The following is a 65,303-nucleotide window of genomic DNA, read 5'->3' on the forward strand; positions in this document are numbered from 1 at the left end:
CAAAAAAAAAAAAAAACTTCCTTCCATGACAATTAATTGTGCAGCTTGTGAATTTCATCATGAGAATTTGAAACCATGAAAATCTTGTGATAAAATTTTATGTAACTCATATGTGAAATTGACTAGCGAGAAATTGTGAAACATTGAATTATTGCATATAATTAAGAGTCAGGAAACACTATGAGTGTTTCAGTAACTCTAGTGTCCTTCTAATATCTGTGATATCGCTCAATTTATTATAAAAATAAAAAAAAAAATTGTTCTGCTCTCCCCTTAAGGTAAGTTCCATTGACCAATCCACGTAAATTTATTTCCGATTGGATTCCTTTATTTTGTTTAATTTATTGCTTGATCACATTTTTTTGGCTATGGACCCATCGCCTCATCAAGCAAGCTATCTCAAAGCTCAACAGAAAAATTGCAAATCAGTCAAAAATCTATTGCGTAAAATTCAATCAAGTCCTAAATTAAACTAGGAAATGCAGTTGCACTAACAATTTCAACTTCATATGTCCAAATCCAGTGTAGGTATGTGTCAATTATGTGCAATATAAAATTTAGTTCCCTTTTCACGAAAATGCATGATGCTTCAATGACCACCCTTCCCATATTGGAATGAGCAAGTGAGGCGTACAAATCTTCACTTTTTAAAAGGGGCTACAGATGAAAACATTTAATTTCAAGTATGGAGCTTGACTCTCACACTTTGCAAAGAAGTAAGACAAAAGTTTGAGAATAAGTTGAAAGATAGCGTAAAATAGACAAAAAAATATCTATAATCATATAGAGAAGATACTCTTTTCATAATATGTGTAGAAAATAAGATAATTACAATGGTTTTGTCATGTCAAGGTAGAACGCTACAAAGAAGCTTTATCAATGCCGTGGGATGGTACAGAAATCATTATTCAAAACACTACCGATTCATGCATTAATTTTGTCAGATTTGGATGCATAAACGAATATAAAAGAAATCTGTTTATTTCGCCAAAAAAAAGAAATAATTTAGAAACTATTTCCTTATAAATCATCGCTTGTATTGCTTGAAATACTTAATTAATAAAAAGAAGTTTCCATAATCGAGTACAGTTTATGTCTAAAAAAATTTTACGATGAAGAAAATATTTTTTGTCAATTCATTTTTATAAGAGATAAAGTTATTGTTTTTAGGAAGATAATTTTCAAATTTTTTTATTTTCTGTGAAACAAACGAAACTTACCAAAATACCCAAAGAAAGGGTGCAATCATTTTTAAAATAATATTTTCCAAATCATTTAATCTTCGCAAAACAAATAAAGCGTTATTTTTACAGAAAATATCCCATAAAATGGTGCAAAAACAGGAAAACGAGAAAGCTGTTCTTTTCCCCTTCAAAGCGCTCATTCGACCATTTTAGTGGTCAATATCATCTAATCACGACTATACATCGGAATACAAGAATAGAGTGCCCTTTTTTTCCCGGATGCTTCGATGCGAATATATATGGTATACCTTCTCTGGGGACCAAAACGACGAACAAGAGAAAGCGAATAAATGCCGACCTTGTTTTTCTAAAATATGGTCGATTAAATAAATAAAAATGGGGGCATTATCTATCGTAGCCCTCCAAGGCTCCAACCCAACTCACGGTCCTAGTCATCTGCAAAGAGTGTGGGGCCCATCTTGCATACGTAACTGGACACACCTCTACTGGCCGGCAACTCTAGTTGTACCATTGAAACGACATGTGTCGGTATCAGGAGTCTCCATCTCATCGTCATCTACGTGACCCAACCGGATCAGTTGAACAACAAACGAGAACAAGAGGGAAAGGGACACAGGGAAGGGCTCGTAATTATTTCCAGCCACTCGCTCACCTTCAAAAAGTCAATTTGCTTTTCTTTATTATTATCATTTTTCAAAACATCGGTGGCAATTTAAAATATATATATATTAAAAAATTTCTCAAAAAACCTCAATCTATGCTCATTATAACATAAATACCTATGATTTTTTTATTATGTCACAAAAAATTCAAATTCATACACGTGTAACATAATTCGGGTCTTTCTATCATAATGGGTATATTTATGGTTTTTGATAACATAAAAAAAAAATTCAAGGTCACGTCATTGCTCATTTGTTTCCATGTATTCCACGTAGACGACAGGCCGGCAAGAAGATAACCATCACCTTTGCATTCACTAGTCAACTCTTGTTTAAACCACTAAAGAGGGGAAAACAAGGAAAATAATCAACTCTTCATGGAAATATTGTAGCTTTCAAATTGCTACCGTGGCTACTTCGAGGATGCCAAGCCCTATAAATCCAGCAGAGAACCCCAAGAAAAGAATAGGAGAAGACGTTTAGAAAAAGTACTCGGAAAGAAAGACAAATTGATCATGGACTCTATTTCAACACTAAAGCTTCCCCTGATAGATCTGTCCGAATTAGATGGCTCAAAGCCAGGGACAGTTCAATGGGACTCCTTGCAAAGTCAAGTTCGAGAAGCCCTTGAAGAATTCGGTTGCTTCGAAGCCTTGACTGATAGGATGACCTTGGAGCTTCACAATGATGTGTTTCAAGAAATGGAGGCATTGCTCGAGCTCCCAACCGATGTGAAGCGCCGGTTCAGTGACCCAAACAAGCCGTATGATGGCTACCGTGGGAATCTTCCTCATTCACCTCTCTACGAGGCATTTGGAATCAACTACGCCCCCAACTCGGGCTCTATCGAAGGATTTGCAAATCTCATTTGGCCGGAGGGAAACACAAGATTTTGGTAATCATTTTTTATTTTTAATTACTGGTAATTATATTATTTGTTCCAATTAAGGAAGTGTTAAGAGACATGTTTATCAAATGGATCACCAATGACGCGAATTTCATTTCCATTTACTTCAATGCAAGAAGAAAATGTAAAATGAATCATCTGTGAAGATGCCAATCCACAACCCTATCTACAGAAATTGTGGTTTCGATGTGTCCCTTTTTTCATGAATATGCAGCGAGACAATGAAAACGTATGTGACGAGGGTTTTGGAGTTGGATTCACTAGTGAAGAAGCTGGTTTTGGGAAGCTTGGGCGTAGACAAGTACCTGGAATCTCTAGCCAAGTCGGTTGGATACAATCTCCGTCTCATCAGATATGCTGCTCCTGGGACCAAGGAGTCCAAGAAGCTTGGGGCTTGGTGCCATCGCGACGCAAACTTCGTGACCATACTTCACCATAACCATGTGAAAGGATTGGAAGTGCAAACTAAGGACGGATGTTGGTTCGAGGTCGCCTCTTCCTCAGCTACCTCTTTCATTGTCTTCGCTGGGGAGTCATTCTACGTGAGTCTCCCCACCCACTCCCTCTTTATTGAATTTGCTTCAAAAAGTAGGCAACATGCTATAAGAGCATCGAACAAGAATTCGGGAACCCGACTTTACATATCAATCGTAAATTATTGTTTATATTTCTAGTATTCATCATCACGTCCAGCAACAGCTAGAATTACGACATTAAAGCTGATTTCTTTGTGAAATTCTCATAGACGGGTTCATGTGTGAAACATAGATTCATGCATGGTTGAATGCATATTGATACAACGAAATTGCTGCTTGCTTGTGATGAGATTGACCATCATCATTGAGAGCCTCTCCCTTTATTTCATGTTTTGCATGTAGGGATGGAGCAACGGGAGATTATATAGCCCTTGTCACCGTGTAATGATGAGTGGGCACGAGGCAAGATATTGCATAGGATTCTTCTCTAACGGTCAAGGCACGATGCAGTGTCCTGATGAGCTTGTGGACGACCAACACCCTTTGCTTTTCAAGCCCTTTGATGTTGCCGGTCTCTTCCGTATCTACAAGACCAAAGAGGGCGAAAGTGGAGCTTCGGCAATGGATACTTATTACAGAATTTGAAATCGAGATGCTTTCGAACCATCGAATGTCCTTTAGCCCCCACCAATCAATTGCGAGTCAAATCTTAAGGCATATGTTTTACTGTCGTTAATAATTAATTGAGTGCATGTCCCTCAGTATTTGGGAAACTTATCAGGTTTCCCTTTCTTTCCCCTTTGGAGCTTGTTTAGCTTATAATATTTGAGCCACTTGTAGATCCTCGAAGCTATCTGTGCTTCAGGCTGTTGATAAAAGATTACTTCTGCCAAGCAAGTATTGTAAAAGAAAATAACAAAGAAATGGGTGTTCATGAAGAAATTTTCTTTCTCTTTTCTTAAGGAAAAGAACTCTTTAGTTATTTCCTACGAGCAGCAAAAAGCATTCTACTACTTTCAAAAATTTCAAAGAAAAAGAGGTTCTTGTGTAAATGAAAAAAGGTTGGCTCACTTTGGATGTACTATTTTGTAAGAGCCAAAAACCGTCTCCATAAACACCGACCTTTCATCTCTATAAATCATGGAGAATTGATGCCATAGTGAAGCACTTGGACCTTGTTGATGTTGGAGAAATCCTCTTGAAGTGTTTTGAAGTTGACAAAACGTTTCCATCAGTCTAGTCTGAAGGCTTGCAGACTCTGCTATTTAAAGTCTGGAGACCTCCGGACAGCTAGACTCAAGACTCAAAGTCTATCCTCATTGACAGTTTCTAATCCGTTGAATAAAGGCTATCCAGATATGGTTGTTTCATTAAGGATGTGGCCTTATCGACTAGAGAAGATCTCTTGGCTGGATATGACATGACGGAATCCTTATTTGATCATAATTGATTTGAAGATTAAGGATCCGATGATTGGCAAAATATACTTGGAAGGTTCTACTTATAGAAACCGAGATCCTGATTGTATGGGCGAACAGGATTGATGGGCTATCTACATGTTCCTTTAATAGCTCGAATGATCTTCCTAATTGATTCCGTCCAACGAGTAGATTGGAGGAATTCCTTTGGTAAGTGCCAACGGGTATGATGGCATGGAGGAGTATATAAGGAAGACGTTCCAATTGTTCAAGGAGGTGCACGAGAGAAGAATTCCAAAGTCTGAAGCTCCTTGTTCTTAGTCAATTCATTTGTTGAGCAAAATCGTGTAAACAAAAGATAGTCTATATTCGTAAGAAACCTTGAGGAATTGTGATAGAACATATACACTGTGGAATCAAGGAAAAGCTGTGCTGTAACTTCTCTTTTATTCATAGTGAAATCCAGCCGGTGGGCTGTCAGTGCGGAAGAGTGGACGTAGGCTTGGAATAAGCCTAACCACTATAAATTTTGTGTTCATTACTTTGCTTTGATCATATTTTCTTTTCTATCGTTTGCCTAGAATTGCTTCCGTATCTCGAGAAATTGTTTGTGCACCTATTCACCCCCCTCTAGGTGCTTATACTAGCTATCTCAATTGGTATCAGAGCTTGTGTACTCACTTTTGTTGAAGTGTTTTACTTCAGAGTTAAAGATCCATGGCTAGTATGTTGGCTCCAGGACAGGTAGAAGGGCAAAGCAATACCAGACCACCTTACTTTGATGAAAATGATTACAACATATGGAAGAACAAGATGAAAGCATTCCTAAGATCAAAGGATCCTCTGGAATGGGATGTTGTAGAAAAAGGAATCATTCCTAAAGCTGCATCTATCTCAGAAAGAGGAAAAGATGCTGTTGAGTCTAGCGAAATGACTCAGGAAGAGAAAATCAAGAGACAAGCTCTTGATGTAAAAGCAATTTATTCTTTATATTGTGCTTTATCTCCTACTGAATATAACAGAATATCTTCTTGTGTTACAGCTAAAGAAGTCTGGGATAGCTTGTGTTACAGCTAAAGAAGTCTGGGATAGATTACATATTACCTATGAAGGAACCGATCGAGTGAAAGAGACTAGAATCAACATTCTCCTCGGTCAATATGAAGCCTTCAAAATGAAACCAGAAGAATCTATAACGGATATGTTCAGTCACTTTACTGATATTGTGAATGGACTTGAAAATCAAGGTCAACCAATTTCTGATCCCATGAAAGTAAACAAGCTACCGCGTGGACTTTCCAAGGATTGGAATCACATAAAGACCTCAATCAGAGAGACCCAAAGAATCATGCCACTATCTGTTGATGAGTTGGTTGGGACTCTTCAGTCTTATGAAGTGGAATGAATCAATGAAGATGAAGACCCTAAAGGTAAGAAATCCATTGCGTTAAAATCTAATGATGATTCTGATGTTACAGATTCTGAAGACGATATAGATGATGAGGAACTTGCTCTCATGATAAGAAGATTCAGAAAGCTGAATAGAAAAGGAAGAAGATTCAATCCAAAGAAACAAAGCTTTCAAAAGCAACAGACTAAGTTTGTTGAGGATGATGAATCAAACAAAGATGTAGTCTGCTTTGAATGTAAAAAAAAGGGACACATCAGATCCAACTGTCCTCTTCTGAGGAAGAAGAAAGGAAAAACTGAAAAGTACCAAAAAGCTCTTAAAGCTGAAACCTGGAATGATACAAAGTGTGAAGAAAGTAATGATGATTATGCCAATATATGTCTGATGGCACAATCGGATTCATATTCAAATTCCGAGACAGATTCAGACTCAGAAAGTGAATTTGAGGTAAGTAACTTCAAAATCCCTATTAAGGTTTCAAAGTACATTGATGAATTGTGTTTCAGTCTTAAGACTTCTCTTAAAAGAATTTCCGAAATCAAGAAGGAAAATTCTGCTCTAAAACAACAGGAAAATATTTTGAAAGAAAAAGTGAAAATTTTAGACAATAATGTTTCTTCTCTTAAAGAAAGTGAAGATAATTTGTTAAAAGAAAATGCATTCTTGAAAAGAGATATCTCAAATATTTCCAAAAGATTTTCAATAGGATCTGAGAAACTGGAAAAAATTCTTTATGTTCAAAGACCCTACTTTAATAAATCTAGTTTGGGAATGACTGATGAAATCATTCCTTTAATTGATTTTCCTAAGTTGAAGGAAAGAATCAAACAAAGACCCATAAGAGATGCTTACAAAAATCATTTTAAAAGAATTTTTGTAAAATCAGTAGGTCGCAATGCTCTCAGATGCTTAAAGTGCAACAGTGCATATCATTTTGAAAAAGAATGTCATATGATTTAGAAACCTGTTAAAAAGGTATGGGCAAAAACCGCATATCATACTAACACCAATGGACCCAAGAAAATATGGGTACCAAAGAAGGCTTAAGTTTCTTTTTTAAATGTAGGTCACTATCAAGAAAAAGGTAAAATGGTATCTGGATAGTGGATGCTCAAGACACATGACAGGACACTCAAATTACTTCATAAAGCTTGTTCGAGTAAATGGTGGAAAAGTTTCTTTTGGAGGAAACAGCAAAGGAAAAATTGTGGGATTTGGAACTGTAAAGATTGGAAATCTCAAAATCAGCAATGTTTCCTTAGTGGAAGGGCTCAATTACAATTTACTCAATATTAGTCAGCTATGTGATACTGGTTTCAAAATCAACTTTCAAGAGGGAATATGTTTAGGAATCGAAAGATTCTACTCGATCATTCATGGGTCGAAGACATGGAAATATCTACCTCTTGGATGTAAAACCAGATGAATCACAATGTCTAATCTCAATCCAAGACAAAGCAAACTTATGGCACAGAAAGCTTGGGCACGTCAATATGAAGCAAATAGCCAAAATCTCAGCAAAGAAGCTTGTTCGTGGTCTACCCAATTTATCATACCAAAAGTCTGATCTATGTACACCATGTATATTGGGAAAACAGGTAAGAAATTTCTTTAAACCAATAAATCAAGTTTCCACTAATCGTGTACTGCAGCTTCTGCATATGGATCTATTTGGATCAACCAGAACACAAAGCATTGGAGGTAAGAAATACTGCCTAGTAATGGTGGATGATTACTCACGATTTACTTGGGTATATTTCTTAGCAAGTAAGTCTGAAACTTTCTCTTACTTTGAAAAGTTTGCTAAAAATGTTCAAAATGAAAAAGGGTATGTTATCTCAAGTATAAGAACAGATCATGGAGGTGAATTTGAAAATCATGATTTTACAAAGTTCTGTGAAGAATCTGGTCATCAGCATGTATTCTCCTCTCCATATACTCCAGAGCAAAATGGAGTTGTGGAAAGAAAGAATAGATCTCTTCAAGAAATGGCTAGAACTCTTTTAATTGAAAGTAACATCTCTTCACGTTTTTGGGCTGAAGCAGTTTCTGGCATGTTACATTATAAACGAGTTTTCTAAGGCCTATTCTGGAAAAAACCCCCTATGAACTATTCAAAGAAAAGAAGCCTATTGTTTCATATTTTCATGTATTTTGATGCAAATGTTTTATACTGAAAAATGCAAATGATCAAGTTTGTAAGTTTGAAGAAAAGTCAGATGAAGGCATTTTCCTTGGATATTCAACCACAAGCAAAGCGTACAGAGTCTACAACAAGAAGACTCAAGCAGTGGAAGAGTCAATGAATGTTAAATTCCAAGATTCTATTCAAAATGAATCCATTCAGACTCATCTTGAAGAATCTGAACCTGCTCTAGACTCTACAAAGTCTAAAATATCTCGAGACTTTGAAGGACCAAAGAACAAGTGACTCGTTGAAGATTCAAGTGAAGGAAGTAACCATCAATCTGACAAATTAACCAGCAACTGGAAACATAAGTCCAGTCATCCCAAAGATCTTATTATTGGCGATATCAATGAAGGAATTCGCACAAGATCCAAAAGGCGCGAAGAGTCTAGTGCTGTGGCTCTTATTTCTAAAATAGAACCCAAAAACATAGAAGAAGCTTTATCTGATGAAAGCTGGATTGAAGCTATGCAAGAAGAACTCAGGCAATTCAGTATTAATGATGTCTGGGAATTAACTCCTAAACCAAAAGGTAAGTCTGTTATTGGAGCTAAATGGGTTTTCAGAAACAAGATGAACGAGAAAGGAAAAGTCATAAGAAACAAGGCAAGACTCGTGGCCAAGGGATACACACAAGAAGAAGGGATAGACTATGACGAGACTTACGCACCGGTAGCAAGGTTAGAAGCAATTCGATTATTACTTGCTTTTGCTTGTTATAAGAATTTCAGGTTATTCCAAATGGATGTCAAAAGTGCCTTCCTAAATGGATTCATCCAAGAGGAAGTCTATGTGGAACAACCACCTAGGTTTGAAGACCCAAAAAAACCAGACTCAGTATTCAGACTCAAAAAGGCTTTATACGGCTTGAAACAAGCTCCTCGATCTTGGTACGACAAACTGAGTAAGTTTTTGATTGAAAATGGATTTGTTAAAGGTAAAGTAGACACTACTCTTTTCATTAAAAGAGAAAGCAAGAGTTTTCTACTTGTTCAAATATATGTCGATGATATTATTTTTGGATCCTCTAATGAAAGTCTGTGCAAGAAATTCTCTAAGACTATGCAGGATGAATTTGAAATGAGCATGATGGGTGAGTTAACCTTCTTCCTTGGACTTCAAGTGAAACAATTGAAGGAAGGAACTTTTATTCATCAAGAAAAATATGCTAATGATATTGTGAAGAAGTTTGGACTGGACAATTGCAAAAAGGCCGATATACCAATGTCAAGCTCCGTGAAGATAGATAAAGATGAAGGAGGAAAGAAAGTCGACCAAAAGTTATACAGGAGCATCATCGGTTCACTTCTTTATCTTACTACTTCTAGACCTGACATTTTGTTTAGTGTTTGCATTTGTGCCAGATTTCAAGCAGACCCTAAAGAATCACATTTAAATGCTGCAAAGCATATTATCAAATATATTGCATTAACTTCAAGCTTCGATCTTTGGTATCCTAAAAGGGGAGACTTTACTCTTCTTGGGTACTTAGACGCAGACTTAGCCGGATGCAGAGTTGATAGAAAGAGCACCTCGGTACACATCCAACTACTTAGAGGCAGGACAGTGTCTTGGTTTTCAAGAAAGCAAAGTACAGTAGCTCTCTCTACAGCAAAAGCAGAATACGTAGCTCTTGGAAGTTGTTGTTCACAAATTCTATGGATAAAAGAACATCTAAGAGACTTCAGAATTGAAGATTCATGCACAGAGATTAAATGTGACAATACCAGTGCAATCAATCTCACCAAAAATCCAATTCTTCACTCAAGAGCTAAGCATATAGAGATTCGACATCACTTCATTAGAGGTCATGTTCAAAATGGAGAAATATCGATTCAGTTTGTTGACTCAAAGAACCAACTGGCGGATATATTTACAAAGCCTTTGGAGAAAAATCAATTTGAAATTATCCGTTCCAGACTCAACATTTTGAGGTTTGAAGAAGTTAAAGTCTAGAGACTCTCAGACTCAGACAAATAAGACTTTGACTCGCAAGACTTTGACTGTAAGTTATTCTCTCTCTCTAATCTCATTTTGAAAAGGTACGTTCATCAACCGTGTTGATTATTGTTATCTCAATCGCTATCTTTAATTGACAAAATTATTGCATTGTTTCCTTTAGAAAAAGAAGTTATTTTGATGTGACCATTTTTCGAAAAAGGCAGTTATTTTTTAAACGGCATCTTTCACTTACCATTACGAGGATTGGTATCCCCTTCTTTCGACTGTCTTATATATAGTCGGTTTCTCCTCGCTTAACTCCAAAACCCTAAAAAGCACCAATCTTCCATTCCTGTTTTCTTCTCTTTTTTAATCTTCGAAAAAGTTGTCATCTTTCTTGGGAAAGTCAAGCAAAGAATCTTTCAAAGACTAAGAAAGATGTCGTCTTCAAGAAAGTCATCGAGGATCGCAAGCAGGGGACCACGGCGAATGAGTGAGGGGCCTATGCACTTCGATCTCACTGAAGAAGAAGTGTCTCCAAATCAGCAGCAGAGTCCACAACATTCTCAGCAGCGTCATTTGCCTCCATCTAGTCCTCAAGATGTTGATCATCATCAAAATGAAGAAATCATTGAAGAGGCAGATCTTGTAAGAGTTCAAACACCCTCCTTTATTTATAAGTTGTATCGTGCTTTAAAAGGGACTAGTACTCCATTGAACTATGTGGATGATTTTCTTAAGGACAAAGGATGTGGAAATGAATATATATTTTTTGCGAAAAATGGAAAGTTTGGGAATTGCTCGTAAAGGGGTGGCAGAAGAAAGCCTTGCGAATATCCCAAGTGATCCTCGTGATTGGGGATTTAATCCGGTGGATGGAAATGATGATGATAAACTGTACAGCGAATTTCAACCAAGAATGGGAGTTGCGGCAGAAAATCAAGGAAAAAAAGGAGAGTTGTTTAGATCAAATGAACAGAAGGATCTATACTCAAAATTGCTGAAGCGTGGGGTGATAAACCCTAGGAGTGTGGATTTTGACTTTCTGGATGCTGTAAATGTGAACTTGAGGGAAAAGTTCGGTCATCTTCAACTTGAGAAATTCTGCTCTGACACAACAAAGGCCTATCCTCAACTAACTGCATATTTCTATTCAAATCTTAGTTTCTTGGATGCGAATAGATTCTCCTTCAGTGTCAAAGATCAAGACTTTGTTGTGGATATGGATATCTTTGGCGAGATGTGCTAGGAGTTGAGAGAGGAAGATATCAACGGATCAAAGTTTCTATTGCTCGTACTACTCGGAACTTGTTAAGGACAGAGAACGAGAGGAAAGATTTCCTATTCAAGGATGAGTGCATTTAACATCTTGCTGCACAAAATTGTAATCAATTGCCTCAGACCGAAATCAACTTCCAAGAATGATGTCTCAAGTTCAGAGGCAAAGCTTATGTATGCTATCATCACTGGGAAAAGGTTTTCACTTCCTCACATTGTTATGTTCCACATGTATAGAGATGTGATAAAGGACAGAGGACAACTTCCTTATCCTGGTCTTATGATGAAGTTATTCAGACATCTAAACATTTAGCCTCCGCAAATTCTTTGTGCTCGATCATGCGATCATATGGTGGTAGGACTGAAAATGGTGACCAAGATGCGTCTGAAGGAACTAAGCAAGGCATTGGAGAAATTTAAGGAGAAGACTCCAGTCAAATCTCATCAATTCTCTTCTGCAGGAAAAAGGAAAGGGAAGGAGCCCATGGATGCTCCATCTAAGAGAATAAGAGCTCTCCTCGTTGAGGATGAAGATGATGAGGATAACATCACTATCTCTGCAATGGCTTTGAAGAATCTCAGTCAATATGTTCTAGAGAAAGAGTCAGAACGGCAGACAGAAGAAAGAACAGAGAAAGAAGCAAAGGGAAAAGAAACGGAGGAAAGAGAAGAAGAAGAAGAAGAAAGAGATGCTGAGCAAGAGAGAGTTGAAAAAGAAGAAGAAGAGAAAAGAGATCAAGAAGAAGGAGAACATGAGGAGCACTCTCCACCTGAAGGCATGGACACAGGGGGAGACCAAGAGAAAAGAGGAATGACCTCAAATCCTGCAACCAGTGAGGGAGTCAGTCGATCCCCAGCTGATCCAGAGGAGGTTTTTGCCTCTCGGTTTCCTAAGGAAGGTCATGAGGTTTCTTCGCCAAATCTGTGTGATTATGCTGATCTACCATCGTCTGCATTTACTCCATCAGATCGTGCTAATGCCAGTACGCAGACCGACAATTCAGCAGACTTTCGCAGAGTGATGAATATTCTCTTGGAGATGCAAGGTCAGATAGATGCGTTGGGATGTGAAGTTCAAAACTTGCAGAATGCAGGACAAGTCTCTTCGAGTTCATTAAATGATCAAATCCAAGCCCTTTCTCTTCAGATTCAGGCTAATGCTAAGGGTGAGGATGTTGCTCAGCTGAAGGAAGACTTTAAAAGGCTAGAAGGCATCGTTCAGTCGATGGGAGATTTTCAGCTTGTTCGTGTTCCCAAGAATCCTTGACTTCATTTTCATCTCAATCTTTTTTATGCTGACAAAAAAGGGGAGAGTTGCGAGACTTGAAAAACTTTGAACTTGAACTTAAATTTGTCGAACTTATGGTTTGTTTTGTGGTTTGTTTTGACTTGACTTGTGTGTCTGGATATGGACTAAATTTGGGATTTGGATTTGACTGCTTAATATTAACTACTATTGATATCTTATGGATGGCTTTATTGCATACTGGGACTAACCTATTTTCTGTGGCTGCAAATTCTAGAGTTATTCATTTAGCAATTTATCTATAAGATATGCATATGTGTTTGAGAAATGTTTTGCAGGTCAAAGTTTTCCAAATCTGCAGGAAAGTTTTGTCACCATAAAAAAGGGGGAGATTGTTGGAGAAATCCTCTTGAAGTGTTTTGAAATTGACAAAACGTTTCCATCAGTCTAGTCTGAAGGCTTGTAGACTTTGCTATTTAAAGTCTGAAGACCTCCGGACAGCCAAACTCAAGACTCAAAGTCTATCCTCATTGACAGTTTCTAATCCGTTGAAGAAAGGCTATCTAGATATGGTTGTTTCGTTAAGGATGTGGCCTTATCAACTGGAGAAGATCTCTTGGCTGGATATGACATAACGGAATCCTTATTTGATCATAATTGATTTGAAGATTAAGGATCCGATGATTGGCAAAGTATACTTGGAAGGTTCTACTTATGGAAACCGAGATCCTGATTGTATGGGCGAACGGGATTGATGGGCTATCGACATGTTCCTTTAATAGCTCGAATGATCTTCCTAATTGATTCCGTCCAACGGGTAGATTGGAGGAATTCTTTGGTAAGTGCCAACGGGTATGATGGCATGAAAGAGTATATAAGGAAGACGTTCCAGTTGTTCAAGGAGGTGCATGAGAGAAGAATTCCAAAGTCTGAAGCTCATTGTTCTTAGTCAATTCATTTGTTGAGCAAAATCGTGTAAACAAAAGAGAGTCTATATTCGTGAGAAACCTTGAGGAAGTGTGATAGAACATCTACACTGTGGAATCAAGGAAAAGCTGTGCTGTAACTTCTCTTTTGTTCATAGTGAAATCCAGCCGGTGGGCTGTCAGTGCGGAAGACTGGAGAAGATCTCTTGGCTGGATATGACATAACGGAATCCTTATTTGATCATAATTGATTTGAAGATTAAGGATCCGATGATTGGTAAAGTATACTTGGAATGTTCTACTTATGGAAACCGAGATCCTGATTGTATGGGCGAACGGGATTGATGGGCTATCGACATGTTCCTTTAATAGCTCGAATGATCTTCCTAATTGATTCCGTCCAACGGGTAGATTGGAGGAATTCTTTTGGTAAGTGCCAATGGGTATGATGGCATGAAAGAGTATATAAGGAAGACATTCCAGTTGTTCAAGGAGGTGCACGAGAGAAGAATTCCAAAGTCTGAAGCTCATTATTCTTAGTCAATTCATTTGTTGAGCAAAATCGTGTAAACAAAAGAGAGTCTATATTCGTGAGAAACCTTGAGGAAGTGTGATAGAACATCTACACTGTGGAATCAAGGAAAAGCCGTGCTGTAACTTCTCTTTTGTTCATAGTGAAATCCAGCCGGTGGGCTGTCAGCGCGGAAGACTGGAGAAGATCTCTTGGCTGGATATGACATAACGGAATCCTTATTTGATCATAATTGATTTGAAGATTAAGGATCCGATGATTGACAAAGTATACTTGGAAGGTTCTACTTATGGAAACCGAGATCCTGATTGTATGGGCGAACGGGATTGATGGGCTATCGACATGTTCCTTTAATAGCTCGAATGATCTTCCTAATTGATTCCGTCCAACGGGTAGATTGGAGGAATTCCTTTGGTAAGTGCCAACGGGTATGATGGCATGAAAGAGTATATAAGGAAGACGTTCCAGTTGTTCAAGGAGGTGCACGAGAGAAGAATTCCAAAGTCTGAAGCTCATTGTTCTTAGTCAATTCAAATCATGTAAACAAAAGAGAGTCTATATTCGTGAGAAACCTTGAGGAAGTGTGATAGAACATCTACATTGTGGAATCAAGGAAAAGCTGTGCTGTAACTTCTCTTTTGTTCATAATGAAATCTAGCCGGTGGGCTGTCAGTGCGGAAGAGTGGACGTATGCTTGGAATAAGCCGAACCATTATAAATTTTGTGTTCATTTCTCTCTTCCCTAATCTTTACTTTGCTTTGATCGTATTTTCTTTTCTATTGTTTGCCTAGAATTGCTTCCGTATCTCGAGAAATTGTTTGTGCAACTATTCAGCCCCCTCTAGGTGCTTATACTAGCTATCTCAATTGAAAATATATCTTGAGTTAATCCTGTAAATGATGTCTTATCTTGGCAGATTTCTAGTTGGGAAATGAGAAGGGAATTGGTCTATTACTCTTGCAATTGTGACGGAGCACTCTCCACCTAAAGTTTTTCCCTCGATACTAGTTAACCAGTGTTTCTTTTGTAGGAAAATATATTTTGAATTTAACACTCCTCTATTGTTGCTAAATTTTTCCATTTGATGGGACTTCTAAAGAGGAAAAGATCCAATGTGAAAGAGAACATAGTTAGCGTAAAAAAAAAAAAAAACTACAGAATAACGAGAGGGGAAAAAAGACACAATAAAGGCTCAAATGATAACCATTTTGGTCATAAATTGATTTTTGGAAGAAAAATAAAATTTTCCATTTCTATTTCTACATTAGTTTTTGAGCAAAAATTCATATTTGATAACGATGCAAAATTTCTATTTTCAAAATAGAAATACATTTGATAACGACATAAAATTTCTCTTTCTCGAGATGCGAAGAGATAGTGGCCGTGGCAGCAACTGACAAACGGCCGTGGCAGCGACCAACGAATGGCAGTAGCAATCAGCAGACAGCGGTGGTTGATGGCGATCAGAAATCGGCAATGATTGGCGGAAGGTAGGCGACGAGTGGCAACAAATGACAACAGTAACAAGTAGGTGGTTGACTAATAAAGAGGACGAGCGATAAAAATAGTTTCTATTTCTCATTTCTATTCCAAACTTATTTCTAGATTAAAAATTTGTTCCATAAATAGAAAAATGAAATTGCATCACCATACAGATTTCTGTTCTAGAAATAAGTTTGGAACAAAAAAAAAATTGTTCTTGAATAGAAATAGAATGGTTGCTATACGCGCCCTAAGTAATCAGAAGGTGGATATCTCAAATTTCCAAAAGGATTTTAAAAAAAAAAGATATTTACTTATGTTGAAAAAACTACTACCATAGTTTTGAAGTTGACAAAACTTTCTTATTCTTATTCTTATTTTGAAGAATAGTATACTTTTGAAGTTATATCGCGAACTTTTTCCAAAGTCTACTCATTCCAGAAGTCTTTCCCACTCTGACGCATTCCAGACTGAAACCAAGTCCAAAACGAAGACATGATCAGACTTAGATTTATTGATCTTGCAATAAGGATTCAAAATGAACGCAGTAGGAATCTATTTTTCAATATCCGGCTCTCTCGCGAAAAATCTCACTTACCTTTTATAAATAAATTGATGGAATCAATCACAAATTGATGAAATCAATATTGAAGACAAGTTTCTTTTTAGGAAGTATCTACTTATGAAAACCTAGATTCTAATTATATAGGTGACCAGAATCAACGAATTTTCATCTCAATCTTTAAATGGCTATAAGATTTCCTTAATCGATTCTGTCCAACGGGTTGATTGGAAGAAATTCATCTGGAAAATGCCAACGGCTAGTGAGGCATGAAGGAGTATTTAAGGAAGTCATTCAATCTATTTGACATAGTGCATAAAAATTGAAATTCCAAAGTCTGAAGTCTTTCCAACCACTTGTTCTTCATCGACGGTCCTTACAAATTGTATTCAAGAGAGAAAATCACAACAAGAGTGATTGAGGAGAGAAAATGTATCTTCCAATAAGTGTTTGCACTCAAAAAAATTGTACTTCTCTATTGATGCTATAGTGAATTCTAGCCAAAAGGCTATTAGTGTGGGAGAGTGGACGTAGGCTTAATCTAAGCCAAACCACTATAAGTTTCGTCTGCAATTTTCTTTTCCCTTAACTCTTTTTTATTGAAGTCTATTGCATCCTTTTAAGTATTTGCAAAAATCAATTTCATCTATTATCTGATTCTGAATATTCTTCAAAAGTGTGGTGATTTGTTTATTAGACTCTGTTTGATTCTCAAATTTTATTTGAAATTTATACTTCTGAGCTAAAGATCTTCTATGACTAATTGTTTAGCACCAGGACGCGTGGAGGGGCAAAGTAATACCAAGCCACCTTATTTTGATGAAAAATAGTATAATATGTGGAATAATAAAATGGAGGCACTAGAGATCCACTAGAATGGGATGTTGTAAAAAGAGGGATCAACCCAAATGCAAGTTCTGCATCTGACAAGGGAAAAGAAGTCTTAGACAAGGATGCTGGGGAAACCAACTGATTACCAAGAGAGAAGCTCTTGATGGAAAGACCATCTATTCTTTATATTGTGTTTTGTCCCATGCTGAATATAACATAATTTCATGTAAAACAGTTAAAGAAGTTTGGCATAAACTTCATGTCACCAATGAAAGAACATATCAGGTAAAAGAGACAAAAATAAATATCTTACTTGGCCAATACGAATCATTCAAGATGAAACTGGGAGAGTCTATTGGAGATATGTTTAGTCGATTTACAAAAATTGTAAATGGGTTAGCATATCATGGTCAACCAATTTCTGCTATAATGAATATGTTGCAAGGACTTTCAAAGGACTGGAACTATATGAAAATATCAATTCAGGAGACACAGAGAATTATGCCTCTCTCTATTGATGAGCTAATAGGCACTCTTCAATTGTATGAAGTGGAACGATTCAATGACGAAGAGGATCCAAGAGGTAAAAAATTAATTGCACTTAAGGCTAATGCTAATTATGATGATACAAACACAGATGATGACATGGACGGGGAGAGCTTGCTCTCATAATAAAGAAATTCAGGAAACTGAATAGGAAAGGAAGAAGACTAAATTGGAAAAAGGCAAAGTAGGCAAAATTTCCAGAAAAAAAAAATATATATCAATGGAAGATGTTGAATCTATTAAGGATGTGATATGCTTTGAGTGCAATAAAAAGGAACACATCAAGCCTAATTGTCCATTGCTGAAAAAGAAGAAAGGTAAGTATGAAAAATACAAGAAAGCTCTAAAAGTAGAAACCTAGAGTGACACAGAATGTGAAAGTGAAGAGGAGTTTGCGAATATCTGTTTGATGGCTCACTCAAAATTAGAATTTGACTCAGACACAGACTCAAAGTCTAACAAGGAAATCAAGATAAGTCATTCAGAGATTTCTATTAAAGTTTCTAAGTATATATATATAAGTTTTGAGAAATAAGAACAATTCAAAACTCATACAACAGGATAATTCTTGGAGAGAAAAATTTTGAGAGCATGAAAAATAAGTTCGATTATTTCAAAGAAAATACCGATTCCCTTTCAAAAGAAAATAAAAAAAAAATTAAAAAGGAGATTTCATATATTTTTACAAAGTTCTCCAAAGGGTCAAAAACTTTAGAACAAATTCTTTCAGCTTAAATACCCTATTATAACAAATTTGGTTTGGGTCTGAGTAAAGAAAATGCTCTTTTGATCGATTTGCCTAAAGTCAATGAGAGATTTAGACAAAGACCTTCAAAATCTGCTTACAAAAATCATTTTCAATTTTTTTTGTAAAACCTATTGATCGGAGTGCTCTTAAATGTTCTAACTGTGATAGTTCATAATATTCTTAGAATGAATGTCCTAAAGTTTGGATACATGTTAAGAAGGATTGGGAAAAAGTTGTTTTTAAAACTAACTCCTTAGGAGCCAAGAAAATTTAGTACCAAAGAAAGTTTGAGATTTTTTTTTTTATTGCAGGTTATTGTTAAGAAGAAAAACAAATGGTACTTCGATAGTGGCTATTCTAGATATATGACTAGAGATTCAAGCAATTTCATAAAACTAGAAAAATAAAGAGGTGGAAATATTTTGTTTGGAGGGAATAGCAGAGGAAAAAATATTGGAAATGGAATAATGAGGATTAGAAGTTTGATCATCAACAATGTTTCCCTAGTGAAAGGTTTGAACTACAATCTTCTTAACATAGGTCAATTATGCGATACGGGATTCAGAATCAATTTCCAAGAAAGTGTCTGTTCTAGAGTTAGTCGAGACTTCTCTCAAACCTTCACTAGACATATTAGTATGATATAGATTGCTAAACTATTGTCTAAAAAATTGGTCCATGGTCTTCCCAAAATGATGTACCAGAAGCTTGAACTTTGTACTCCATGTATATTGGGAAAATAGGTTAGAAGCTCATTTAAATCTCTAAATCAAGTCTCCACTAATGCAGCTTCTTCACATGGATCTTTTCAGACCACTAAAACTCAAAGTATCGGTGGTAAGAAGTACTATTTGGTCGTTGTGGATGACTATTCAAGATTTATGTGGGTTTTCTTCTTGGCAAATAAAGTAGAAACCTTATAATATTTTCAAAGTTTGCTAAGACGGTTTAGAATAAGAAAGGTTATGCCATTTCGAATATTAAGATTGATTATGGGGGAGAATTTGAAAATCAATACTTTGCAAATTTTTGTGATGAGAATAGTCTTTAACATGTTTTATCATCTCCTTACACTCTAGAACAAAATGGAGTTGCAAAAAGGAAAAATCAATATTTACAGAAGATGACCAGAACTCTGCTAATTGAAAGTAAAGTCTCTTATCATTTTTGGGCAAAAGTAGTTTCCACTGCTTGTTTTTATAATTAACAGAGTATTTATAAGGCATATTCTAGAGAAAATTCCCTATGAAGTTTACAAAGGGAAAAAGCCAAATATTTCTTATTTTCATGTGTTTAATTGCAAGTGCTTTATTTTAAAGAATGGAAATAATCGGCCTGATAAATGTGAAGAAAGATCGGATGAAGGGATATTTATTGATTATTCTACTTCAAGCAAAGCTTACAGGGTCTTCAACAAGAATACACGAGACTATCGAAAAATTATTGAATGTCAGGTTTCAAGAAACTATCCAGAACCAATAAAACTTTCTTGTTCTTATTCTTATTTTGAAGAATAGAATACTTCTAAAGTTATATCACAAACTCTTACCAAAATATATTCATTCCAAAAGTCATTTCCACTCTAACGCAATCCAAACTGAAATCAAGTCTAGAACGAAGATATAATCAAACTCAGACTTATTAATTTTACGACAAGGATTTAGAATGAATGTAGTAGGAATCTATTTTTCAATATTCAGCTCTCTGGCGAAGAATCTCACTTACCTTTTTTAAGTACATTGATGGAATCAATCACAAATTGATGGAATCGATCACAAATTGATGAAATCAATCTAGAAGACAAATTCCTTTTTGGGAACCATCTACTTATGGAAACCTAGAATCTATTTGTATGGGTGACCAGAATCAATGGATTTTCTTCAAACAGCTATAAGATTTCCTTAATCGATTGTGTCCAAAGGATTGATCAGAAGAAATTCCTTTGGAAAATTTAAGGAGGTCATTTAGTCTATTTGAGATAGTGCGTGAAAATTGAAATTCCAAAGTCTGAAGTCTAAAGTCTTTCCAACCACTTGTTCTTCATTGACGGTTCTTATAAATTGTATTCAAGAGAGAAAATCACAAGAAGAGTTACTTAGTGAGAAAAAAGGAATCTTCCATTAAGTGTTTGCACTCCAAAAAATTATACTTCTCTATTGATGCTATAGTAAATTCCAGCCAAAAGGCTGTCGGCATGGGAAAGTGGATGTAGGCTTAATCTAAGTCGAACCCCTATAAATTCCGTGTGTAATTTTCTCTTCTCTTAACTCTTTTTATTTAAGTATGTTGCATTCTTTTAAGTACTGCAAAAATCAATTCCATCTCTTATCTAATTTCAATATTCTTCAGAAGTCTAATGACTTGTTTATTAGACTCTGTTTGGTTTTCAGACTTTGTTCGAAATTTATTTTTCAAAAATTCTTTTAAACACCTATTCATCCCCCCTCTAGGTGTTCATACTAGCTTTATCAACTTAAAAGGACAAGAAGACTCACCATTAAGATTTTCATACGTGGAAACTAGTACAAAAACTCATCCATTTCAATGAGAAAGAGTAATGAGTAGCCAAAAATGAAAGAGTCAAGGTTAGTGAATCGAGTTCTTTTTGGTCCAAAATAAAAGTTAGTGTTTTGAATAAATGATTTCGAGCGAATTGTTTAGTTTGCACTGATTGAAAACTTAACATATTTCTAAAGTAAAAGTTCATGCTTGAATACTCATTTCTTTTCATTTTGGATTAGTTGGGCCAATAGAATGAATTAAAAGAGTTCGACATTATGAACTTTATATCGCACACATAACTTGCATGCGCTTTAGAAGGTTGCCTAAGAGAGTATGAATAAATAGAATACATAAAAATAAAATAACAAAAAATTAAAGGGATTGAATTCTATTTGTATTGTTTCCGTCTTTGGATCGTTTAGAAGTGAGGATACTTTCATGTTGTGTATATTTTATTATATGCATTTCTTTTTTTTTTTTTTTCTTTTCTTTTTTTTTTTTTTTTTCGATTTGGCTTGGAAGTACTACAACTGAAAACACTTTTGTGCCATTTAAATGAACTATAAAAATATTTCCTAAATTCAATATTCCACGATGTTTTTCGTTCCATAATAAAATAATAATCCTCTGTGAATTTGCTTTTCAATCTCTTATTTATGTTCTTCAATATCTCTGATTTCCATAGCTTCGGTAGCCAAATCCACACCTATGGGAATTTGTGGTCATTGTGGCATCATTATTGTTGGTAAATAACGGTGCCATCATATTAGCAGGACTTATTTTTAGTTGGAGTAGGATTCCTAGCTTGAGTAGATTTCCTATTTTCAATCCAAATCCTTTCTATATAGGAAATGAGTTTTCTTCATAAATTACATCCAAAAAAATTCCTTCCATGACAATTTATTGTACGGCTCGTGAATTTCATCATTAGAATTTGAAACCGTGAAAATCTTGTGATAAAATTTTATGTAACTCATATGTGAAATTGATTTGCAAAAGATTGTGAAATGTGTAATTATTGCATATAATTAAGAGTCAGGAGGAAACACTGTGAATGTTTTAGTAACTCAAGTGTCCTTGTAATATTTGCGATATCACTAAATTTATAGAAAAATATTGTTCTCTCCTCGTAAAATAAGTTTCACTGACCGATCCACGTAAATCTAATATCCGATTGGATTCCTTTTTTTTTTTTATTGCTTGATCACAAATCTTTGGCTATAGACCCATTGCCTCATCAAGCAAGATATCTCAAAGCTCAACGGAAAAATTGCAAATTAGTCAAAGATCTATTGTGTAAAATTCAATCAAGTCCTAAAATAAACTAAGAAATGTAGTTGCACTAACAATTTCAACTTCATATGTCCAAATCTAGTATAGGTATGGGTCAATTATGTGCAATATTAAATTTAGTTCCCTTTCATGAGAATCCATGATGCTCCAATGGCCACTCTTCCCATATGGGAAGGAGAAGGTGAGAGGTTCAAATCTCTTAAAGGGGGCTACAGATGAAAACATTTAGTTTCAAGTATAGAGTTTGACTCTTACGCTTTATAACAAAGTAAGGCAAAAGTCTGAGAGTAAGTCAAAAAGTAGAGTAGAACGGACAAAAAAAGAATATCTATAGTCATATAGAGAAGATACTCTTTTCATAATATGTGTAGAAAATAAGATAATTACAGTAGTTTTGTCATGCCAAGCTAGAACACTACAAAGAAGCTTTGTCAACGCTGTGGGATAGTAAAGAAGGTGAGGGGTTCAAAACTCTTAAAGGGGGCTACGGATGAAAAAATTTAGTTCAAGTATGGAGTTTGACTCCCACACTTTATAAAGAGGTAAGAAAAAAGTATGAGAGTAAGTTAAAAGATAGAGTAGAACAGACAAAAAAAAGAATATCTATAGTCATATAGAGAAAATACTCTTTTCATAATATGTGTAGAAAATAAGATAATTACAATGGTTTTGTCATGCCAAGCGAGACTGCTACAAAGAAGCTTTGTCAACGGTGTGGGACAGTAAAGAAATCATTATTCAAAACCCTACTGATTCATGCACTAATTTCTTCATATATGGATGCATAAAAGGAATATAAAAGGATTATGTTTATTTTGCAGAGAAAATAAATAAGTTAGAAAATATTTCCTTATAAACGATTGTTTGTATTGCTTAAAATGCTTGGTCAATAAAAAGAAGTTTCTTCGAGTATAGTTTATGTTGAAAAAATTTTTACAGATGAAGAAAATACTTTTTATCAATTCATTTTTATAAGAGATAAAAGCTATTGTTTTTAGGAATATATTTTCCAAAATTTTCATTTTTTGTGAAATAAACGAAGCTTATAGAATACCCAAAGAAAGGGTGCAATTATTTTTTTTTTAATGTTTTCCAAATTATTTAATCTTTGCAAAACAATTAAAGCGTTAATTTCTACAGAAAACATCCCAAAAAGGGTGCAAAAGGGGAAAACAAGAAAGCAGCTATTTTCCCCTTCAAAGCACTCATTCGACCATTTTAGCGGTCAATATCATCTAATAATGACTATACATCGGAATATAAGAATCAAGTGCCCCTTTTATGCGGGATTCTTCGATGCAAATATATATGGTATGCCTAATTGGGACCAAAAAGACAAACAAGAGAAAGCGAATAAATACCTACCTTGTTTTTCTAAATTATGGTCGATTAAATAAATAAAATTCGGGAATTATCTATAGTAGACCCCCAACCTAACTCACGATCCAGGTCATCAGCAAAGAGTGTGGGCCCATCTTGCACACGTAACCGCACACACCTACTGGCTGGCAAGCCTGGTTGTACCATTGGAAACGACACGTGTTGGCATTAGGAACCTTCATCTCATCCTCGTCTCCGTGAACCACCGGGGTTCGCCCCAGTGGCCACCATCTCAACTTGGAAGGGGAATGTGAGGGGTTTAAATCCCCACCTTTTCAGGGGAGATTGGGGGGGCGATTTCATTTTAGGAGTGGGTTTTCGACTCCCACGCCCTATAAGGAGACAGGGCAAAAGTCTGAGAGTGTGTATTAGAGTAGGATTAGTGTAGAACCGATCAAAAAAAAAATCCTCGTCTCCATGACGTAACTAGTACGGATCAGTCGAACGACGAACGAGAACAAGAGGTAGAGGGACGCAAGGAAGGGCTCGTAATTATTGCCAGCCACTCGCTCAGCTCCAAAAAGTCAATTTGCTTTTCTTTATTCTTATCAATTTTCAAAACACCGGTGGGAATTTTAAAAAAAAAAATTCAAATTTATACGAAGGTAACGTAACATAAATACCTATAATTATAACCTCAATCTATGCTCATTATAACATAAATACCTATAATTTTTTATTATTATGTCACAAAAAGAATTCAAATTTATACACGTGTAACATAATTTGGATATTTGTATCATAATGGGTAAATTTAGGGTCACTTGATTGCTCATTTGTTTCCATGTGCTCCACGTAGAAGACATGCCAGCAAGGGAGATAACCATCACCTTTGCTTGAGTTAAAGGTCAAGTCATTAACTCTGAAAGCTATGTGCCGGAAAAAAAAAAAAAAAAAAAAAAACACTTGCATTCAATAGTCAACTCTTGTTTAAAAAGACGGGAAAACAAGGAAAATAATACTCTTCATGAAAGGATTGTAGCTTTCAAATTGCTACTGTGGCTACTACGAGGATGCCAAGCCCTATAAATCTAGCAGAGAACCCCAAGAAAAGAATAGGAGAAAACGTTTAAAAAAAGTACTCAAGAAGAGAGACAAATTGATCATGGACTCTATTTCAATACTGAAGCTTCCCCTGATAGATTTGTTCGAATTAGATGGTTCAAAGCCAGGGACAGGTTGATGGGACTCCTTGCAAAGTCAAGTCCAAAAAGCCCTTGAAGAATTCAGTTGCTTCGAAGCCTTGACTGATAGGGTGACCTTAGAGCTTCACAATGATGCATTCCAAGAATTGGAGGCATTGCTCGAGCTCCCGATCAATGTGAAGCGCCGGTTCAATGATTAAATGCTTATTGATATAATGAAATTGATGCTAGCTTGTGATGAGACAGACCATCATCGTAGTGAGCCTTTACCTTTTTTTTAATTTTTGTCCTGTAGGGATGGAGCAATGGGAGATTACGCGGCCCTTGTCACCGTGTAGTGATGTAGCGAGTACGAGGCAAGATATTGCATAGGATTCTTCTCTGCCATTCAAGGCACGATGCAGTGTCCTAATGAGCTTGTGGATGACCAACACCCTTAACTTTTTAAGCCCTTTGATGTTGCCAATCTCCCCCGTATCTACAAAACCAAAGAGGGTGAAAGTGGAGCTTCGGCAATGGATACTTATTATAGAATTTGAAATCGAGATGCTTTCGAACCATCAAGTGCCCTTTAGCCCCACCAATCAATTGCGAGTCAAATCGTAAGGCATATGTTTTACCGTTGTTAATAACTAATTGATTGGATGTCGCTCAATATTTGGGAAACTTTTCAGGTTTCCCTTTTGCCCCTTTGGAGCTTGTTTAGGTTATAATATCTTAGCCGATTGCAGATCCTCGAAGCTATTTGTGCATCAGGCTATTCATGATGAGATTACTTCTAGTAAGCAAGTATTGTAAGAGAAATAACAAAGAAATGGGTGTTCATGAAGAAATTTTCTTCAGTTTCTCTCTTCTAAGGAAAAGAACTCCTTAATTATTTCCTACTAGCAACAAAAGGCACTCTACTACTTTCAAAAATTTAAAAGAAAAAGAGGTTCTTGCGTAAATGAAATAAGGTTGGCTCACATTAGATGTACTATTATGTAGGGTCCCACAAAATGTCTCTATAAACAACAGTCTTTCATCTCTGTAAATCATGGAGAAACTAATGCCTTAATGAAGCACTTGGACCTTGTTGGAAATATATCTCGAGTTGATCCAGTAAAGGATGTCTTATCTTGGTAGATTGGTAGTTGGGAAATGAGAAGGGAACGGCCCTGTTACTCTTGATTGTGACGGAGCACTCTCCACCTTGAATTTTTCCTTCAATACCGGTTAATTATGGCGTGTTTGGTAACGATTCTGTTCCTACTAAATTTTTTATCATAAATGATTTTTTTTTCTGTTCCCAGGAACAATTTCTAAGTATAAGAATGCGCTTAGTAACTATACAAAATTTCTATTCCCGAGATAGAAATGTGTTTGGTAGAATTGTATAATTTTGTTGTTTCGTTTAATTTTTTAATATTTTTATTAGATTTTTCCTTTTTTTTTCTTTTTTTTCTTTTTTCTTTTTTCTTTTCTCTCCTTCTTCCTCCTTTACGGCATCTATTAATAATGAGCCTAGTTGAGCAGTAAGATGTAGGCAATTATGTTTAACTTAAGCATGTAATAGGAAGGTCCCAATTAACACACTATTTATTAGAGTTTACTAGATCCCCTCTCTAGCCTATAAAAAGGTAGGTTATACCTATCAGTTGTTTTAATCCCATTAAAAGCTACTATATTGAAATAGGTCAAGAGAGGAAGATCTAGCATTCCAATAGATCTCTAATTATCAGAGTGATCTATTTTTCTTCAAGTGAAGTAATGACTCAAACAGGTATACTTCAATTCCACTGTTCTTATTGATCTAGGTGTTTTACAATTATATATGGATCCGATTCTTCGTGATTAATAAGTTATTTATGTGAATAATTTTCTATAGCCTCGCCATGGCTTGGCATTACCGAGGGCTAGCGACGCTCCGACAAGGTCACCGGCCCTTGTCGGCCAATTGCCGGCCATGGCCGAGGCCGGCGACCGACCAAAAGCCAAAAGAAAGAAGAAGGAAAGGAAAGAGAAGAAGAGAAAAGAGAAGAAAAAATAAGAGAAAAGAAAAAATTGTTCCCGAAAACAAGAAGTTACTTTTTTATACTTTTTGTTTCTATTCTAAATCTATTCATTTTGTGCCCGAAAACAAAAATTTTATCAAACATGTTTCTATTCTTTTTTCATCCTCGGAATAAAAGAATAGAAATAGTTATTCCGGAGAACATAAATTATTTTTACCAAACAGAGCCTTAGTGTATTTAGTTTGGTAGGAAAATATATTTTGAATTTAACACTCCTATGTCATTGCTAAACTTTTCCATTTGTTGGGACTTCTAAAGAGGCAAAGATCAAATGTGAAAGAGTGGAGCAAAAAAAAAAAAAAAAAAAAACTACAGAATAACTAGAGGAAAAAAAACACATAATAATGGCAAGAATGATAATCATTCTAGTTAGAAATTGATTTCTTGAAGAAAAATAGATTTTTCTATTTCTAATTCTAGATGAGCTTTAGAGCAAAAATTCGTGTATGATTCGTTTGATAAAGACACAATATTTCTCCTTCCTAGGGAGTGGCAGATGGTAGCGGTAGCGACCGACAGACAGTGCTAGCGACGAATATACAACGAAGGCGTATCATGACAGCGGCAAGTGGGTAGCCAACTAGTAAAGAGGACGAGCATTGAGAAGAGTTTTTATTTTTCATTTATGTTCCAAACTTATTTCTAGACTAAAAATTTATTTTAGAAATAGAAAAAAAAATTATATCACCAATGGATTTCTGTTCTAGAAACAAATCTAGAACAGAAAAATTGTTCTTGAACAAAAATAAAATAGTTGTTATGTGCACCCTAAGTAATTAGAAGGTGGATCTCTCAATTTTTAAAAGGATATAAAAAGAAATTTACTTAAAAGGACAAGAAGACTCACCATTAAGATTTTCATGTGGAAACTAGTACGAAAACTCGTTCATTTCAATGAGAAAGAGTAATGAATAGCCAAAAATGAAAGAGTCAAGGTTAGTGAACCAAGTTCTTTTTGGCCCAAAACCAAAGTTAGCGTTCCAAATCAATGATTTCGAACGAATTGTTTAGTTTGTACTAACGGAAAACTTAACATATTTCTAAAGTAAAAGTTCATGCTTGGACACTCATTTCTTTTCATTTTGGATGAGCTAAGCCAATAGGATGAATTAAAAGAGTTCCACGTTATGAACTTTATCTCACACACAAAACTTACGTGCACTTTAGAAGGTTGCCGAAGAGAGTATGAATAAATAGAATATGGAAAAAGAAAATGACAAGAAATTAAAGGGATCGAATTCTATTTGTATAGTTTCTATCTTTGGATCGTTTTAAAAGCGAAGATACTTTTATGCTGCGTGTATCCTATTACATGCATTTTTTTTCTTTTTTCAAGAGTTGGCATGGAGTACTACAACTGAAAACATTAATGTGTCATTAAAAAGAACTATAAAAAAAATATTTCCTAAATTCAATATTTCATGATATTTTTCATTCCATAATAAAATAGTAATTCTCCGTGGATTTGCTTTTCAATATCTCTTAGTTATGGTCTTTAATATCTCTGATTTCCATAGCTCCGGTAGCCAAATCCACACGTATGGGAATTCGTGGTCATTGTCACATTATTATTGATAGTAAATAACGGTGCTGTCATATTAGCAGGACTTATTTTTAGTTGGAGTAGAATTCCTAGTTTGAGTAGATTTCCTATTTTGGATCCAAATCTTTTCTATATAAGAAGTGAGTTTTCTTTGTAAATTGCATAAAAAAAAAAAATCCTTCCATGACAATTAATTGTGCCTCTCATGAATTTCATCATGAGAAATTGAAACCATGAAAATCTTATGATAAAATTTTATATAACTCATTTGTGAAATTAATTTGTGAGAAATTGTGAAACGTTGAATTGTTGCATATAATCAAGAGTTAGGAAACACTATAAGTGTTATAGTAACTCAAGTATCATTGTAATATCTGCTATATTGCTCAATTTATAGAAAAATATTGTGCTGCTCTCCCCATGACGTAAGGTCCACTAACTAATCCATGTAAATCTAATATCCAATTGGATCCCTTTATTTTTTTTTTTTTTATTGCTTGATCACATATTTTTGGCTATAGATCCATTGTCTCGTCAAGCAAGCTATCTCAAAGCTCAATGGAAAAATTGCTAATCAATAAAAAATTTATTGTTTAAAATTCAATCAAATCCTAAATTAACTAAGAAATGCAATTATGCTAACAATTTTCAACTTCATATGTCCAAATCCAGTATAGGTATGTGTCAATTTTGTGCAACATAAAATTTAGCTCCTTTCACGAGAATGCATGATGCTTGAATGGTCACATTTTCAAATAGGAAAGAAGATGTGAGGAGTTCGAATCTCCACTTTTTTAAGGAGGCTATGAATGGAAACGTTTAGTTTTAAGTATGGAGTTTGACTTCCTTACTTTGCAAAGAGGTAAAACAAAAGTTTAAGAGTAAATTGAAAGGTAGAGTAGAATAGACTAAAAAAGAATATCTATAGTTATATAGAGAGAGATACTCTTTTTTCATAAAAAGTGTACAAAATAAGATAATTCCAATGGTTTTGTCATGCCAAGCTAGAATAAGACAAAGAAGCTTTGTCAACGGTGTGGGACAATAAAGAAATCATTATTCAAAACCCTACCGATTCATGCACTAATTTCCTCATGTATAAAAGGAATATACTAGGATTCCATTTATTTCCAGGGGAAAATAAATAATTTAGAAATATTTTTCTTAAAAATGATCACTTATATTACTTGAAATGCTTAGTCAATAAAAAGAAGTTTCCATTGTCGAGTACAGTTTATGTCTAAAAAAATTATAGATGAAGAAAATATTTTTCGTCAATTCATTTTTATAAGAGATAAAAGCTATTGTTTTTAGGAAAATATTTTCCAAATTTTTCAATTTCCACAAAACAAGTGAAGCTTACCAAAATATCCAAAGAAAGGGTGCAATCATTTTAAACAAAAAATTTTCAAATTATTTATTCTTTACAAAACAAATAAAGCTTTAATTTTTACCAAAAATATCCCCCAAAAAGGGTGCAGAAAAAGGAAAACAAGAAAGCAGTTTTTCTCCCTTCAAAGCACTCATTCGACCATTTTGTCATGCCAAGCTAGAAAGCGACAAAGAAGCTTTCCATGCATTAATTTGGTCAGATATGGATGCATAAAAGGAATATATTAGGATTCCATTTATTTCGCAAGGAAAAAAAATAATTAAAAAATATTTTATTAAAAATGATTTCTTGTATTGTTTGACTTAGTCAATAAAAATAAGTTTTCATTATCGAGTACAGTTTATATCTAAAAAAAAAAAAATTACAGATGAAAAAATATTTTTCATCAATTTATTTTTAGAAGTGATAAAAGCTAGGATTTTTAGGAAGATATTTTCTATTTTTTTTCTATAAAAATAAATGGAGCCTACAAGAATATCCAAAGAAATGGTGCAATCATTCATATATATTTCAAATTATTTATTCTTCGCAAAACAAATAAAGCGTTAATTTTTACCAAAAATATCCAAAAAAGGGTGAAAATAAGGAAAAACATGAAAGCAGTTTTTTTTCCCCTTCAATGCACTCATTCGACCATTTTAGTTTTCAATATAATCTAATAATGACTATACATCGTAATATAAGAATCAAGTTCCCTTTATTCGGGGATGCTCCAATGCGAATATATACGGTATACCTACTTGGGACCAAAAAGACAAACAAAAGAAAGCGAATAAATACCTACTTTTTTTTCCCTAAATTATGGTCGATTAAATAAACAAAAATCGGGATTTATCCATCGTAGCCCCCCCCAGCCCAACCTAGGTCATCAGCAAAGAGTGCGGGGCCCATCTTGCACACGTAACCGGACACGCCTACTGGCCGGCGAGCGTAGCTGTACCGTTGAAAAGCGTCGTGCGTTGGCAGCTAGAGTCTCGATCTCATCGTCATCCCTTGACGCGATCAGTGTCGATCGGCAGCAACAACGGACGAGAGCAGTAGGGAGAGGGATGCAAGGAAGGGCTCGCAATTATCGCCACCCACGTGCTCACCTTCGAAAAGTCAATTTGCTCTTCTTTATTATTATCTTTTTTCAAAACACCGCCGGGAATTTTAAAGAAAAAATCAAATTATTAAAAAATATCTCAACAAACCTCAATCAATGCTCTTTACAACACCAATGCTCACTATACACACGTAATATAATTCAGATATTTGCATCATAACGGATAAATTTAAGATTTTTAATAACATAAAATAATTCAAGGTCACTTTCCTGCTGATTTGTTTCCATATATTTCATGTGGAAGACATGCCGGCGAGGAAGATAACCATCATCATTGCTTAAGCTAAAAGTCAAGTCACTATCTCCAAAAGCTATGTGCCCAAAAAAAAAAAAAATTGCATTCACTTGTCAACTCTTGAAAATCACTAAAAACAAGGAAACTAATCGACTCTTCATGGAAAGATTGTAGCTTTCAAATTGCTACCGTGGCTACTTCGAGTATGTCAAACCCTATAAATCTAGCAGAGAACCCCAAGAAAAGAATAGGAGAAAACGTTTAGAAAAAGTACTCGGAAAGAAAGACTAATTGATCATGGGCTCTATTTCAACACTAAAGCTTCCCCTGATAGATCTGTCTGATTTAGATGGCTCAAAGCCAGGGACAGGTCGATGGGAATCCTTGCAAAGTCAAGTTCGAGAAGCCCTTGAAGAATTCGGTTGCTTTGAAGCCTTGAACGATAAGATGACCTTGGAGCTTCACAATGATGCATTCCAAGAATTGGAGACATTGCTCGAGCTCCCGATCGATGTGAAGCACCGATTCGATATCCCAGATAAGCCGTATGATGGCTACTTTGAGAATCTTCCTCGTTCGCCCCACTGCGAAGTGTTTGCAATGAACTATGCCCCCAACTTGGGCTCTATCGAAGGATTAGCAGATCTCATGTGGCCGGAGGGAAACACAAGATTTTGGTAATTCTTTTTTTTTTTTGTTTGCTGGTAATTATATTATTTGTTCCAATTGAGGAAATGTTAAGAGACATGTTTATCAAATGGATCACTAATTACGCGAATTTGATTTTTCATTTACTTTGATGCAAGAAGAAAATATAAAATGAATCATATGTGAAGATGCCAATTCACAACCCTATCTACAGAAATTGTAATTTCAATATGTGCATTTTTTCATGAATGTGCAGCGATACAATGAATAAGTATGTGACAAGGGTTTTGGAGATGGATTCACTAGTGAAGAAGCTGGCTTTGGGAAGCTTGGGCGTAGACAAGTATTTGGAATCTCTAGCCAAGTCGGTTGCATACAATTTCCGTCTCATGAGATATGCTACTCCTGGGACCGAGGAGTCCAAGAAGCTGGGGATTAGGTGCCATCGTGACTCAAACTTCGTGACCATACTTCACCATAATCATGTGAACGGATTGGAAGTGCAAACTAAGGACGGATGTTGGTTCGAGGTCGCCCCTTCCTCAGCTACCTCTTTCATTGTCCTAGCTGGGGAGTCACTCTACGTAAGTCCCCCCCATCCCACTCTCTCTCTCTCTCTATTAAATTTGGTTCAAAAAGTAGGTAACATGCTATAAGAGCATTGAACAAGAATTCGGAACCTGACTTTACATATCAATCGTAAATTATTGTTTATATTTCTCGTCTGGCAATAGATAGAATTACAACATTAAAGCTGATTTCTTTGAAAAAATCTCATAGACCAGTTCACGTGTGAAACATAGATTCGTGTATGATTGAATGCATATTGATACAACGAAATTGATGCTAGCTTGTGATGAGACAGACCATCATCATTGTAAGCCTCTCCCTTTTCTTTTCTTTTTTTCTTTTTTTGCATGTAGGGATGGAGCAATGGGAGATTACACAGCCCTTGTCACCGTGTAACGATAAGTGGGCACAAGGCAAGATATTGCATAGGATTCTTCTCTGCCATTCAAGGCACGATGCAGTGTCCTGATGAGCTTGTGGACGACCAACACCCTTTGCTTTTTAAGCCCTTTGATGTTGCCGATCTCCCCCGTATCTACAGGACTAAAGAGGGCGAAAGTGGAGCTTCGGCGATGGATACTTATTACAGAATTTGAAATCGAGATGTTTTCGAAACATCGAGTGTCCTTTAGCCCCACCAATCAATTACAAGTCAAATTTTAGGGCATATGTTTTACTGTGGTTAATAATTAATTGATTGGATGTCGTTCAATATTTGGGAAACTTGCCAGGTTTCCCTTTCTTTCCCCTCTGGAGCTTGTTTAGTTTATAATATCTGAGCCAATTGCAAATCCTCGAACCTATATGTGCTTCAGGCTGTTGATGATGAGATTACTTCTGGCAAGCAACTATTGGAAAAGAATATAACAAATAAATGGGTGTTCATGAAGAAAGAAAAATTTCTTTTCTCTCTTCTAAGGAAAACAACTCTTTAATGCTTTCCTACTAGCAGCAAAAAGCATTCTACAACTTGCAAAAATTTCAAAGAAAAAGAGGTCCTTGTGTAAATGAATAAGGTTGGCTCACGTTAGATATACTATTATATAGGAGCCAAAAAACGTCTTTATAAACACCAGTCTTTCATCTCTGTGAATCATGGAGAACTAAGTGCTTGGACTTTGTTGAAGATATATGTCAAGTTAATCCTGTAAAGGATGCCTCATCTTGGTAGATTTCTAGTTGGGAAATGAAAAGGGAATGGCTCTGTTACTCTCGCGAATATGACAGAGCACTCTCCACCTTGAGTTTTTCCCTCAATATCGATTAATCAATGTGTCCAGTTTCGTAGGAAAATACATTTTGAATTTAACACTCCTGTGTCGTTGCTACATTTTTTCATTTGATGGGACTTCTAAAAAGGCAAAGATCCAATGTGAAAGAGAACAAGGTTGGCGCCAAAAAAAAAAACTAGAGGGAAAAAAAAGACATAATAAGTGCTCGAATGATAATTATTCTAATCAAAATTTGATTTATAGGAGAAAAATAGATTTTTCTATTTTTATTTATGGATGAGTATCTAAGTAAAAATTTGTGTTTGATAATGACGCAAAATTTCTGCTCTCGAAATGACTCAAAATTTCTCCTCTCTGGGGGTGGTGGCAGCGATCAGCGAACGATGATGGCGGCAACCGGCAGTGGTGGCTAGTGGCTGGCAATCAATGGTGACCGGCAAACAGTAGCTGGCAATCAACAACAAACAATGACAGCTACAAGTGGGTGGTCAACTAGTAAAGAAAATGAGCGATGAGAATAGTTTTTATTTCTTATTTTTATTCCAAACTTATTTTTAAACAAAAAATTTATTCAGGAAATAGAAAAATAAAATTGTATCACCAAACAAATTGTTTAGTTTGCACCAATGGAAAACTTAACATATCTCTATAGTAAAAGTTCATACTTGGACACTTAGGGCGTGTTAGGTAACGTTTTTGTTCAAAAATTGTTCCCGAGAACAAAAATGGAAAAAATTATTTTTGTTCTGGAAAACAAATTTTTAACAAAGTAACGCGTTTGGTAAGTGCATAAAATTTATATTTATAGAATAGAAAAAAAAACAAAAAAAAACAAAAACACGTTTGGTAAACTTGTATAAGTTTTTTGTTTCTTTTAATTTTTTAATATTTTTATTTTAGTTTTCATTTTTTCCTTTTCTTTTTCTTTTTCCTTTTTTTTTTTTTTTTTTTTTTTTTCTTTTTTTTTCTTTCTTCTTTTGGCCTGTCACCGACCTCAACCATGGCCAGCTACCGGCCAAAGAAAAAAAAAGAAAAAAGAAGAAGAAAAAGGAGAAGAAAAAGAAGTGTTTCTCGGAATTGCTCCCGGGAATAAGAAACAAGTTTTTTTTTATTTCTTATTTTTGTTCCAAATCTGTTCCCAGGAACAAAAGTATAAACAAACGCGTTTTTGTTCTTTTATTGTTCCCTAACAAAGGAATAAAAATCTGTGTTCCGGGAACAAAACAAATTTAAACAAACAACCCCTTAGTTACTTTTCATTTTGGATCAGTTGAGCCAATAGGACTAATTAAAAGAGTTCCACATAATGAACTTTATATCACATACATAACTTACATGCACTTTAGAAGGTTGCCTAAGAGAGTATGAATAAATAGAATATGAAAAAATAAAATAACAAGAAATTAAGGGTGCATATGGTAAAGCTTCTTGGCTGGGGAATAGTTTCTTTTCAAAAATAGTTCTTTTCTATTTCTACTCCGGGGAACAATTTCTAAGTAAAATAAGGTGTTTGGTAACTACACCAAATTTATACTCTTGAAATAGAAAAATAATAGAAATGTGTTTGGTACAAAACAGTTTCGTTTTTGTATTTATTTGTTTTTTATTCTTGTTCACGGATTGCCGATCGTCAACCGCCGGCCACTGCCGACCATCGCCGCCCTCTGCCACTCGTTGCCACCCGCCACTGCCACTGCACGACCGTCGGTCGCTAACCATTACCGCCGACTACTAGCCACCGACCGTCACCGCCAACCACTGCCGCACAACCCATCAGCCGCCGCCGACCGTTAGTTGCCGGCTAATGGGCTATGCGACGACGGCGGTCGGCGGCGGCCGGCGGCGACCAGCAGCAGGCAACAACAGGTGACGGCGGTCAGCGGCGGCCGACGGCAGGCAGCGATGGGCAACAACAACGGCAGGTGTTGGCGGCGGTCGGTAGTGGCTTCGGGTGGTTAGAGGTGGCCGCGACAAGAGAGGAACAAAAGAAAAAAATTGCTTATTTCTAAAAATTGTTCCTAGGAACAAAATGCTACTTTTTTTGTTTCTTGTTTCTATTTTAAAACTGTTCTTGGAAACAAAAGTAAACCAAATGGAATTCTGTTCTTTTTTTGTTCCGGGGAACAAAAGATCATAAATTGGGAAAAATAGAAATTTTACCATGCAGACCCTAAGGGGATCGAATTCTATTTGTATTGTTTTTGTCTTTGGATCTATCGCGATCCAATTTTGGGTGTACTACCTAAGGTTTGGCTAATAGATTGCTAAATCTAAATTCAACTCGAGCTCTCCAAAATCCATATCAATTCACGACTTAAGTTCAATTTTTTAGCTGGCAAATGAATTTTAACTAAGAGTTACCACTAATTAATTTATGGTAGGTCGATTATATACCTAAGTAAAATAACATGAGAATTATTTCACTCCTATGAGCTAGAAAATTTGGATACGGGGACTTGATTACACTAAATTTGTTTAATATATTTTCGGTACTATTCTTTTCATGATAAAGTATTTATCAAGCAGCTTGAATTCATTTTATTTCTCCCTAAGATATGAGGTGACAATGCGTGTGTGCAATCTACAAATTTAACACCCAATAAAATAATAAATAAATTGCAAGACTTACTTCATATAAATAAAAGCATTTGTAATGTTAGCTCAAAATTCATATCAACGCTCTAGATATGATTTCTAATTTGCACACGCTCACTTAATTTTTTAGGATTTTCTCTTATTTAATGAAACCTAATATACATACAATGCAATGCAATGATATACAAAAATATATCTATACTAACATGACATGCAACATGCAACCTAATATGCAAATTATATGCCATGCGACGTTACTCATGTGACCTAATTTTACGTGCACATGCATGATATTTTTTATTTTTTTATTTTTTAATTAAAATTCGAAATTAAAATTACCCAATAATTAAAATTGTAATTTTAATTAAGGAAAAGTAAAAACGAGACACGAGAGCAAGAGGGCGAGGGACGCAAGGAAGGGCACATAATTATCGCTAGCCACTCGCTTACCTTTGAAAAGTCAATTTGCTTTTTTATTATTATTATTTTTCAAAACACCAACGGGAATTTTAAAGAAAAAATAAAAATATTTAAAATTATCTCAAAAGACCCTAGTCTATGCTCATTATAATACAAATACCTCAATTTTTTTTATTATGTCACGAAAAAATTTAAATTTATACACGTGTAACATAATTCAAGTATTTGTATAATAATGGATAAATTTATGATTTGTTTAACATTTTAATATAAAAAATTCGGGGTCACTTGACTGCTGATTTGTTTCCATGTATTCCACGTAGAAGACGTGCCGGCAAGGAAGATAACCATCATCATTGCTTGAGTTAAAAGTCAAGTCACTAACTCCGAAAGCTAAGTGCTCCCCCTCCCCCACCAAAAAAAAAAAAAAAAAAAAAAACACTTGCATTCACTAGTCAACTCTTGTTTAAACCACTAAAAGAGGGGGAAACAAGGAAAATAATCGACTCTTCATGGAAAGATTGTAGCTTTCAAATTGCTACCATGGCTACTTCGAGGATGCCAAGCCCTATAACTCCAGCAGAGAACCTTCATAAAAGAATAGGAGAAAACGTTTAGAAAAAGTACTCAGAAAGAAGGACAAATTGATCATGGGCTCTATTTCAACACCGAAGCTTCCCCTTATAGGTCTTTCCGAATTAGATGGCTCAAAGCCAAGGACAGGTCGATGGGACTCCTTGCAAAGTCAAGTTCGAGAAGCCCTTGAAGAATTAGGTTGCTTCGAAGCCTTGACTGATAAGATGACCTTGGAGCTTCATAATGATGCATTCCAAGAATTGGAGGTATTGCTCGAGCTCCCAACCGATGTGAAGCACTGGTTCAACGTCCCGGATAAGCCGTATTACGGCTACCTTGGAATCTTCCTCATTCGCCTCTTTACGAGACGTTTGCAATGAACTACACCCCCAACTCGTGCTCCATCGAAGGATTAGCAGATCTCATGTGGCTGGAGGGAAACACAAGATTTTGGTAATCATTTTTCTTCTTTTTTATTACTGGTAATTGTATTATCAGTTCTAATTAATGAAGTGTTAAGAGATCTATCAAATGGATCGCGAATGACACGAATTTGAATTTCATTTACTTTGATGCAAGGGGAAATTGTTGTTTCGGCGTGTGCGCTTTTTATGACCATGCAGTGAGACAATGAATACGTATGTCACGAGGGTTTCGGAGTTGGATTCACTGATGAAGAAGCTGGTTTTGGGAAGCCTGAGCGTAGAAAAATACGTTGAATCGCTAGTCAAGTCGGTCAGATACAATTTCCGCGTCGTGAGATACGCAACTCCTGGGACCGAGGAGTCCAAGAAGCCCAGGGCTCTTTGCCATCGAGACCCAAACTCCGTGGCCATGCTTCACCAAAATCATGTAACGGATTGGAAGTGCAGAGTAAGGATGGACGTTGGATTGAGGTCGCCCCTTCTTCAGCTTCATCTTTCATTGTCCTTGCTGGGGAGTCATTTTACGTGAGTCCCCCCCCTCTCTCTCTCAAATTCGGTCAAAAAGTAGGTTAAGCATCGAAAAAGAATTCAGGCACATGACTTAACACATCAACTGTAAATTATTGTTTATATTTCTAGTATTGATCATCGTGTCTAGCAACAGCTAGAATTACGACATTAAAGCTGATTTCTATGTAAAAATTTTATGGACCGGTTCACGTGTGAAACATAGATTCGTGTATGGTTGAATGCATATTGATACTGTTGAGGAAATTTCGCAAAGTAATTTTGAAAATTGCAAAACTTATCCGGAGTAAAGACTTTGATTATGATGATAAGTATTTTTCAAGTAGAAAGTCTGATGGGATGTAATCAGACATTATCAATCAGAACTAGAGTTGTGAAGTAATTAATTCATTCCTTATGTGTTTTGTCAAACAGCTAGGAAGGATACAATATAGTAGGGGCAATTGTTTGGATTTTTTCCCATATTTATAAGGAGTTCCGAAAGGAAAGTCTTCTAAATATCTCTTAGAGATTCAACTTTCTTGAAACAGTATACTTGAGGTGAAACATTCTTTCCAAGATCAAACACACGACTTATGGAAAGCCAAACTGCTATATGAATTGTAGAATCTTTGGGAAGCTCCGTCCTCGACGACCTTGAAGCAATCTGATCTTCTTAGCAAGATCCAAGCCAAGAAGTAGATTGACTGGATAATCCACCTAGGATTTGTCCAACGGTTAGTTAGGACTAGAAGGAGTATAAAAGGAGATCGTGAAGCTGAAAGGAAAAATTGCACTTAAGAGGATCGAAACTTTTAATTCCAAAATCTGAAGAGTGTTTTCTGATATATACATTCGTTTTTATGAGCATCATTGTGTAATCATTTAGAGGTTGAGAGTGTGTGAGGAGTTGTACACACGAGCTTGAGTATTCACAACTCGAATCTTGTAACCCCCAATCGACTCTTCTTAGTGGAATCCAGCCAATAGGTTGAAGATCTTTTGTGATCCTACTCAGGGATAGAAAAAGGGGGAGAAAATGTAGGAAAGCATAACACTCTATGCAGATGAAGATCTTTTGTGATCTTGCTCAGGGGGAGTTATATAAAAACTAGAAGTTTTCTTGAATTTATTCTTTTCTTGAACTTCCTTAAACAGAGCAAAGAATTTCATTACAAATCTTATTTACTCTTATTAGCTTAATATTATGGAAGAATTTTGTACTTATCTTTACAAAATCAGCAAAATTCCTATAAAATTCACATTGCGCCTTATCTAAAATCTTGCTTTTAATGGAGCTATTTGATTATTAAAACTCTTCAAAATCTTTTGTTAAGTTCTACTTGGAAAGTTTTATTATCATCAAAAAGGGGGAGATTATTGAGGAAATTTCCCAAAGTGATTTTGAAGATTGACAAAACTTATTCGGAACAAAGACTTTGATTATGATGATAAGTAATTTTCAAGTGGAAAGTCTGATGGAATATTGTCACGACCCGATCTCGCCGCCTCCTCGAAAAGTGTCCAAGGATGGGAAAGGTCGGGTTTAGGGATACTTGATCACAAGAGTTTCCTCACGAGATCACGAGCTCTCCCAAACTCGTACCCCGCGTGACAGCGGATTTATTTATACGATCTAGGTATTTAACAACCTAAAAATATACAGGAGTTGCCACTAGCCTCAACTTTTGGGGTCGGCTAGAAACCCAATCGAGGGTCGGGAGTGTTCCCTCGATTCCTACGCAACCAGATATCTAGGTTCGGGGACTTGGGTTACGCTAATATTGCTATTAGCGCCCTTTCGGTACCTAAACAGTATGTTGTGTTTTTCCTAACATGTCCATGCCTTTCTTTTTACATTTTCAGGATTGTTATTTCTAGACTAAGTGATCACGCGTGATTGATTACTTTCATTCTATTATATTCCTAAGAAATGAAAGTAAAACAAACAATGAATATGAAATTGCAAGACATGAAGTAAACAATCAAGAAAAGCAGTTAAACCTAATCATGCAATTCTAAAAAATAAAATAAAAGAGAAAACACAATTAAGAAAAAAGAGGGAAAAAAGGAAAACCCGCAACTCGTCGGGTTTTATACAACACAATGAACCCGAGACATATGTCGGGAGAGAAACGAATATTACAGAATAACGGTCGGAGTGGACATCGACCTCCACCATCTTCACTTATTCTCCACTTTTAGGATCATATTCTAAACCTAATCTAGGAAATCTGGATGATTAGATGCATACAAATGAAAGAAACAATCATCACGTATCAAAACAATCAAAAGCAAGACATTTTTTATGCTCACAAATTGTGACTAAAGTCATGAAATCCCTAAGTCAAGTTCTATGTGGCATCCCAAAGGCACTTACATTATCCTGCATCGCACCTAAGTCATTTATCTGACAATCACATGTGAAGCATAATTGACATGCATTTAGACCATATGGTCTTGATTCTTAATCAATCCAAACCAATGAGTAAACCAACTAAAGATCACTTATTCAAACACATGCACCATTGAATTCGCTCAACACATGTATTCAAGGGAAACGAAGCAGGCAAGACAGTCCACACTAAGGACGATTTAATGAGCATTTTCCTAATCAAATCAACTCCAAAAAATTCTGAAAAAATTATATGTTGTAGCCAAGGACATTTCAAGCAACTTTTCATGAGACACCGATCTATGAATTCAAGTACAAAATTCAGTAGAAAATCAGGAAAACAGTCAAGGTCGAACAATGCATAACAGTAAACTACAATATATCAGTTTTCCAGAATCATCTCCTAATTTTCGAAGAATATTTCAGATAGCTAATGATATCGGATCGAGACGTGCTATAGCTCGTTAGAAAGCTAATCAAACCATCTTTGACTTTCATGAAGACATCGAGCACCAAAAATCACATATACTAACTCAATTCTGGGCATACGCACAAAGAGGTCTGTCAGGAATCCGAGGTTGCAGAACAGTTCTCATCCAAGTTCAAAAATCATAGAACCAAAAGATCTAAATGTAATCAACTCTAAATCAATCAAGTATTGATTCTAATCAGATTCGCAATGCATCCTGGCCCCGAACCTTCGTTGTCGAGAATGCATTTCGACACGAGAAGCTCTCGCCTCATCGGATGCTATTAAAAGGAGTTTCAAGCACTTACCTTGATTGAATCGGCGAAGAACATGCCTTCGAAGATCTCTTCATTTAGCAATGACGAAACTGCTATTTAACATAAAAAAAAAAAATATTGAAATCAGCGGAGAGTCGAATTTTATTTGGTTCTGTAATCAAAACAGAAAAAGGAAATGGAGCGCTTAGCTTTGATTTTGCTTCGAGGACTACGGAACGTGAAGAACACCGAGTTAGATTCTGGTATAAGAGCTATTCAGCACCGATCTTCAAGCTCTGATTTATGACTTTCGCAGATCATGATCACTCTTCTCTAATCCTTTTTCTAGATCAACACTTAGAGATGAACACATCGGTGCATCGTAGTCGCTGGACTTTGCTGAAAATACTGATCGCCTGATGAAGAAACGATTGGACTTTGCTCGGGACTTCATTCGACGTCGATCTCCGATTTTTGACTTACGAGACTCATCAACGGACGCTAATCAACGAAATTGAAGAGATCGACGTCAACAAAATCTGATGTAATCGAGTCCAAGCACACCAAGTATACGAGTAGAGATTGAGAAGACTTAGCCGAATCCAGAATCTCAGCTTGTTCTCGATTTCAGTTGTGGATAATCTCCTTGGATTGTGCAACGAAACTCGTGAAGATCTCGATTATTCCCTTCGATAAAAAAAAACGAAATCCGTTGCCTCTATCGAAGGATTGAGTGGACTAAATCCACGAAGAGTCCATGAATGGAGAATTTCTGCACGATTTGCGAAGTTCACCCGTAACATCCTGGGAGAGAGAGAAATCGTGGAGAATTTTCTTCTTCGCTTTTTGTTGATGGGGTCAAAGAATGATCGAACAGAAAAAATCCGTGAAGCTATTGCCTTCCCCTCCGAGAGAAAATAACTCGAGCCAGTTCCAGAGAGATTTTTAGAGAGAGAGTCTTATAGTGAGAGAAAGTAGATCTCCAGAAAAATGGCCTCCCCTCTGAGAGCAAGCCTCCCGAGAGTAGAGAGAGAGTGCTTTTTTTCCGAGCAAGAGTCCCCCGAGAAAGAAACCGTTTTGGCCATTTTGCCGAGATCCCAAAACCGATTCCGCCCACGAGAGCTTCCAGCTCCCAGCGTCCAAAAACTGATTCCCCTTTATCTCTTTTTTTTATTCCCATTTTCTCTGTTTTCTTTCTTCTTCTTTTTCTTTACTTTACTTTTTTTTTATTTTTTATTTTTTTTTTGCAAAATCAATGTTTAAAACGTCGACAAAAATTTCGGGTGTCAACAGATATAATCAAATCTTATCAATTAGAACCAAATTTGTGGCGTAATTAATTCCTTCCCTATGTGTCATGTCAAATGATTAGAAAGGATGCAATACACTTGTGCAACGGCTAGTGGCAATTGGTTGGATTTCCTCCCATATTTTTAGGGAGTTCCAAAAAGAAAGTCTTTCAAATATCTCTTGATAATTCAACTTTCCTAGAATGGTATACTTGAGGTGAAACATTATTTCCAAGATGAAGCAATCGACTTATGGAAACCCAAATTGCTGTATGGGCGGCAAACTCTTTGGGAAGCTCTATCCTCAACAACCTTGAAGCTATCAAATTTTCTTAGCAAGATCTTGTTGGAGAAAACTTCCTTGAGTGTTTTGAAGCTGACAAAACGTTTCCATCAGTCTAGTCTGAAGACTTGCAGACTCTTCCATCAAAGTCTGAAGACTCCGGATTGCCAGACTCAAGACTCAAAGTCTATCATCATTGATAGATTTTAGACCGCCGAAGAAGACTTATCCAGATCTGGATGTTTCGTTAAGGATTTGACTTTATCGACTGGAGAATATCTCTTGGCTGGATATAACATGCCGGAATCCATTATTCAGATCAAGATTGATTTAGGGATTATGAATCCGTTGATTGGCGACGTATACTTTGAAGGTTCTACTTATGGAAACCTAGATCCTGATTGTATGGGCGAGCAGGATTTATGGGCTATCGTCATGTTCCTTAAATAGCTCGAAGATCTTCCTAATTGATTCTGTCCAATGGGTAGATTGGAAGAATTCCTTTGGTAAGTGCCAACGGGTGTGATGGCATAAAGGAGTATATAAGGAAGACGTTCCAAAGTCTAAAGCTCCTTGTTCTTTGTCAATTAAACTGTTGAGCGAAATCTTGTACGCAAAAGAGAGTCTATATCTTTGAGAGACCTTGAAGAAGTGTAGTAGAGTCTCTATACTGTGGAATCAAGGAAGAGCTTTTCTGTAACAACTCTTTTGTTGATAGTGAAATCCAACTGGTGGGTTGTTAGTGCGGAAGAGTGGACGTAGGCTTGGATTAAGCAGAACCACTATAATCTCTGTGTTCATATTCTCTTCTCTACGCTCTTTTACTTTGATCGTAACTCGTTTTGTTTACAAAAGACGAATTTCCTTTTCATAATCTACTGTTGATTAGTGCTGAACATTTATCTCGTAAAATTGTTTTTATACATATTCACCCCCCTCTATGTGCTTATACTAACTTTCACAATTGGTATCAGAGCATGTGTACTCACTTAAGTTGAAGTGTTTTACTTCAGAGTTAAAGATCCATGGCTAGTATGTTGGCTCCAAGACTGGTTGGAGGGCAAAGCAATACCAGACCGCCTTATTTTGATAGAAAGGAATACAACATATGGAAAAACAAGATGAAGACATTTCTAAGATCAAAGGATCCTCTAGAATGGGATGTAGTAGACAAAGGAATCATTCCTAAAGCTGCATCTATCTCAAAAAGAGGAAAAGAAGCCATTGAGTCTAGCAAAATGACTCAAGAAGAGATAACCAAGAGACAAGCTCTTGATGCAAAAGCAATTTATTCTTTATATTGTGCATTATCACTCTCTGAATATAACAGAATATCTTCTGGTGATATAGCTAAAGAAGTTTGGGATAGATTACACATCACATATGAAGGAACTGATCGAGTGAAAGAAACCAGAATCAACATTATGCTCGATCAATAAGAAGCATTCAAAATGAAATCAGGAGAATCTATCACTGACATGTTTAGTCGTTTTATAAAAATCGTGAATGGTCTTGAAAATCAAGGTCAACCAATTTATGATCCCATGAAAGTAAACAAGCTACTGCATGTACTCTCCAAGGATTTGAATCACATAAAGACCTCAATAAGCGAGACACAAAGAATTATGCCACTTTATGTCGATGAATTGGTTGGGACTCTTCAGTCTTATGAAGTGGAGTGAATCAATGAAGATGAAGATCCTAAAGGTAAGAAATCCATTGCATTAAAATCTAATGATGATTTTGATGCCACGGATTCTGAAGACGATATGGATGATGAGGAGCTTGCTCTCATGATAAGAAGATTCAGAAAGCTAAACAGAGAGGGGAGAAGATTCAATCCAAAGAAACAAAGTTTTCAAAAGCAATAGACTAAGTCTGTTGATGATGATGAATCCAATAGAGATGTAGTCTGTTTTGAATGTAAGAAAAATGGACATATCAGACCCAACTGTCCCCTTCTGAGGAAAAAGAAAGGAAAAGCTGAGAAATATCGAAAGGCACTCAAAGCAGAAACTTGGAGTGATATAGAATGTGAAGAAAGTGATGATGATTATGCCAATATTTGTCTAATGGCACAATCAGACTTAGATTCAGATAGTGAAATTGAGGTAAGTAATTTGAAAATCCCTACTAAAGTCTCTAGATACATTGAAGAATTGTGTCTTAGTCTCAAAACTTCTCTTAAAAGGATTTCCAAACTTAAAAGAGAAAATTCTGCACTAAAGCAATACGAAAATGTTTGGAAAGAAAATGTCATAAGTCTAGACAAAAGTGTTACTACTTTGAAAGAAAATACAGACAATCTTTCAAAAGAAAATGCATTCTTGAAAAATGACATCTCAAATATTTCTAAAAGATTTTCCAATAGGATCTGAGAAACTTGAAAAAAAAAATTTCAGCACAAAAACCTTACTTCAACAAATCAAGTTTAGGAATGACTGCTGAAACCATTCCTCTAATTGATTTCCTAAAGTAAAGGAAAGAATTAAGCAAAGACCTACAAGAGATGCTTACAAAAATCATTTCCAAAATGTTTTTGTAAAACCGAGGTCGCAAAGGTTTTTAGATGTTCCAAGTGCAATAGCTCGACCATTTTGAGAAAGAATGTCATATGGTTTGGAAACCTGTTAAGAAGGTATGGGCAAAGACTGTATATTACACTAATACCAATGGACCCAAGAAAATATGGGTACCAAAGAAAGCTTGAGTCTCTTTTCTAAATGCAAGTCACTATCAAGAAAAAGATTAAATGGTACCTGGATAATTGATGCTCAAGGCATATGACAGGAGATTCAAATTGCTTCATAAAGCTTGTTCAAGTTAATGGTGGAAATGTTTCATTTGGAGGAAACAACAAAGGAAGAATTGTCGGATACGGAACTATAAAGATTGGAAGCTTCACGATCAGTAATGTTTCCTTAGTGGAAGGACTCAACTACAATTTGTTTAGTATTAGTCAGCTGTGCGACACCGGTTTCAAAATCAATTTTCAAGAGAGAATGTGTTTAGGAACCAGTAAAAACTCCTCTCAGTCTTTCACGGGTCGAAGACATGGAAATATCTACCTCTTGAATGTCAAATCAGATGAAACCCAATGTCTAATCTCAATTCAAGAAGAAGCAAACTTATGGCACAGGAAACTTGGACATATCAACATGAAGCAAATAGCCAAAATTTCAACAAAAAAGCTTATTTGTGGTCTACCCAATTTGTCATACCAAAAGTCTGATCTATGCACACCATGTGTGTTGGGAAAACAGGTAAGAAACTCATTCAAACCAATAAATCAAGTTTCCACTAATCGTATACTGCAGCTCTTACATATGGATCTCTTTGGACCAACCAGAACTTAGAGCATTGGAGGTAAGAAATACTGTTTAGTGATTGTGGATGATTATTCATGATTCACTTGAGTATATTTCCTGGCAAGTAAGTCTGAAACATTTTCTTATTTTACAAAGTTTGCTAAAAATGTCCAAAATGAGAAAGGGTATGTTATTTCGAGTATACGAATAGACCATGGAAGTGAATTAGAAAATCAAGACTTTACAAAATTTTGTGATGGATCTGGTTTTCAGCATGTGTTCTCTTCTCCATATACTTCAAAGCAAAATGGAGTCGTGGAAAGAAAGAATAGATCGCTTCAAGAAATGGCTAGAACTCTTTTAATTGAAAGTAACATCTCTTCATGTTTTTGGGCTAAAGCTGTTTCTACAGCATGTTAGATTATTAATAGAGTCTTTCTAAGGCCTATTCTGGAGAAAACTCCGTACAAGTTATTCAAAGGATAGAAGCCCCTTGTTTTGTATTTTCATGTGTTTGGATGCAAATGTTTTATATTGAAAAATGCAAATGATCGAGTTGGTAAGTTTGAAGAAAAATCAAACGAATGCATCTTCCTTGAATATTCTATCACAAGCAAAACTTACAGAGTTTACAATAAGAAGACTCAATCTGTAGAGGAATCAATGAACGTCAAATTTCAAAACTTTATGCAAAACCAATCAATTCAGACTCAACCTGAAGAATCTGAATCTGCTCCAGACTCTACAAAGTCTAAATCTTCATAAATAGCTCAGACTTTAGAAGACCAGCAACAAATGATTGTCAAAGATTCAAATAAGAAAAATGATCAACGGTCTGACAAACTAACCAGCAACTAGAAGCATAAGTCGAGTCATCCCAAAGATCTCATTATTGGCGATATTAATGAAGGAATTCGCACAAGATCCAAAAGGCAAGAAGAGTCTAGTGTTGTGGCTCTTATTTCTGAAATAGAACCCAAAAGCATATAAGAAATTTTAACTGATGAAAGCTGGATTGAAGCTATGCAAGAAGAACTCAGGCAATTCAGCATTAATGATGTCTGGGAATTGACTCCTAAACCGAAAGGTAAGTCTATCATTGGAGCTAAATGGGTTTTCAGAAACAAGATGAACAAGAAAGGAAAGGTCGTAAGAAACAAAGCAAGACTCGTGGCCAAGGGATATACGCAAGAAGAAGGGATAGACTATGATGAGACTTACGCACCAAAAGCAGCAAGGTTAGAAGCAATTAGATTATTACTTACTTTTGCTTGTCATAAGAATTTCAGGTTATTCCAAATGGACGTCAAAAGTGCTTTCCTAAATGGATTTATCCAAGAAGAAGTCTATGTGGAACAACCACCCGGTTTTGAAGATCCAAGAAAACTAGACTCTGTATTCACACTGAAAAAGGCTTTATATGGTTTAAAGCAAGCACCTCGAGCTTGGTACGACAGACTAAGTAAGTTCTTAATTCAAAACGGTTTTGTTAAAGGTAAAGTAGATACTACATTGTTTATCAAAAGAGAAAACAAAAGTTTTCTACTTGTTCAAATTTATGTTGATGATATTATTTTTGGATCTTCTAATGAAATTATGTGCAAGAAATTTTCTAAGTCTATGCAGGATGAGTTTGAAATGAGCATGATGGGTGAGTTAACCTTCTTTCTTGGGCTTCAAGTGAAACAACATAAGGAATGAATCTTTATCCATCAAGAAAAATATGCTAAAGAACTTGTCAAAAATTCCGGACTAGAAAATTGCAAAAAGACTGATATACCAATGTCAAGTTCTTTGAAGATGGACAAAGATGAAGAAGGGAAGAAAGTTGACCAGAAGCTATACAGGAGTATTATTGGTTCACTTCTTTATCTAACTGCTTCTAGACCTAACATATTATTTAGTGTTTGTATGTGTGCCAGATTTCAATCAGACCCTAAAGAATCTCATTTAAGTGCTGCAAAGCGTATTATCAAAAACATTGCCTCAACTTCAAATTTGGGTCTCTGGTATCCTAAAGAATGAGACTTTACTCTTCTTTGATACTCAGACGCAGACCTAGCCGGATGCAGAGTTGATAGAAAGAGCACCTCAGACACCTGTCAACTACTTGGAAGCAGGACAGTATCTTGGTTTTCAAGGAAGCAAAGTACAGTAGCTCTTCCTATAGCAGAAGCAAAGTATGTAGCTCTTGGAAGTTGTTGTTCACAAATTCTATGGAAAAAACAACAGTTAAGAGACTTTGGAATTGAATATTCATGCACTCAAATCAAATGTGACAACACCAGCGCAATCAACCTCACCAAGAATCCGATTCTTCACTCAAGAGCAAAACATTTAGAGATTCGACATCATTTCATTAGAGATTATGTTCAAAATAGAGAAGTTTCAATTCAGTTTATCAACTCAAAGAATCAACTAACGGATATATTTACAAAGCCTTTGAAGAAAATTCAATTTGAAGTTATTCGTTCCAGTCTCAATATCTTAAAGTCTGAAGATGTTCAAACTCAGGACTGAAAGTCTAAAGTCTCTCAAACTCAGACAATCAAGTCTCTACGACTGTAAGTTATTTCTATTTTAGAAATTTATTTCTCGGATCAAATCTTGAAAAGGTACGATCTTCTATCCAAAATTGATTGGTGTTATTTTCCTAATTTTTTCGTGATTAATGCAATATTTTTCGAAAAAGAAGTTATTTAAAATGACAGTTATCTAATTTTTTGAAAAAGGTAGTTATTTTTCAAAAAGGCATATTTATATTTCCTTTTTACGACGTTCCATATGCCTCGCTTCAACTACCTTATATACTGTCGGTTCTTCTTCGTTTTACTCACAAAAACCCTAAGAGAGCATAGATTTCCATTTCTGTCTTCTTCTCTTGTTTAATTCTCGAAAAAATTTCATCTTTCTTGGGAAACAAGCTTGGAATCTCTCAAAGACTGTGAAAGATGTCGTTTCAAAGAAAGTCTTCGAGGATCGTGAACAGGGGACCACAGCAAATGCGTGAGGGGTCTACGCACTTTGATCTCACCAAGAAAGAAGAATTTCCTAGACAGCAGCAGAGCCCACAACATTCTCAGCGGCATCCATCTCCTCCATCTAGACCCCGGGATGTTGAACATCAAGAAGAGGAAGAAATCATCGAAGCCACAGAACCCATAAGAACTCTTAAGCCCGCTTTTACGTACAAACTTTATCGTGCTTTGAAGAGGGGTGGTACTCCATGGAAGTACATTGATGAATTTCTGAAAGACAAATGATATAGAAATGAAACTTTCTTTTTACGCACAATGGAACGATTGGGAATTGCCCCTACTAGGTCGGCGGAAGAGGCATTGGCAAATATCCCAAGCGATCCACGTGTTGGAGGGCTGAGTCAACTAGATGGGAATGACGATGATAGGATGTACAATCAATTTAAACCTAGAATGGGTGTTGCAACAAAAATTTGAAGCAAAAGGATGGATTTATTTTTATCAGAGGAACACAAGCAATTGTACTCTAAGTTGCTGAAGCGTGAGGTGATAAACCCTAGAAGTGTGGACTTTGACTTTCTTGACTCTATGAATGTCAATCTACGGGAAAAATTCAGTCTTCTTCAACTCAAACAATTTTGTTCTGAAACTACAAAAGCTCATGCTGAACTTACTGCTTATTTTTATTCAAATCTCAGTTTCTTAGATGCGAATAGGTTCTCTTTTAATGTTCGAGATCAGGACTATGTGGTTGACATGAATACATTGGCTGATGTGATTGGGGTTGAAAGAGGGAGATATCAACCTATCAGTGTGTCTATTGCTCGTGCAACATTGGAACTTGTTCAGGATAGAAGGACGGAAGGGAAGATTTCCTATTTGAGGATGAATGCGACCAACATCTTGCTTCACAAGATTGTGATTAACTGCCTCAGACCAAAATCTACTTTAAAGACCAACGTTTCAAACTCAGAGGCAAAGCTGATGTATGCCATCAATGCTGGGAAAAAGTTCTCTCTTCCACACACTATTATGTTCCACATGTACAGAGCAGTGGTGAAGGACAAGGGTCAACTTCCTTATCCAACTCTTGTGACTAAGTTATTCAGACATTTGAACGTTCAGCCTCCCCAAATTTTCTGTGTTCGAACATGCGATCAAATGGTGGTGGGACTAAAAATGGTCTCTAAAATGCGTCTGAAGGAACTCAACAAGGCATTGGAACAATTCAAGAAGAAGACCCCTGTCAAGACTCATCAAATCTCTTCGGCTGCAAAGAGGAAAGGGAAGGAGCCCATGGTTGCTCCATCCAAGAAAAGAAGAGCTCTCATCATTAAGGATGAAGAGGATGAAGATGATATCACCATTTCTGCGATGGCATTGAAGAACTTGAGCCATTTTGTTCCATAATTGATGGAGAGACAAGAAAAAGACACGGATGAGACAGAACAGAGGACTAGAGAGAAAGAAGTTTTGGAAAAAGAAGTAGAGGAGAGAGAAGCAGAGGAAAGAATTGAGGAAGAAGAAGAAGAGGAGAGAGGAGATCAAGCGGAAGCAGAGCATGATGAACACTTTTCTCCACTTGAAGGCATGGAAACAGGGGGAGATCCTGAGAAAAGAGGAACGTCCTCATTCCCTATCACCAGTGAAGGAATAAGTCGTTCTCTAGCAGATCCAGAGGACATCTATGCCTCTCAATTTCCTAAGGAGGGACATGAAGTTTCGTCGCCCAATTTGCGTGACCATGCTGATCTGCCATCATCTGTCTATACTCTGTATGATCATGCAGAGGTCAGTACTCAGACTGATAATTCAGTAGATTTTCGCAGAATTCTTGATGTTCTCTTGGAGATGCGGGGTCAAATATATGCTCTGGGATGCGAAGTACAGAACTTGCAGAATGCAGGACAAACCTCTTCAGTTTCTTTGCATGATCAAATCCATGCCCTTACTCTTCAAGTTCAAGCAAATGCTAAGGGTGAAGATGTGGTGCAACTGAAGGAGGATTTGAAAAAGCTGGAAGGGATTGTCCAGTCAATGGGAGATTTCCAGCTTGTTCGTGTTCCCAAGCAATCTTAATTCCATTCTCTTTTCATCTCTACCTTTTTAATGATGACAAAAAGGGGGAGAGATGTGGTGCAGATTTGATTTTTAACTTTGAACTACTTTTGTGTCGATTATATTTGATTGACTTGACTTTTGTGTTTGGCTGTTTAGATTTTAACTGGATTTGGATTTGACTATTGGAACATTTGTTTATCTTAAGTAATATTGATATCTCGTGGCTTTGTTCATTTACAAGACTAACATATTTTCTATGGATGCAGATTCTAGTGTTATTTTTACTAAGCCATTTATCTTTGTAAGATATCCATATTTGCTTGAGTAATGTTTTGCAGGACAAAATTATCCAAATCTGCAGGAAAGTTTTGTCACCATCAAAAATGGGGAAATTGTTGGAGAAAACTTCCTTGAGTATTTTGAAGCTGACAAAACGTTTCCATCAGTCTAGTCTGAAGACTTGCAGACTCTTCCATCAAAGTCTGAAGACTCCGGACTACCAGACTCAAGACTCAAAGTCTATCCTCATTGACAGATTCTAGACCATCGAAGAAGACTTATCCATATCTGGATGTTTCGTTAAGGATTTGACTTTATCGACTGGAGAAGATCTCTTGGCTGGATATGGCATGCCGGAATCTATTATTCAGATCAAGATTGATTCAAGGATTATGGATTCGTTGATTGGCGAAGTATACTTTGAAGGTTCTACTTATGGAAACCTAGATCCTGATTGTATGGGCAAGCAGGATTGATGGGTTATCGTCATGTTCCTTAAATAGCTCAAAGATCTTCCTAATTGATTCTGTCCAACGGGTAGATTGGAAGAATTCCTTTAGTAAGTGCTAACGGGTGTGATGACATAAAGGAGTATATAAGGAAGACGTTCCAGTTGTTCGAGTGTGTGCGCGATAGAAGAATTCCAAAGTCTGAAGCTACTTGTTCTTTTTCAATTAAACTGTTGAGCGAAATCTTGTACGCAAAAGTAAGTCTATATCTTTGAGAGACCTTGAGGAAGTGTTGTAGAGTCTCTACACTGTGGAAGACGTTCCAGTTGTTCGAGTGTGTGCGCAATAGAAGAATTCCAAAGTCTAAAGCTACTTGTTCTTTTTCAATTAAACTGTTGAGCGAAATCTTATATGCAAAAGAAAGTCTATATCTTTGAGAGACCTTGAGGAAGTGTTGTAGAGTCTCTACACTGTGGAATCAAATAAGAGCTTTTCAGTAACAACTCTTTTGTTGATAGTGAAATCCAGCCGATGGGCTGTTAGTGCGAAAGGGTGGACGTAGGCTTGGATTAAGCCGAACCACTATAATCTCTGTGTTCATATTCTCTTCTCTATGCTTTTTTTACTTTGATCGTAACTCGTTTTGTTTACAAAAGACGAATTTTCTTTTCATAATCTATTGTTGATTAGTGCTGCACACTTATCTCATAAAATTATTTTTACACCTATTCACTCCCTCTAGATGCTCATACTAGCTTTCACAGATCTAAGCCAATGGGTAGATTGGCTGGATAATCTTCCTGGAGATTTGTACAACAGTTAGCTTGGACTGGAAGGAGCATAAAAGGAGATCTTGAAGCTGAAAGAAAAAATCGCACTTAAGGAAATCGAAGCTTTTAGTTCCAAAGTTTGAAGAGTGTTTTCTGAGATAATACATTCGTCTCTATGAGCATTATTGTGTAATTATGTAGAGGTTGAGAGTGTGTGAGGAGTTGTACACACAAGCTTGAGAATTTATAGCTCAAATCTTGTAACCCCTTATTGGTTGCTATTAGTGGAATTTAGTTAATACGGTGCAGTGCAAGCTTATAAAAGCTCTGAACCTTTATAATCTTTGGTATGCAATTCTCTCTCTCTCTCTCTCTCTCTCTCTCTCTCTCTCTCTCTCTCTCTCTCTCTCTCTCTCTCTCTCTCTCTCGCCACAACACTTTTTCTCACTAAAAATTGTTTCGCTGCAACATTTCTTTAAATTCTTTCAAAATCACCTATTCTTAGGGGGATATATAGGTGAAGATTGTGAGTGAAGATGAGCTAAAGAGCAATGAAAATCACCTATTTGCCCCTGTACATGATCCGGTTAGTATATTTTTTGTTTCCCTTACTTTTTTTTTTTTTTTGGTGTCCCAGGAAACCTCCGTGTGCTGCTTCGCAGCGGAGTAAAGCCTGGGGGAGCGCTGCAGGACCCACCACCACAGACTCAGGGTAAGACGCTTGAGGGCACCGCGGGATTTGAACTTCATACATCTCGTTAAAGGAACCTAGGCCCAAACCAACGGTGCCACCGCCACGGGTGGTTTTGTTTCCCTTACTTTTTGTCATTAACAAATCTCATATTTTCATTATCATTTTGTTATGACAAAAATGTAGTTAAATTTATCTAATGCATCATGATCCTTGGTATATATTTTGAAGCATATGTTGTTTGATTCTATATGGGCTATATTGTATATCATTTGTGGTTGCCTCAGCATGTACAAGATATTGTTTCTAAAAATTGCATTCCATGCCAAAGAGGGAGAGAAAATGCAGGAAAAGCATAACACTATATGCAAATGAAGATCTTTTATGATCCTGCTTAGGGGAGCTATATACAAATATAAAGTTTTCTTGAATTTATTCTTTTTCTTGAACTCCTTAATCAAAGTAAAGAACTTCCTTACAAATCTTATTCACTTTGATTAGCTCAATATTCTGGAAGAATTTGTACTTATCTTTACAAAATCAGCAAAATTATTATAGAATTCATATTGCACTTGATCTTAAATATTGTTTTCAATAGAGCTATTTGATTATTAAATATTTTCAAAAAATTTTGTTAAGTTCTACTTGGAAATTTTTATCATAAAAAAGGAAAAGATTGTTGAGAAAATTTCCCGAAGTGATTTTAAATATTGACAAAAATTATTCGGAGAAAAGACTTAGATTATGATAATAAGCATTTTTAGGTGGAAAGTCTGATGAGATATGATCAAACGTTATTTATTAGAACCAGAGTTGTGGGCGTAATTAATTTCTTCCCTATGTGTTTTGTCAAATAGTTAGAAAGGATGCAATATATTCGTGCAACGGCTAGTGGCAATTGGTTGGATTTCCCGCCATATTTATAAGGAGTTTCAAAAGGAAAGTCTTCCAAATATCTCTTGGAGATTCGACATTCTTGGAACAATATACTTGAGACGAAACATTCTTTCCAAGATGAAGCACTCGACTTATGGAAACCCAAATTGCTATGTAGTGGCATAATCTTTGGGAAGCTCTATTCTCGATGACCTTGAAGCAATCAGATTTTCTTAGCAAGATCTAGGTCAACAGGTAAATTCACTGGATAATCCTCCTGGAGATTTTTCCAATAGTTAGCTTGGACTAGGAGAAGTATAAAAGGAGGATCTTGAAGCAAAAAGGAAAAATTGCACTTAAGAGAATCGAAGCTTTTAATTCCAAAGTCTGAAGAGTGTTTTCTGATCTAATACATTCGTCTCTATGAACATCATTGTGTAATTATTTAGAGATCGAAAGTGTGTGAGGAGTTGTACACATGAGCTTGAGTATTCACAACTTAGATCTTGTAGCTTGTGATTGGTTCTTCTTAGTGGAACCCAGCGAATAGGTTGTAGCGTGAGAGAGTAGACATAGGCTTGCAAAAACCAAACTACTATAATATTTTGTGTGCAATTTTCTATTCCTTACTCTCTTTATTTATTGTGATAGAAGTGCATATTGGTAAGATCTGACCACAGTGCTTTGTGTCACCAAAAGTTGTTTCGCTGCAATATTTCTTTAAATTCGTTCACTTCCGTAAAATCTTAGCCATGACAGATACAACAAAATTGATGCTAGCTTGTGATGAGACAGACCATCATCATTGTGAGCCTCTCCCCTTTTTTTTTCCATTTTTGCCTGTAGGGATGGAGCAATGGGAGATTACACAACACTTGTCACCATGTAATGATGAGGAGGCACGAGGCAAGATATTGCATGGGATTCTTATCTTCCACTGGAGGCACGATTCAGTGTCCTAATGAGCTTGTGAACGACCAACACCCTTTGCTTTTAAGCCCTTTGACGCTGCCGATGTCACCTGCATCTACAATATCAAAGAGCACAGAAATGGAGCTTTGGCGATTGATACCTTTTACAGAATTTGTAATCAGGGTGCTTTCGAGCCATTGCGTGTCCTTTCGCCCCATCAATCAATTGCAAGCCAAGTCTTAAGGCGTGTGTTTTACCGTTGTTAATAATTAATTGAGTAGACTTTGCTCAGTATCTGGGAAACTTATCAGTTTTCCCTTCCTTTCCCTTTTTGCAGCTTGTTTAAGTTATAGTATCTAAACCAATTGCAGATCCTCGAAGCTATATATGCTTCAGGCTGTTGATCATGAGATTACTTCTGCCAAGCAAGTATTGTGAAAGAAAATAATAATGAAATGGGTGTTTATGAAGAAATTTTCTTTCTTTTCTCTCTTCCAAGGAAAGTACTCTTTAATTATTTTCTACTAGCAGAAAAAGCATTCTACTACTTTCAGAAATTTCAGAGGAAAGAGTTTCTTATGTAAATGAAATAAGGTTGGCTCACGTGAGGTGTACTATTATATAGGAGCCAAAAAGCGTCTCTATAATTTTTTGGTTCTCCGAGGGAAACCGAACAGCCCAGACTGGACCAAAAAAAAATTCTTTATTTCTTAAATGTAAACCTAATAATTGACCGCTCAAGCCTCACATTCGACATGGATCATCTCTCTTCTTTTGTTGTTGCCGTACCATATGCAATGCAAATTTGCAAATTTACTGTACGAATGATCTCTGCAAAATGGAAATTTTGCTGCAATTAAAGCAGTCGTTTTTTCCTCGTGGCTTCTTATCCATTTCCATTTTACTGTACGAATGCCCTTCCTTCAGGCTTTGGTCTTGCTGTATCATTTTCAATGCAAATTTTGCATTCTTAATTATTCTTTCTTAAGAGATGGGGAGCCCATTCCCAACCTTAATGATTGAATATCTCCCCTCACTCCTCCACCAAATTCACTGGACCGCCCCGGAACTGGATCGAACAGATTCCAAAACCAGCCGGTCCAATTCTCAGTCCCACAAATGAACTGGCTCTTGGTTCCTAAGTGGGACTAGACTGGACAACACCGAGAACTAATCACCCATAATCATTCTACTTATGTGTCCTCTCTGGAAGGATTAGACTCAAAGGAAGAGATTTCTGGAACGTATGCGTGTGATGGATGGACCCGCTTATCCAATAATTGATGTAATCTGTGTTCTTTGATGGGCCCTAAATTACGAAAAAAACTCCTTCCATTACCTTGTCAAGTCCCGCTTTTCCTTCATACTTAATTACAAAAAGCTCCAATTAATTCTTATGATTAACGAATTAATAAATATGGACATCACCCGCATATATATATTGTTAAGTTTGCATGTACGCAACATCTAGGATTTTTAACTCACCAACGGAGGAAATTTGGAGGTCTGAAAAATTGAAAATGGAAAATGCTATGTGAGAGAACTGCAATGGGAAAATTTCTCCATTTATTGTATGGAAATTGAATGATCTTTTGAAAAATATTTTCCTAAAAATGATCGCTTGTATCATTTGAATAATTAGACCAAAAATCTTTTTCTCTGGACAATAATTTATATCTAAACATTTTTGTTGACAAGGAAAACATTTTCCTTTTTATTCATTTTTGTGAGCAATAAAAGTAATTATTTTAAGAAAAATATTTTATGAATCATTTGTTTTCTGCAAAACAAATGGAACCTTAGGATTTTCTTTTTTCCTTAATGTCTCCATGTAAGGTAAGTAACCTTGCCCATGATTTCCACCTTTTTTTCATGATTTCCACTTTTATGCCTCATTATCGTCGGCGTTATTTCTACATTTTAATTCTTTTTGGGTTCATATGAGAAACAGGTTGTTATTTCTTGTTAGATCGATCATCAACCAGATGTTGGATTTTTTTGTCATTATATATCCACGTAAAATTACAAAAATAAAAATAAAAAATACTATTTTTTATGGTAAAATTGGCACTTGCATCTTAAGAAATGTCTGGTGCTAAATTCGATTTCAATTCCACGTCATTTCTTGAAGTATAGTATTGAGGAGTCTTTCTCTCCTTTATTCTGATAATGATCTGACGTGAATTCAATGGATCGCCTATCCTTGATTGGGTAAGTGAACTGGTTCTATCATCTAAAACCCCAAGCATCACAAGAAGTGATACAACTCGTGTCGTGTCATGTAGAGTTAGATTAGGACTTCTTTAAGTAAATTGCCCCGTCTTGTTCAAGTTCAGTTTTCATGCTCTATCCGAATTGCCACCTGGATGTTTTAAGTATTAGTGACCCACTTTCATATCGACTGCAAGTGCACGCCCAACGCTCACCAGATCAACGTCCCCCCTATTGATTTCGAACCTAATGCAGTTGCACAAACAATTTCGATCTTCAAATATGCAGATCTAGATAGATACTGCGTGCGTCGCTATACGCACTATATTATTATTTCCCTTCACGAGAACGCATGACAGAGTGCTAATCTTTCCATAAAATGCGGCCAAAAATAAGATAATTCCAATTGTTTCCCATTTCATTATTTCAACATGGCAAGTCATGCCAAGACAGAAGGCGACTATGCAAGCTTCGTCAAACGGTGTGGGGTAAAGAAGACAAATAATGGGACCAAACCCAACCTAATCACGCACCAACGTTATTAGATATGGAGACATAGAAAGGTATATTTTATATCATATTATATATATTTATATGAAAACCCTAAGACGCAACCTTACTGACCTCTTTAAATTCTTCAACACGCACATGAAAAGACATCTCGAAAAGAAAACCCATAAAGGAAAAACTGGTATGGGCGCTCTCTCACCTCCAAAGCTTCCCTTGATAGATTTTTGCAAAAATGACATGAAGCCTGGAAGCGCTGATTGGGATTCAGTACAAAGAGAGGTTGTCAAAGCACTTGAAGAGTACGGTTGTTTCGAGGCTCGATATGATAAGATCAGTGTCGAGCTTCACGATGAGGTCTTCAGACAAGTGGAAGATTTGTTCAATCTTCCGGCCAAGACGAAGCGCCGTTTTGTCGACCCTCGAAAGCCATACGACGGTTACATCACAAACTTACCTAATTTGTCTCTATATGAAGCAATAGGAATCTCCGGCATGCTGGACTCTGGAGGCATTCAAAAGTTAGCCAATCTCATGTGGCCTCAAGGAAATCCAAAATTTTGGTACGTGAAACCAACATACTGCACATATATTTTGAAATTACATAACTATTTAAATGCGAATGTTTGTGTAAAAAAACCTGTGGAAAGAAAATTTTGATGTTATGGTTCTGCTTTTGGTGTTAGTTTCGAAAACTTCTTTTGCTGTAAAGCTCTTTATTTTCTGGACAACTGTACTTTTCCTGAACATACCAATATAAATGTATATGCAGTGAAACGCTGACTTCATATGCAATGAGGCTCTCCGAGTTGGAATCACTGATCACCAGGATGGTGTTTCAAAGCTTAGGCGTGGAGAAATATCTTGACTCGCATACCAAATCCTTGAACCACTCAATCCGAGCCATGAGGTACAAATCGCCGATGACTCAGGAGCCTCAGGTCGGGGCGAGCTCGCACTGTGATAAGAACTTCTTGACCATACTTCAACAAAATCATGTGAACGGATTGGAGGTGCAAACGAAGGATGGAAGGTGGTCTGCAGTCGCGCCTTCAGCTTCCACCCTCGTGGTCATGGTTGGAGAGTCATTGCTGGTGAGTGCTCTTTCCCTTCTCCTATGACGCCAGGGCATGTAATTCCAATGCACATGAGTTTGGAGAGCGAGAAACTTGTAAATTTGAAGCGAATTGCTGGCTAGGGATGGAGCAACGGCCGACTGCACTGCCCCAGACACCAGGTGATGATGAGTGGGAATGAGACGAGGTATTCGATCGGCTCGTTCTCGGCCATAAGAGGAGTGATCGAGTGCCCATGCGAGCTGGTGGACGAGCAGCACCCCTTGCTCTTCAAGCCCTTCGACGAAGTTGGTCTGCTCCGATTCAGCCTGACGGAACAAGGCCACGAGGCCGAGTCAACTCTCAAGGCCTACTGTGGTGTTTGAACATGTCGAACTATTATACTTCGGGAACGCTCTGCTTTTATTATTGAAGGAGCTATCGATGAATACTATTTGCAATATTGGAAATTCCTTGTTTGCAAGTTCGAGTGTGTTTGTTCTTGTACGGAGTGATTGTCATTCTAATTATTCACATGCCATTGATTAAACGCCGAACTTCCCAAGTAGTTTTAGGGAAAATAAACTTAGTTGAGTTTTGTTTTTTTTTTTTTTTTTTTTAGTCCTACCCTATTCCTATTCTAATTCTTACTCTCAAACTTTTATCATACCTTCTTATAAGGCTTGAAAGTTGAAACCCACACCCGAAACTAAATTGTTTCCACTTTAACTCTCTCAAAAAATATGAGGATTTGAACCCTCTACCTCCCATTTCTCATGTGAGAAGAGTGGTCACTAAGTTAAACCCTAGTGGTTGAACTATTTGAGTTCTCATGTCAAAGAAACTGGTTTGTTTTCGAAATAAAAACAAAGAGATTGACTTGGGGTTTGATTATGCTTAGTGGAAGGTTAACACCCTAATGACGCTCTTTCGATGCCATATACTTTTTAACTTAGTCCTTTTAATTCATCTATCAGATGATTTTTTAAGATACAAATGTAGTTTCTAGTTTCTTTTTCCTAGATTACATCATTTTAGGGAAAATTACCAAAAGGGTTCTAAACATATTACATCTATGCCAATTCAATCCTAAAATTTTCAATTTTTACCAGTCTTAAACCTTTTAATTGTACTAATTTATTTTTAAACATTTTAACGATTTGCCAATTTAATCCTAAACATTTTAATAATTTGTCAATTTAATCATTCCGATTAACTTTGATTAGGAATCACTCATATGGTGGTCTAGTCAACACTAACTATTTAACGTGGCATGGTCGGTGCTAACGTATACAAATTTTCTTTTTTTTAAATCTTTTATTTTTTCCTTCCTTTTCTTTTAACTCCTCACCAACCATAGGAAGGGGCTGAAACACCCTCACCTCAACCAAGCAACCTTGGTGCAAGCTTAGAAGGAGAAAGAAATAAAAGGGAAAACAATAATTAAAAAGTTCAGAAATTAAAAAAAAAAAAAAAAAAAAAAAAAAAAAAAAAAGGTCTACGTCAATGCCGGCACACCAATGATGCCATGTAGGACAGTTGATGTTGACTAGACGACCACTTCAGTAATTTCAGCTAAAATTGACTAAAATAACTAAATTGTTATAAGGTTTATAGCTAAATTAGCAAATCATTTAAAGGTTTAGAATTAAATTGGTAAAATTGAAAGGTTTATGACTAAATTGACACATATACAATGGGTTTATCACTTTTTTGATAATTTCCCTATCATTTTATACATCTGTAATGGGCCAATGGCTCAACGTACCACATGTATGAATGTATATGAAAATACAAATATATGTGTACATGATGATGCAACATACTATGTGATGACTTGTTGTGTCATGTGATAATATGTATTATGCAGCGAGGTGTCATGTGAAGATATGTCGCCTACTGATGCGAATGCATGAATCATAATGTGATGTGTATGCATGCACGAGAAGATGATTTGATTCTTAAGGATTCATGTTTTGAAATGGCGGAGTCATTCTTCTTATACGACTTATTCAAGCGAGTTAATCGTGTTGGTGGACGCAAATAATCCCTTCCGACCAATCTTACGGAATACTTAATCGCACAAGCTTACAATAGTTTTCACGATTATGATTTTGAAAATGCATGGTCGGTAAAGATAGAGAAGAGCCATATTAACGACCGATAAGCTTACCAAACTTTAATAATGAGAATGAGATCAATTATGATCGCCGCCCCTTGACTAAAACAATAGAAGTTCTGTCGTCCCACTTTGTCTCCTTTCCGGAAAATAAGACTTGAAGGAAGACAATTCTGGACCGTATGCACGTGATGATTTTTTTTTTTTTTGGCAGCATATGCATGTGATGATAATATGCGAATATTTTGTCCTAGATTGATGGACCCGCTTCTTCAATAATTTATGTAATCTGTGTCGTATCATTGTCTATGGGCCCTTCATATAATTAACAAAACAAGACTATAAACCTAGAAAATTCCTTCCATTAATTTGGCGTGGCCATGTTTTCCTCCATCCTTAGTGAAAGAAAACTTCCTCCAAATAGTTCATCTGATCGATGGATGGACATTACCTGTGTTTATATTTAGTGGCGTAAGTGATGTCCATTATTTATAACTCACAATGTGAGGAATGTATAGCTCTCAACTACGGTTAGCTATATAGACGAGAAGATAATTTCTTGATAAAAACATTCATAAGGGTAAATTAGGTCACGTTGACAGGAGCTTATTGCTTGAACAAGTGTATGCAGATACATCTAGATATATAATCTGATGTAGTCCAAATGTTCTATTAGGCATAGCAATATTCTTTTCGGGTCATATCATGTGTGTCGATCATTCATATAATTTCATATGATCATCAAAATGAACAAATACGATAAGTCCAGTTGTTTATTATTTTGATATTTCAACATGGCAAGTGATGTCAAGCCAGAAGGCGACTCTAAAGCTTTGTCAAATGGCGTGGGGATGAAGTATACAAATTATTGAACAAAACCCATCCGAATCATGCTCTAACTTTATTAGATATGGATACATAGAAAAATATATATATAAATAAAAAATAAATCTTGGATGCAACCTTCTTGGCCTCTTTAAAATCGTCCATACGCACATAATATATATATATATAAAAACCATTAAACCAAAAGCCGATATTGGTTTGCTCTCTCTAAAGCTTCTCTTAATAGATCTATGTAAGGTCTGAGATTTATGGACTGCTTCTCCTATAATTTATGTAAGTTGCGGTTGTAATTTGAATTGATCTTTGTTTTCAGGCCCTTCATATAACTAACATAGTAAGACAGTATTTTGGTTAAAAGTCAATATATTACTTACCTTACCAAAAAAAAAAACAAATAGTAAGACAATAAATTTAGTTTAATAAAAAGTTCGTTTTGTAAGTTTCTCAAGATCATGTTTTCTCCTCCATCCTTTGCTAGAGGAAACTTTCTCTAATTAGTTCTTCCAACTGACGGATTTATGAACCATTTTATTTAGTTAAATTCGCATGTATGTGATATCCGTAAATCATAACTCATCAATCAAAAGCATGAATGGAGGTAAATATGTCCTTAATGGAAGATTAGCTTTCCTAGATACGATACTACTCGAGTCCGACAGTGCTTCTATAAGATAAGTCCAATTGTTTACCATTTCAAAACTTCAGAATGGCAAGTCTTGCCAAGCTAGAAGGCGACAATGGTGCTTTTGTCACTGGGTGTGGGTAAAGGAAGCAAATCACTTAACAAAACCCTACCGAAACATACGCGTGGCGCCAATATATTGGCTTCATTAAACAATATTAGATCAAAACAACATAGATATGTGTGTGTGTGTGTGTGTGTGTGTGTGTGTGTGTAAAGTCAACTCTTGGACGCAATATGGCCTCTTCAAAATCTTCATTATGCACATCAAAAGACTTTCATGAGGGTAAATTAGGCTATGTTGACAAAAGCTTATTGCTTAAACAAGCATAAAATACACATCTAGATATACAATCTGATGTGGTCCAAATGTTTTATTAGAGATGGTAATATTCTTTTCGGGTCATATCAATGTGTGTCAATCATTCATAAAATATCATATGATTATCAAAATGAACAAATACTATAAGTCTAACAGTTTATTATTTCAATATTTCAACATGGCAAGTGATGTCAAGCTAGAAGGTGACTTCGAAGCTTTGTCAAATGGTGCGGGGATGAAGTGTATAATTATTGAACAAAACCATCCGAATCATGCACTAACTTTATTAGATATGGATACATAGAAAAATATTTAAAGATAAAAAATAAATCTTCAATGCAACCTTATTGGCCTCTTTAAAATCGTCGATATGCACATAAAAAAAAAAATCACAGGAAAAAAAAAAACCATAAATGAAAAGCCGATATTAATTTGTCCTTACATCCGAAGCTTCTCTTGATAGAGATTTATGCAAAAATGACATGAAGCTAGGAAGCACTTATTGGGATTCAATGCAAAAAGAGGATCTCAAAGCACTTAAAAGAGTACGGTTGTTTTGAAATTCTATATGATAATATCAGTGTCAAGCTACGCAATGATGTCTTCTATCAATTGGGAGATCTGTTCAATCTTCCGGTCGATATGAAGCGCCCGTCTTATCGACCCCAAAAGCCATATGACGATTACCTTGCGAACCTACCTCATTTCTGGACTGTATGCATGCGTGACATTACTTGAATATCTAAAATCTGAGATTTATGGACCGCTTCTCCTATAATTTATGTAAGCTACAGTCGTAATTTGAATTGGTCTTTGTTTTTGGGCCCTTCATATAACTAACGTAGTAGGACTATAAACTTAGTTTAATAAAAAGTTGGTTTATAAGTTTCTCAAGACCATGTTTTCTCCTCCATCCTTTGTTAGAGGAAACTTTCTCTAATTAGTTCTTCTAACTGACGGATTTACAAACATGGACATTGCCCCATTTTTATTTAATTAGATTGCCATGTATGTGATATCCGTAATTCGTAACTTGCCAATCAAGAGCATGAATGGAGGAAAATATATCCTTAATTATGATTAGCCATATCAAGAAGAAGATAATTTCTTAACGAAAACTTTTTAAGGGTAATTTGTAGGTCTCGTCAACGACAGTTTATTTGCTTGCATGTATATTCTTCCTATGTTATCTTATTTTGTGTCGTTCACTCGTGTTATGAATGGAGGAAAATATATCCCTAATAGGAAAGCTAATCTTCCCAGGGAAGATAATTCCAGTTCTTTACCATTTCAATACTTCAGCATGGCAAATCTTGCCAAGCCAGAAGGCGACAATAGAGCTTTCGTCACTGGGTGAGGGTAAAGGAAGCAAATCATTAAACAAAACCCTAAACATTCACTTGGCACCACCATATTGGCCACATTAAACAATATTAGATCAAAACTATATATATAAAGTCAACTCTTGGACGCAATATGGCCTCTTTAAAATCTTCAAAATGCAGATCAAAAGATAACGTAAAAAAAAAAAAAAAAAAACAACAACAACAACAAAAGGAAAAGCTATGGCTTCCTTCCCGCCTTATATATAAATATAAAAATACTAAGAAATACTGCAAAGATTTTTTGTTGCCATTGGAAAAAGTAGAAGTCCAACTCCTATTAACATAGGAACTGGAAGTGAAATGAAGGGATAATCCATGAATATTGATATGTATATTCCATAATTTTAAAAAAAAAAAAAAAAACTTTTTATTTTTAATTAATTCTTTATAATTCACCAGCTCTTATATCTTTTTATAGGTTCAATAAAAAAATCAAGATATGGAATACTTAAAATAGAATTTTCTATTCCTAATTATTATGAATCTTTCTTTTTAACCAATATTTCAAATTCAATATATTTATATATAAATTTATAAAGTCAACTCTTGGGCCTCTTTAAAATCTTCAATATGCCCATCAAAAGAAAACGTCAATTAAAAAAAAAAAAACAAACAAAAAAAAGGAAAAGCTATGGTTTCTCCCCACCTTCAAAGCTTCCCTTCATAGATTTCTGCAAAAAGTACTTAAAGCCAGGAAGCACCCACCGAGATTTAGGATGTGTTTGTTTTGCGAAAAACAATTTCTGAGAAAACGTTTTCGCCGTTTTTCAGCGTTTGGTTCATTTAGGAAAATGAGTCAACGAAAATGTTTTCCTTCCAAAGCTTAAATTTAAGAAAACGATTTCCCCTTTGAAAGAACCGTAAACATTTTCCAAAATGTTTTAAGGTCCTTGTTTAATGAAAAATTTATTATTAAAAGGAATTTCTAATTAAAAATTTTGAATTTGTTATTATTATATCTTTTCTTTTCTTTCTTTCTTTTTTTTTTTTCTTTTCTTTTTCTTGTTTTCTCTTTTCTTTCTTTGCCTGTGAACATAAACCCTAACTCCTCCTCCCCTCTCTCCTTCTCCTTCGCCCCCTCCCTTTGTCACCACCGCCTCCTCCAACCCTAGCCCCTCCTACACTCCCGTTGGCTTCGCTCGTCCTCTTCCTCTTCGTCGGCATCTTCTACACCTT

The 65,303-nt window shown here is 36.0% G+C and overlaps 4 protein-coding genes across 4 annotated transcripts; all 4 read left to right on the forward strand.

Moving 5' to 3' along the window:
* Nucleotides 1-2,281: 2,281 nt before the first annotated feature.
* LOC104439096 (2-oxoglutarate-dependent dioxygenase AOP2) lies at nucleotides 2,282-4,186 on the forward strand. The gene is made up of 3 exons (XM_018870029.2): nucleotides 2,282-2,762; nucleotides 2,989-3,316; nucleotides 3,653-4,186. The coding sequence occupies exons 1-3, from the start codon at nucleotides 2,383-2,385 to the stop codon at nucleotides 3,893-3,895; spliced, it is 951 nt and encodes a 316-aa protein (XP_018725574.2). The 5' UTR covers nucleotides 2,282-2,382; the 3' UTR covers nucleotides 3,896-4,186.
* A 27,083-nt stretch (nucleotides 4,187-31,269) lies between these two features.
* LOC104439097 (probable 2-oxoglutarate-dependent dioxygenase AOP1) lies at nucleotides 31,270-33,044 on the forward strand. The gene is made up of 3 exons (XM_010052216.2): nucleotides 31,270-31,687; nucleotides 31,915-32,242; nucleotides 32,582-33,044. The coding sequence occupies exons 1-3, from the start codon at nucleotides 31,308-31,310 to the stop codon at nucleotides 32,822-32,824; spliced, it is 951 nt and encodes a 316-aa protein (XP_010050518.1). The 5' UTR covers nucleotides 31,270-31,307; the 3' UTR covers nucleotides 32,825-33,044.
* A 4,081-nt stretch (nucleotides 33,045-37,125) lies between these two features.
* On the forward strand, nucleotides 37,126-38,005 carry LOC104439098 (probable 2-oxoglutarate-dependent dioxygenase AOP1.2). The gene is made up of 2 exons (XM_018870030.1): nucleotides 37,126-37,373; nucleotides 37,675-38,005. Exons 1-2 carry the CDS (start codon nucleotides 37,126-37,128, stop codon nucleotides 38,003-38,005), a joined length of 579 nt encoding a protein of 192 aa, XP_018725575.1.
* A 19,863-nt stretch (nucleotides 38,006-57,868) lies between these two features.
* LOC104436632 (probable 2-oxoglutarate-dependent dioxygenase AOP1) lies at nucleotides 57,869-59,280 on the forward strand. Its single transcript, XM_010049469.3, has 3 exons — nucleotides 57,869-58,281; nucleotides 58,491-58,812; nucleotides 58,917-59,280. The coding sequence occupies exons 1-3, from the start codon at nucleotides 57,905-57,907 to the stop codon at nucleotides 59,157-59,159; spliced, it is 942 nt and encodes a 313-aa protein (XP_010047771.2). The 5' UTR covers nucleotides 57,869-57,904; the 3' UTR covers nucleotides 59,160-59,280.
* Nucleotides 59,281-65,303: the final 6,023 nt, after the last annotated feature.

Source organism: Eucalyptus grandis, chromosome 3 (genome assembly GCF_016545825.1).
Source record: "Eucalyptus grandis isolate ANBG69807.140 chromosome 3, ASM1654582v1, whole genome shotgun sequence".
NCBI lineage: Eukaryota > Viridiplantae > Streptophyta > Magnoliopsida > Myrtales > Myrtaceae > Eucalyptus > Eucalyptus grandis.

What these genes read in the sequence shown, in the direction of transcription:
- LOC104439096 (XM_018870029.2), top strand. Translation starts at nt 2,383, where the DNA reads ATGGACTCTATTTCAACACTAAAGCTTCCCCTGATAGATCTGTCCGAA. An exon ending in GAGGGAAACACAAGATTTTG is followed by an intron (nt 2,763 to 2,988) that starts GTAATCATTTTT and finishes ATGAATATGCAG; the next exon opens with CGAGACAATGAAAACGTATG. An exon ending in TCGCTGGGGAGTCATTCTAC is followed by an intron (nt 3,317 to 3,652) that starts GTGAGTCTCCCC and finishes TTTTGCATGTAG; the next exon opens with GGATGGAGCAACGGGAGATT.
- LOC104439097 (XM_010052216.2), top strand. Translation starts at nt 31,308, where the DNA reads ATGGGCTCTATTTCAACACTAAAGCTTCCCCTGATAGATCTGTCTGAT. An exon ending in GAGGGAAACACAAGATTTTG is followed by an intron (nt 31,688 to 31,914) that starts GTAATTCTTTTT and finishes ATGAATGTGCAG; the next exon opens with CGATACAATGAATAAGTATG. An exon ending in TAGCTGGGGAGTCACTCTAC is followed by an intron (nt 32,243 to 32,581) that starts GTAAGTCCCCCC and finishes TTTTGCATGTAG; the next exon opens with GGATGGAGCAATGGGAGATT.
- LOC104439098 (XM_018870030.1), top strand. Translation starts at nt 37,126, where the DNA reads ATGGGCTCTATTTCAACACCGAAGCTTCCCCTTATAGGTCTTTCCGAA. An exon ending in TTCAACGTCCCGGATAAGCC is followed by an intron (nt 37,374 to 37,674) that starts GTATTACGGCTA and finishes ATGACCATGCAG; the next exon opens with TGAGACAATGAATACGTATG.
- LOC104436632 (XM_010049469.3), top strand. Translation starts at nt 57,905, where the DNA reads ATGGGCGCTCTCTCACCTCCAAAGCTTCCCTTGATAGATTTTTGCAAA. An exon ending in CAAGGAAATCCAAAATTTTG is followed by an intron (nt 58,282 to 58,490) that starts GTACGTGAAACC and finishes ATGTATATGCAG; the next exon opens with TGAAACGCTGACTTCATATG. An exon ending in TGGTTGGAGAGTCATTGCTG is followed by an intron (nt 58,813 to 58,916) that starts GTGAGTGCTCTT and finishes ATTGCTGGCTAG; the next exon opens with GGATGGAGCAACGGCCGACT.